Source organism: Ixodes scapularis, unplaced genomic scaffold (genome assembly GCF_016920785.2).
Source record: "Ixodes scapularis isolate PalLabHiFi unplaced genomic scaffold, ASM1692078v2 PGA_scaffold13__105_contigs__length_92229423, whole genome shotgun sequence".
Classification (NCBI taxonomy): Eukaryota; Metazoa; Arthropoda; class Arachnida; order Ixodida; family Ixodidae; genus Ixodes; species Ixodes scapularis.
The window spans coordinates 36822646-36894734 of NW_024609839.1; the positions used below are offsets into that span (position 1 = coordinate 36822646).

The following is a 72089-nucleotide window of genomic DNA, read 5'->3' on the forward strand; positions in this document are numbered from 1 at the left end:
AAGGATGCAAATGAAATGGAAAGATCGATGGATGTAAATGAGTTGTGAGCTGCGCTAAAAACGGTAGGGTCTCTGCTGTTCAAAAGACAGATTAGATGACAGTAAAAACCGTTCAATGACCCCACCACGCGAGTCCTGGCGTGTGCCACCCCACAAGGGATTGTGAGCATTAAAATCTCCTGAAAGTAAAAAGGGGTGAGGGAGCTGAGTAACTAAATCATGGAGATCATGAATATGCAGTGGAACATTTGGTGGAATATAGATGGAAACAATGGTGATGAAGCGGTCCAAGAGGAGACGTACAGCTACAGCCTCAAGGGGTGTAGAAAGAGGAATCTGAGAACAAGCAACTCCACTTTGGACGATTACCGCTACTCCACCAGATGAGTTTGATGTGGAACGATCTTTTCTAAAAACTTGGTGACGACGTAAAATAGACACATGATGATCATTAAGGTGAGTCTCTTGTAAAGAGAGAGCTATAGGACGGAGGTTGTCCATAAAAAAGTTAACATCGTCAATATTCCGTAAAAGGCCGCGGCATTTCCATTGCATAAAAGTAAATTTAGCCATAATTCTGAAACAAAGTTAAAAATTTGTACATCAGTAAAAGGAGTAAGGCTTAGTAAACAGTAAAAGTAGTAATTCAAAAGTAAAAGTAAAAACGTCAACTCTGCTGCGCAGAACAATAAAGAATGTACATCACGTTGGTTGGATCACCGGATTTTTGCTCTTGTGCTTACTCTTAGTAGTCTGCCACTCCATGTCGTTTTGGTCAGACGCAGGAGTGGAGACTTCACACTCATCCATGGCCTCAGTTTCCTGAGGCAAGGCTTTTCGTGCAGGTTTCTTCGGGTTCGGGGAACGGGGCGCCCAAGTCCACCCGTTCCTGTCCCTTAGGCGCTGCAGGTGCGGCACGAGAGCCATGCCGCTCCCTCGATGATGCTCTCTCCAGGGAGTGTGGGCGAAAGTGTAGACCCTTCTCCCTGGAAGGAAATCACAGAGGAGGGACGGTTGCGGCAGCCACCGGCCCATCCTGGGTTTGGGAAACAGCCTGAGAAGATACAGGCTGTTGCCCTGTTGGAGTGCGAGGGTTCGCACTCTGGCTGGGAGGGTCCGTAGACCGCCCAGCCGAGATTGCATGCCCCGGAAGCTGAATCTTCAGCTGGGGCGTGGGGGACTGCCGTGGCTTCCCATAGTCCAGAAAGGACGTTTGGGTCGCCACTGCTACCATCAGTGGTGCAGGTCCCCGCTGTACCACCTGCGAATAGCTGCCCTTGCGCAAGAATGCGAAACAACGGCGTGCCTCTAGGTAGGAGAGATTTTCTTTGACTTTAAGAGTAAGTAGTTCCTTTTCTTCCTTCCACGTTCTGCAGGATCGAGAGCATGCAGGGTGGGGATCGCCGCAGTTTACACAGTGTGGGTCGTTGGTACAGGACTCTGCGGGGTGGTCAGATTTGGCACATTTCGCACACGTGGCTTTTCCACAGCAATGCTGGGAGCCATGGCCAAACCTCTGGCATTTGAAACATCTTCGAGGATTAGGCACATAGGGCCTAACTCTGCAGTAAAGATAGCCAGCCCTAACAGCATCGGGGAGTGTGGCGGAATCAAAAGCTAGAACTATGTGTTTCGTTTGCCGCTCTTGACCGTCCCGACGCATGGAGATGCGCCTCGCAGCTACAACTCCTTGGTCAGAGAGCCCTTTAAGTATCTCAGTGTCAGAGGCCTCAATCAGGTCATCTTCGGAGATAACGCCCTGAATAGTATTGAGTGTACGATGGCGTGAAACAGTCACTTTGTGATCAGACACAGAATTCAAAGAAAGGAGTGCAGTAGTCTGCTGTCTGGATTCAATTTCTACGAGAAGGTCACCTGAGGGCATCTTTTTGGCTTTGAAGTTCTTTCCGACCACGCTTTCTAGCACTTTCGCAACAAGAAAGGGGGACATCTTGGAGAGTGGTGTATCGTCTTCAGAGTGAATAACCAAAAATTTGGGAAGTGTAGGGGGAGATGAGGTCGTGTTTTTCAGAGGAACTTCGGTGCGGACCCTCTTCAGGGCCCGATCAGAGGGGGGTTTTGCTTTGGAACCTTGAGACATGGGAGGAGATTCGGTGCCCGGGTGCACCACCCACCACGGAGCCCAACAAGGGGGTAGGTAATGTGCCATAGCAAGAAAGGCTTGGCTGACACAATTACTCTACCTGTGCTGCCCGGGCACTATAACCGAGTGTGGATGCAGGGACAGGACCTGTTTCCACTCAAGGTTAGCCCTTGCCGCCTAAGAAGGTGAAAAAGGAAGGAAGAGAGTGTAGAAGAAAAGAGAAAGAGGTGGGAGGAAAAGTGAAAGAAGGAAGAAGCCCGTAGAAGAAGCGACTGACTGAATCATCCAGGTCGGGCCGAGCCAGGTTACCCGTCTACGAGAAGCAGGGGTCGAAGCGGTGTATTGCATCGCCCGGGGGGCCCCGAAGGGTCCAAACATACCCCGGGCTCAGCTCAACCCCCAGGGTCCCCTTTTCCCCGGACACGGGTACGCCACGCGCAGCCAGACGTGGGTGGGCGAACCCACATGGCTCGGAGTTCGTAGTGACGCCACTCACCAAGCACCTATTAAAGTAAGCGCCCCCTGCGTGCAGGTACGGTGGCCCACGTGGCTGGGGTTCGTGGTGACGCTACTCACCAAGCACCTAGCACCTAAAGTGCAGGCGCCCCCCGCGGGGCTCGGGGTCCGTGGAGACGCCACTCTCCAAACACCTGCTTTCACAGGTGCCCCCTGCGGGGTGCTTTTAAGTGACGAGTCAGTCCTAGCGCTCTATGATAGCGGTAAGCGCCTGCGCCTTACGTGTGATGCGTCAGCATGTACGGACTGGGGGCGGTACTCGCACACGCCGACAACCAAGAAGAGCGGCCTATATAAATTCCGCGTCACGCACGCTCACGGTAGCCGAGAAGAACTATGCGCAGGTGGAGCGTGAAGCACTGGCCATTGTCTTCGGCATAAAAAAAATTCCACAGGTACTTATTCGGCCGCCAGTTTGAAATAGTAACTGACCATCAGCCCTTGACGCAGCTGTCAGATCCGAAAGGACATTCCAGTCAAGTGGCAATAGCCAGGGTGCATCGGTGGAAAAATATGTTGGATTCATATCAGTATACTATCAGGTACAGAAGGGACGGAGTTTGGGACATGCAGATGCCTTATCTCGACTTCCATTGGAAATGACGGCCGGTGAAGAGCAGCAAATAATTTTTTTTTTATCGCCCATAACTGAAGATTCGTTCACCGCACGGGGGGCGGCTGAAGCAACAGAAAAGGATGAATTTCTAGACGCAGTAAGGGACATGACATGGCGAGGCTGGCCCAACGAATCCGAGTAACGGCCGTATTTCAGCCGTCGTCGTGAGCTTGCTATCGAGCACGGATGTTTGTTGTGGAATTCTTCACTCATGCACGAAGGGAATCCCGGTATTAGGAAAATCAAGATGTTGGCTCGAAGTTGGATTTGGTGGCCCCAGCTTGACGTAGACTTAGAGGAAATATTGAAGTGTTGTGAGGTGTGCCGATGTGTGCGAAGGTCAGCGCAGCCCATTCCGCTTCAACCGTGGCCAATAGCGGGAAACCCCTGGGAGAAGGTTCACCTAGAGCAGGGATGGGCAGTATTTCAAATACAAGTATTTGAAATACGTATTTCAAATACTTTGTGTAATTTGCATTTGTATTTAATTACAAATTGGGTAATGTATTTGACGTATGTATTTAAATACTAAAATGTGGGTATTTCAAATACAATTGTAATTAAATACAATTTTGTGGGCGAAAATACATCCCTCAAATTTATTGTCACTGTCCAGAGCAGGAAGAAAACTACGTTCTGCACTGAATGCAGTGTCTCTCAATCAAGCACAAGCGTTTAGTGACTTTGTGATTACGGTGCTAGCCCAGGGCAAGAATAGTGACGAAATTGACGTTCACAGGCAGACTGGCTAAATAAGTGCCTGGACAACTTGTGATGCTTTCCAGCCTAATTTCCATCCGTATTTTTGCCAGGATCATTCTAAATGAGCGGGTCGTTCAGATTGTCGTAACTAGTGCGAGTTGCAACTATGAAAAAATTCTCTAGCTAGTGCTGCGCGTCTTGGTCGTCTCGGTTCTTTGTTGGTCTATACCAAAATGTAATTGACAAAAAAAAAAAAAGCTGCTTGAAGCTCTGTTCTTTTTTCACCTATTACGTCGAAGCTGATTACATTTTTTTTGTGATTATGTTTCTATTACGTTACTAGAGCCTCGCATACTAACTCCCGAGTGTGCGACGCAAAATTAAAATGAGATACCCAGAAACCCGTTGCAGGTGCCCTGAAGTCGCTGACGCAAATTTTGAGGAGTGTATTTGGAAAAGTATTTTGAGGAGACCAAATACGTTTGGTTGTATTTGTACCTTGTATTTAAATGCTTTTTTGGAAATGTAATTAGATTTGTAATTAAATACATTTTTGACGAAGTATTTTGTATTTGTATTTCAATACATATTTGCATGTATTTTGCCCATCCCTGACCTAGAGTTTGCAGAAGTCGAGGGGAAGGCACTGCTGCTGATGGTAGACACCTACTCTAAGTGGCTGGAGGTAAAGCTCATGAACACCACAACGGCGACTGCCACAGGGGAAGCGATAACAAGTGTATTCGCGGCGTGCGGCCTTCCCAGGGTGGTAGTAACAGATAATGGCCCGCAGTTCAGGTCACACGAGTTTGAAGGTTTTGTGGAGGAGGATGGGGTTAGCCACCTATCGGTGGCTAACCCCATTCTCCTTCCGTTTTAGGCGTTACTTATTGCATATCTAGCCCAGCAGGGGGCTACAGCTGGCCGGATGTGGAACGACAACACTGTGCATCGTATATATAAAGGTCAACCCCAACCGGGAGCGCGTTTCGGTATTTCATGACAGCAGCTGAGTTGCAGTGGTCATAACAAACTGGTCCCAGACCAAGCATGGTCTTGTGTGCTGAATATTACTAAAAAAAATTCTCACGAATCGCGCCCAAGTTGTATCAATAGATGACATCCGCAGTTCTCATGCATCATTAACTTCCGGAGTTCAACAGCTGGTTTTGGAGATTTCTGTTTGTCTTTTGTCCTTCTTGTTCCCCTTTTCCAGGGATTATTTTTATCATCACTGTCCAGCTCGCTTGCACCTTTGCATTTAATTGCATTATAATCCACAGGGCTCCGATTTGTCCCCACTATTTTTAACATATTTGTAAAAAATATTGCAACAGTAATGACTACTTCGAATATATTGCAATACGCGGAGGACAATCTTATATTTTCACGGCATCTATTATACCAGCGTGCAATATAAATTCTCCAGGCAGATGTAACTAAAATGATGAACTGGTTCTTAGCAAATAAGCTTCGTGTGAATGCTTCCAAAACCAAACAGGTATGCTTTCACAATCCATTGAAAAATGTAGGTTTGACTTCTCCACCGTTTCGATATTACCCCAGTTGCTCACGTGATAATTGTAAGCCTGTTGATCCGTCGTCTCATCAGTTGTCACTGGGACAATTCTTGAAGTGACGGATAGCTGAAGGATACTAAACGTTTAAAGGCTGAACTCCATGGAGCGAATTATGCGACGAATAACTGGCGAACGCCGCCCGACGGCACGCTCGCTTTGCGCGCGACATAGCAGCCACTGTGTTCACTCCACGTGCAGAGCAAAACCCGTCTGGCAAAATTCGTGGATTTTTCGCAGCATATTCGTCCCATGGAGTTCAGGCTTAATGGGGGCGAACTTGTGCCCGAAACAAAGTAGAAGGCTAGCGTCGCACGCGTCGGTGGCGGCGTAACGGGAGGATCGAGCGCAGGCGAATGAGTGACTTCGGCTCGACACGTGGAGCACTTTTTGTACCCGCGTGGGTTTCTGGAACATTCGGCGTACAACGTTCGGCGCGTTGAACAGTCGTAACTCGATCAGACGACAAGGTTCTCGAGCTTACGAGAACGCCAAGTTGAAAGAAAAACCAAAAGAAGAGTCCGCTGCCTAAAATCGAACCTGGAGCCTCCGCGCAACAGCAAAGCACGGTAACCATTCGGCCACGCACCCGCTCGCTCGGCGACGCGCGTGGCAAGATGTTGTCTCAGTAAAGTACCCAGGCCTGCACTTTGTATGCCTTATGTATGTCAACGACTGAAAAGTGTCGTTTGTTTGCTTTACCATATAAAAGGATTTATACCCTTGTCACTTAGAAAGAGCATTACGCACGGGTTATTCTACATTATACTGAGATATGGAATCACTGTATTTTGTAACTGTCCTCAGTTCTGACATTCAACAATCGACAGTTTTTTAAAAGGAATTTTGAAAAGTGTCGCATATAAAAAAAACTTTCTATCCGTTGACGTTTTGTTTGCCACGCTCGTGTTACCCTGTTTTTACTCATTATTTCTCCAAACTGTTATCTGGCGACACCTCTGAGGAACTGAGTTCAAGGTGTCGTCAAGTCCACTTTGTGATCTGAGATCCGCTCCGCGTTTTCAGACTCCGCGGGTGAGAACTCATTACGGCGAAAGTATTTGTTCATTTCATGTCCCAAAAATCTTTAATGAAGTTCCAGATAATTTGCTTGTCCTTACTCCGCACAACGCGCTAAAGGAATATCCGAGCAGCTCGTTCTCCGACGTGTATAGATAGTGAATGTTGCTGCTTTTCAACTCTTGCAAAGTGACAAGTGAAATAATTGTGTAAAATCTCACTTTCTCTGATCCTCTGCATTTTGTTTTTTATGTGAACTATCTCAGAGTGAATTTGCCTGAATCAGCAAGAAACATATAGGTGTCTCCATCCGATATATCGGGTTTTTTTGCCTTTTTTGTGTGATCGTGTGTGTATGAGTGTGCTAGTCAGTGTTTTTTTAATCATGACTCATCTTCAAGCAACATACAAACTTGACTAAAACACCAACTCTGACTATCCGCCTGTACTCTGATGAAACATCAAATTCTGTTTGTGTTTTTGTGTTTCACTCTGTGTACGTAGTGTGATTCTGTGCGAATATCCGGTCCGCTATACATCAAATGCTGGGTTTGGTCCCACAAACCTCTGCTGCTTTGACCAGACCCGACACTCAACTGGCTGCAGTTGGAATATTGATTGAAAAGCAATAGTTATGATTAATGTCATTATTAATATTATTATTAGATTTTATGATTATTATTATTAATATTATTATTATTCTCTCACCAGTGATAGACGTAGACTCCGCCGAACGCCAGGAGCAGAAACAGGATGAGTAGAGCGGGCACCACACCCGAGGGGCCCAGCACCTCAGGCTGCACTTGTGCTGATAAACAGAAGCAAAACGTTTACTCTAAAGGCTGGTTCGCACGCTTACAACGACTGCTTACGACTGCATGTCTCAAAACCTCTTAAAATTTCTTACAACGAGAGAACAAACTGGCGCCATCTATCGGGTCGCCGTGGAACACTCGCCATGTCCGCGTGTCTCGAACCATAAGGCAATGTTTATAACATTGCCATATGTCTTGAACCATATCGCAATGTTATAAACGACCAGTTGTCCTAAATGGTACGTACATTTTATCTCGCAAATACCGCAAAACATTCGCTGTATTGATATTCAGCTCCAGGGCCACCCCATAGATGGCACCAGCGTGCCAGTGTATGCTCCAGAGTGGTATAGAGTTTCTAACTGCTCGATCAGGGTCACGTGAATTATGACCGCGTTTGCAATACCAAGCAGTGAGGAAGTTACAAACGCGTACTTACGTCAGTGCTCCCCAAACTAAGCTATAGTCTGCGACTCTCAAGCATGTCTCCCGTGGGGATGCATGGGAAACCGGGCCCGCGACAGGCCACCACTAGTCGCGTGCCGAAGAGTCACCTGACGCCGCCGCTCGCGACCAAGGTGAGGAGGGGACTTTATCGGGCAGCTGCGACGTGCGCGGTGTCCTCACCTACATATACATCTTACACCTTGACCAAATTTAAGGCCTGCGAAGTGGAATGTTTTACGTCATCTTCCTGAATCGAGCGCGGGACACACACTGCACAAGAACGTTGAGTCCAAGATTAGCTGGGACTTCCTTTGATGCCTTACGTATTGAGCACGAGCAGAAGCCGAAAGATGACGAAGCGTTTGAGTACGTCAGCCGAGCGATCCGTCAGAAACACAAACAACTTCATGTCGTCGTTGTTCGCATGTGTTTAGTTCTGAACTTAGCCGCTAGGGCAGCGATGGTTGGATCTCCTCTCCAATAGCGTAGACGGTCGGAATAAGCTGTGCGCGTTTTAGAAATAATGGCGTTATTTGACGAAAAAAAAAAGTAGACTTCGGAGATTTTTTTACGAGAAGATGCCAGCCAGCAAAGCCCTAGAATACGCAAAGACTCGTAGCGTCTTAAGATGGCCCGGGGGTCCGCACTTTCTCAGTCTATTTTTTTTTTCTTAATGATCGCGTTATTTCTGAAGTTGGACACATTGAGTTCTGAAGCTTTGACACATTATCCCAAGCGCTAGTGCTCATTTGGCATGGTCAGAGACCTTAAGATTGCGTAATTCAATGGCCGACCTACAGAATCGTCTTTTGCCAGGAAGAAAGTCGGTTCCCATGCAGTCTCCTTCTCCCCATTCTCTCTTCTCTCCCCCTCTGCCCATAGGAGCGGGTCTTTGAGCTACCTTCCGCAGAAAGAAGGAGAGTCTCTCTTTTTCTCGAGTGGAAATGAGAAATTGAGGGAGAGTTTCCTCCTCTTTTTCTGCTCGTCGGCCTTTAAGTTTTGGGCTGCGAAAACTTCACTCAGCAGAAGCGCTCGCCAATATCTTACCAATCCAAAGAGCCGAAATTGATTTCATTACGACTGCGTAATAAGATTCATCCCAGCTTCAACTAGTAGTTCGATACTACACGCACTGCAAAGGTGCCATCTTTGGAACTCTCGCTTCGTAGGTAATATTTTCGCGTTCATGACTCAGAAGGAGCGCTTCTCCTTACTTCTAGAAGATTGAAGTTTACTCTAAGGGCCTGTTCACACATACAGCGGAGCGCTAAGTTAGCGCTACGTGAGCGCTCCAAGGAGCGCTCATGTCGCGCTTCCTGGCGCGTGACTTAGTTCTAACACAGCGCGCGATTAGCGCTTCTGTAGCGCTTTGTTAGCGCTCCAGTAGCGCCTTGTTAGCGCTCCAGTAGCGCCTTGTTAGCGCTTCAGCAGCGCTGTGTTAGCACTTTAGTAGCACTGCTTGTACCGCGGTGCTGCGGATTAGCGCGCGCACTGCGGTTCCGGTTCCTGTGCTTGGGTGTGAATCAGCAGCACCATGGCGGACATTTGGGATGCTGAAATAGAAATGCGACCAATGCTCTTACATACGTGATTAGTGCATATATGTGCGGGCGGCTTAACGCCCAGAAGAGCGCTCTGGGTGCGCGAAATCTTTCGCCTCCGAGATACCGACGGGTACCTGGTGAATCGTGTTCCATAGGCTGAGGGACCGAGACACAGAGCTCTTTCGAAGGCGGTTATTTTTAACTGCGTGTCTCTGAAATCAAGGTCACGCATATCGAATAGAATGTGATGAGGTCGTACCCAATCAATTAGTCGCTCAAGGGCCATGACTCTGGGTCACCTGCCTGACCCTTTGCATGGAGAGCGGCTGTTTTACTTCCTCTTCTTTCAATGCCAAAGGAAAAACAACAACAAAGGAATCGCCGTGCACGCGTCGTTCCGCAGCAGCAAGCACGGCACAAGGAGCGTGCATGACAGCGCTAACAGAGCGCTTCAGTAGCGCTAACAGAGCGCTAACAAAGCGCTTCTGTAGCGCTAACAGAGCGCTAACAAAGCGCTTCTGAAGCGCTAAAGCCTGGTTCAGACAGTTGCGTTTGACTGCGTTTGACTGCGTTGCGGCAACGAGAAACCAGGACTTCCCTGCTGCTTATATCGCGTGCCAAGAGGATTCTTTGAATTGGATTCCACACTTCATACGAAGCACAGATGTGCTGGTGACTCGCTTTCAATTCTCGACGCAATGCAGTCAAACGCACTCAAACGCAAGTGTCTGAACCGGCCTTAACAGAGCGCTACTGAAGCGCTAACCAAGCGCTACATCACGCGCTAGGAAGCGCCACATGAGCGCTAACTTAGCTCTCCGCTGCATGTGTGAACCGGCTTTTACTCCGAGTGTGAAAGATGAGGAGGCCAACATGACCTTGTTGAGTCAGTCTCGCCCTAGCTCACACCCGAACATTCTGGGTCGAATATTCGAGATACCGAGCTTAGTGGGTAGGGAGCCGAGAGTGGCTTTACGGCTCATTCTCTCTCGGTGTCTCGTTCAAGCCACCTGTCACGTCTACGCCGCGACGCCCACTTCTGCTTTTCCGACGCTCATTCCCATTTGTTTCTGGCACAACTTCGCCGATTAAACCTTTGTTTTCAGGTTTTACGCTGGTCGACCCGTCTCCATCCGGGGCAATATTGCTAGTGCGTTATCCGCCATATGGGACCCGGCTGAAAGATACTCTTATCGATGTCATAGAATCTGTTCAGAATTGATCTGCACGCTTTAAGGCGTGCTAACACGCTTACGCTTAGCTCTGACCGACTGAGACAAGACCGGCTATTAATCCTCTGAGGATTGCTTACGACTTAATGCGCAGCATTGCAGAAAGACGTAATCTGTCACAAAAGGCTTAAAAACTACTATTGTCTCAGTCGGTCGGAGTCAAACGCAAGTGTGTAAACGGACCTTTATCCTCTCTTTCTTCGCCCGCTAGCGTTTTACTAATGTCCTGTTTTTCTGTCTTAAGACCTATTTTCACAGGTCTTGCACGAAAACATGTTTCTTGTGCAGGACGTGTTGAAATATTAGGCTCTGGAAAAAGTCTATCTGCACTTAGTCCTTATTTCGAACACTACTTTCACGTGCCGCCCATTGAAAAGCACGGCAAATGAGCTCAAACACTCACCTGATCTCTCCCCACACTGCTATCTCTTACCGCACGATGAAGTCTGTCTGCTATGGTCCCCATCACCATCACAACAAAACGTGTTCTGGATAGGCCCACACTCGAACTCAGCGTCTGAAGACAGGAAGAGTCGACGACATTGGATCTGCCGTCTGCTAACCGACGAATGAGTACCGGACTGGGTGATTCTTCTGGGTGTTTGAAGCTAGGCTTCCAAACAGACCGCGCTACGTGCGGTCACCCTTTGTACTCAGCTTCAGTAGGGGAAAATGTATTATAATTTCGGGACAAAGCTTGCAACGAGCCTCGTCGAACCACCAAGGGTTCAGCAGGCGACCACTTCAGCTCTCAGCGTCACCCCCGCACCGGCGTGTCCTGCTTTGACTAGCGTTGCTGCGTTCACTTTTGCAGACAATGTTCGTAATTTGGCATCCGCTTGGTGGCTTCAGCGTCCGCGTTCACGTGTGCGTCTATGAAGGACATGCTTCGCTACCATGGTGACGGTGAGCATAGCAGAGGGTCTTTATTGTGAAAGAGACCACGGTGTGGCTAGATCAGCTGAGTACCTCGACTTGTTTGCCGTGCTTTTCAGTGGGCGTGGCGTGAACAGGAAACGACCATATAGACCTTACAGAAAGCAATCTTTGTCTGTCGACGTTTAGCGCACTCAAAAAACTGTCATTCAAGCATTCACACACCCAAAGAACACTCCTTTCACACAGCGCTCTTTCACACCTTTCACACAGAGCGCTGTGTGAAAGGAGTGTTCTTTGGGTGTGTGAATGCTTGAATGACACTTTTTTGAGTGCGCTAAAGGTCGACAAACATGAACAACCAACTCGCCCAATCTCAAGTTCTCACAATCTTTGTCACTATGGTGGGACGAACTATGTTCTAAGACATACGCGCACACATACTAAGCACCTTTGTATCGAATAAGCAGTGAAAAATAACTTAGATATCCAGTGCGTCGTACTCACGCGGGAGACAGGGCTGCGCGTCCGTCAGCCAGAGGTCGGCATTTTAGGTCGCCCTCACTCACCCTCAACCTCACAGCCAAACTCACCTAAGCCCCTCACTCACCCTCACCCTCACAGCTACACTCACGTTCAGCCCCTCACTCACCCTCACCCTCACAGTCATACTCACCTTCAGCCCTTCACTCACCCTCACTGAACGTCACGGCCCTCACGCACTCACCGCCCTCACGGCCCTCACGGCCCTCATGCCCCTCACGCCCCTCACTCACTCATGGCCCTCACGCCACTCACCGCCCTCACGCCACTCACCGCCCTCACGCCCCTCACGGCCCTCACGCCCCTCACTCACTCATGGCCCTCACGCCACTCACCGCCCTCACGCCACTCACCGCCCTCACGCCACTCACCGCCCTCACGCCATTCACGCACGCCACTCAGGCCAGCTTCAGATGGGGCGATTTCGGCCAGAAACTTTACGTCGCAACACCAGCAACACGCGCCGCCCGCGATCACACGCAGCAACCAATTGCTGCAATTTGCCATCGTCATCATAAAATTTTATTTTTCTTGCACTATTTAGACACAATTACGCGTTATAAACGTGTTTTTATGCATTTAAATCCCGTTAAGAATACTAATGCACCTTTCTGAAACAGTTTATTTCCAAAAAACGATCGATTTCAAACGAGAACCAAGTCTTTCGGTGTCGTCGTCACCGGCACGAGGTATCACGTGAAAATTTTGCGTCCCTGATTGGATGCAGCCGCTCAAACGTATTCGAATTGCCCCGAGTTGCTTGCTTATTTCGAGCCGGACCCGATCTCAGCAATTCGAGTCGATCTAGGGAAAGCTAGAGAACAGCCCGCCATTAACACCAAAATTGCTGAGAAAGATGCTCGATCTGAAGGGGGCCTCACGCACTCACCGCCCTCACGCACTCATGGCCCTCACACACCTCATGCACTCACCGCCCTCACGGCCCTCACCGCCCTCACGGCCCTCACCGCCCTCACCGCCCTCACGGCCCTCACGGCCCTCACCGCCCTCACCGCCCTCACAGCCCTCACGGCCCTCACGGCCCTCACGGCCCTCACCGCCCTCACAGCCCTCACAGCCCTCACGGCCCTCACTCACCCTCACACTCATGAATTTTCCTGGTTCAGAAACTCACTCACCCTCACCTCACCTGTGAAGATGAGGGTGAGTGAGGGCCCTCATGAGTGAGGTTTGCCGAGGTATGCCGTCAGCACGAAGGGCAGCGGGCAGTAGCAGAGGAAGTCGACGCACCGCCTGTTAGGATTCCCGATGTTGCACTCGGTGTCGCCCGCACACGACTTGTATATGGCCTTGGCTGTGGATGGATGGATGTTAATGGCGATACCCTTAGTATCGGGCGGCAGCTTGCGTCACCTAGCTTAAGTCTAAAAATACATGCATATAGCTCCTTCTGCCCTTCTAAGTCAATTTTCCCCCTTCTAACTATCACCAGGTCATGTGGGATATCACTAGGACGACCATTGAGGGTTCAGACAAAAAAACAAAAAACATTACGAGTCGCCGATTTTTCCTGGTCAAACCTTGTTGGCGTTAGCCCAGCACCGGACCCACTGGGGACAGGGTTGAAACTTTGGGTCAGAGCCACGTGGGAGAGAGTCACAATTTTCCTCTCTCCCGCTTTTTCCCAACTGTGCTAGTTAGTTGTGCATCATTAAATTTTCTCTAGATAATTTTCACCAATCTTCTAATCGCCTCTTTTTGACTATAATCCTTTTCTCTTCCGTCCTTCCCATCGTCGCCAGCAAAAGCCAGGGCCCCGGCCGAATCTGTTACCCCTTCAGGGAGGGCAGGGCGAAGCTCTGTGCACTTTGAAACAAAGTGCTGTAGTGTCTCGCTCTCATTATGGCAGGCAACACATAATGTGTCTGTCTCCTGAAATTTAGCCTATACGTCCTCGTCCTCAAAACTCCCGTTCTCGCCTCGAACAGCAAAGAACTTCCTAGTGAATTGTCAAACACATTTTCCTTTCTTATGTCCTGTTTTTGTGACCTGTACATTGTTAGAACTGATTTCTTCTGAATTCTTACCTCCCACATTTTTCTTTCTGCCTCTTTTATTCTCTTTACCACTGAAGCAGTCTGCTCAGCCCCATCACTAGTGTGTAGGTATTTAAATGTAAGCTTTCGGGTTCGGTTTGTCCATTTTGTGTTTAAACTTTTCATCTGAAAATACTTGAATACCTTCTGCGCACACCGCATATCATCCATTTCGGTTAACCTTTGTTCGAATTTCAACTTACTAATTGCCCATGTCCAGCCCATTGACAGCCCATGTCCCCCTGTACGAGCCCTCATTTAGTGTCTTTTCATGTGCTCCCAGTGCAAATCTGCATACGTTTCTTTGCCGAATTTCTAATCTGGATTGAACCTCTGATTTTATGCATAGTACCTCATTGCCAAAAGACAGTCCTGGTACCCTCACTCCTTTCCATATACCTCTGATCACTTTATATTTATTATAGTTTCATAGTGCGTTGAGCTTGATATTAGGTGAATTTCTTTTCCCTTTTCTAATTATATTCTCCTCGTGTTTCTCTGGATATTTCCTTCCCTCATTGAGCCAGACTCCCAGATATTTGTATTTTACTACATTGTCTATTAGAATGTCTTTTGTCCTCGAGGGGTTCCTCAGGGGTTCCAGCAGTTCTTGAGGCCAGGGTTGCCTAGCGGCGGTATGATGATGATGATAATCTTGAGTCCCGACAACAATCTCTTGTGATCTCTTACGACGAGAGTAGGGTGCCTACAAGTCTGTTTGTCTCAGAGTGATCCCCCTATACTGAGGGGGAGACCCCTTCATTGGGGCTTCTCCTTGGGAGAAGGGGAAAAGCAAAAATCACTACGGTGGTGGTTGTTGGGAGTACTTGTTGCCCTTCGCCCATCGTCGACCCACTGGTGTCGCCCTTTTGTGCCCATTCGCGGAGTTTGGCTGATGTCGGGCTGATGTCGGGCTCTTCAGGGTCCTTTCTCCCTGTCGGTCTTTCCTGGGCTGTTTCTTGGTGTGGCCCAGTTTTTTCTAAGTAGAGTTCCCAATTGGCTTTTAGGGGAAATTCCCACTTAATCCAAGGGTCCAAGTCATTTATATGAAATTCGTGTTAATATCGGCTGTGCCTACACCCGGGCATCCTTTGTTGCATCGAGTGGGCCAGCGCCCTGGCGCACGCAGTGCGCGACTTGTGCGGTAAAATGGCGTCTAAGCATTGGCCAAGGCTACGCGCTCGAGCTGAGTGGCACCGGTTTGCGCACACTTCAAAAGACATAAAAAAATATAAAAAAAAAACGATGGCGCGGAAAATGGCTCAGATGTATAAGCAAAAACGCGTGTTTGTATGAAGGCACTCAAGACGAGAGGACGCACTGGAGACATCTATGGGGTAGTTGTTTAACGCTTGGCATTTCCGTAATTCTAAAACATTTCTTTGCGCATTATTCCGGTCTTTTTTATCTTAAAAATATATTGACAATGTTTTAAAGCGGCATGGAGGTAGCACGAAAATGAGGCGACATACCGACTCAAGCCAGCCATACGAAAAAGTCCCAAGTGAAGCCGGAACTAAAGGTCACGATCGGTGGAAACGGGGTGACTAAAAGAGCCGTTGGCGCCAAAATAACTCTGCTTTCCGTCCAATAGCGTCTTTTGGGTTTGATCATCGTTGGGAACGCGTCCCTCCAAATCAGAAGTCTCCCTCGGCTTCACCTCTGGTGGCGTCGTGTCGCCTCCAGAAGCTTCCTACCTCCAAGTAAAGGACCGTTGCTCAAAGGTAGTGGTGTGGAGACCGGTTATAACAAAGTCAACGGGAATCTGAAGTCACTTCGCTATATCCGCTATTTCGTTATAACCGAATTCGGTTATAACGAAGTGCAAAGAGGAATGTGAAATCGTGATCGCTTCGCTGTAGCCGCTATGTCGTTATAACCGACTTCGGTTATAACGAAGTGCAAAAGGGAATGGGAAATGGTGATCGCTTCGCTGTAGCCGCTATTTCGTTATAACCGAATTCGGTTATAACGAAGTGCAAAGAGGAATGTGAAATCGTGATCGCTTCGCTGTAGCCGCTATGTCGTTATAACCGACTTTGGTTATAACGAAGTGCAAAAGGGAATGGGAAATGGTGATCGCTTCGCTGTAGCCGCTATTTCGTTATAACCGACTTCGGTTATAACGAAGTGCAAAGGGGAATGTGAAATTGTGATCGCTTCGCTGTAGCCGCTATGTCGTTATACCCGACTTCGGTTATAACGAAGTGCAAAAGGGAATGGGAAATGGTGATCGCTTCGCTGTAGCCGCTATTTCGTTATAACCGACTTCGGTTATAACAAAGTGCAAAGGGGAATGTGAAATCGTGATCGCTTCGCTGTAGCCGCTATGTCGTTATAACCGGCTTCGGTTATAACCGGTCACGACAGTACGTACACTTGACCTCGCAAAGACTGTAAAACCTGCGCTCTTGTAAGATGTAGTTCCAGGGCCACCTTACGATGGCGCCAGCATGCCACTACGTTCTCTCGTCGTAAGAGATCACAAGTACTCGATCGTAAGCAAACGCAAGTGTGCGAACCGTATTGCTAAAACACCTCAGACTGAGTGAGAAGTCTCGAAACAACCAAAATCAGTCAGAGGTCGTCTGATTGACTTCTTTCCCTGTCTCTTTTATCTTGGTTGTTCTCGAGATGTCTCACTCAGTCTCAGGTGTTTTAACTAAATGGGAAACTTACACCCGCTCGCCTGCGCCCTCACTGTGTTTCCGTGTGATCCATCCTTTATCGCTGCCAGTGACGAAAAAAAAAAGATCAATAAACAAGGCGAGTCGAGTTTTTTTTTTGTTCCGTTTTCAGTCAGCTGTTTTTAGCGAAATTATGAAATTTGTTTTATACTCCGTTTAACAGCGTTACTCAGAATCACAGCAGAGACTGCGTTTCTGCGGGCTTTCTGCGCACCTCGGACACACCTGCCGCCGTCTTTCTCCTGGACGAAGACGGGTGTGGCATGGCCCCAGGCACACCGCGCCGAGGACAGCCCGGACCTGCGTCCATTCGAGATAAGGTGATGATGATGGTGGTGACGGTGATAATGACGGTTATTATTAATATTATTATTATTAATATTGTCCTTGTTGGGGTTGTGGTCGTCGTTGTTGTTGTTGTTGCGGTTGTTCTTCGAAGCGGTCATAACCTTAGGAAACATTCAGTAGTCTAGGTGCAGTGATGTCTCGTTAATATGGACACCTCCGTTCCCCCCTTAAAGCATCCATAATGTGAGTTGTCCATAATAGCTAGGCAAGAATGCATGTATTTGTCAGGTTGGTCCCCAAACATGTTGTCTACATAACGGGGTATCTGTATTAGCGGATTACTGAGACATGACTGTGTTTATTATCAGAATGTTCCAGGCCTGGAACAAAGGCAGATAATTTATTTTCAAATTCTAGCTTATCAGACTTTTCTATTGTCTGGCTGTGTTCAGGCATCGCGTCTTCTAAGTACTTTCTTTCCAATTTTGATGTACATCGTCGCGATCGTGAGAGGTCTGGAGAGGGGAAAATAGGCGGTGGCATCCTAGTTGCCCTTGACAAACGCCTCGTCCCGACTGGACGTTTAGATTTGGGAAAGTGCCCCGAGTCTTTATAGGTGGAGACTTGTCGCAATCGCCACGGAGGCATTCTTATTGACGTTTTCTATTTGTCTCCGCAAGTGACTCCGGACAAATTTAGCGACTGCCTCATATATGTAGAAGATACCGTCAACGAGCTTGACGCTCATAAATGTCTAATATTGAGAGATTTGAACACTCCGAGGATCAACTGGACATCTTCCAACATTTCAGCGAACAAATTTGATGTCTCGCGGAAGTGCAATTTGCTAACTAGCTCCACTGGTTTCCTACGTGTAACACAGCACAACGAAAATTACAATCAGCAGAGAAACGCTCATGATTTGTGCTTTTCTAACTTGGATGATTTAAGCCTAACTCCATGTGCAATACCAATAGTACCGCAAGAGAAATATAATCTCGCACTGGATATAAAGTTTCCGATTGTAGGCGGAAGCGAATTCTCTCTAACGATTCATGTTCGCGCAAGAGTTATAATTATATCAAAGGAGATTAAACGCAAGCAGCAGAGTTAAATTTACGTACTTTGGGAGAACATTTTGTTTTTTGTACAGAAATCTAAAGAAAACTGGCCTCTTTAAGAAGGGAACACCGTGTAAACGTTTGAACCTTTCGCTCAATATGAATGAAATTTACAGCATATACTGGCAGTTGTGCGGCAGCATGCAGTGCAAAATTTAATCTGCGTATATAAATATTGAAAAAATAGTATAGACGTCTTTATCAGGAACACTGATTTTGTTTAGCAAAACTATCATTAAAAAACTAATCTAACATCCAACGTTTTTTTTTACTAGATACGCAGCAGAATGCGTGCATAGTGCAGCTATGAAAAGAAATTTTCTATAAAGTAATTTATTTTATGCTAACATTATGGTGAAAAAATCAAATACATTTTTTGTCTTTTACTTCTTTGGCAAAATCTTAACATTTTTTTATAAAAGACCTACACAAAGTAAAAAAAAAAGAATGCCACCGCTGCATCGCTTATTAAATTCCAGTTAAGAAAAACAATGAGTGATTTCTTCCCTTTGTCCCTTTACCAGACAATAGTTTTTCTAAAGTGAAATGTATGCAAAAAAGTTAAACGCAGAAAATGCGTACAAAGTACTCCAACCTCTACCTTTTTTTTTGCATTTGTGAACCGAAAATAACTTATAAAAAATAAAAATGCAGTGTAAACGAACAAAACTTTCTTGGAATGCTCTCTAGGTATTGGCGGATGTAAACATGACATTTTTCTAAATCTATTTTTTTCTGGGTAGTGTCTTTCCTTAAAGGCCGACGACCAGACACGAGACTCTGCAAGGCAGAAGATCCTCCTCACCCTGGGGGAGGAGGAAACAGGCAACGGTGGACAGGGTAGAAGGGGGAGAGGAGGAAGCGGGGTAAAAATAGAAAAGGCGAACTGGTCGTCGGTCTTTAAGTGCAAAATTAAATTTAAACAGTGCAAAAAAGAATGTAAAAATTAATAAATTGGGATCGCCAGGGACACTGAGAAGCGGCAGATTCAGAATTATATGATAATTCCAAAAATGTCTGGCAGCACGTTGGCTCGCGTACAGCAAAGGCAGACAGACAAAATACAGTCGTTATAGATGATGTCACTGCAGAAAACACTGCGGAAAATTTCGCCGATCACTTCATGTCAATTTACACAGACAGAGCAGATAGGTGCATACTCTGATGACTCTCATTCGGCTGGGCTTGACAACATTCTCCACTCAATTTCAATCAAGGAGTAGGTGGTCAAGAAGTGTATTAAAAAGACAAATCCGAATTCGCAGGCTGGTTACGACAAAATACCTCCCGCTTTCATTAAGACTTACCATGATTTATGCAGCCCCGCGCTGTGTGATATATTAACAACTCATTAAATTATCATATACTTTCAGACACGTGGAAGCTCGCTGTGGTTGTTCCTGTCTAAAAGTCAGGGAAAAGGGGGAAATGCATCCAAATATATACCGGTCTCTCTTCTTAGCCTCTAAGCTTTTTGAAATGGTTGTTCATAAAGTTTTATCATTCTCGATAAAAAATTTGTTAATTCCCAACCAGCATGGATTTGTTCAAGGCACGTCGACAACTAATTTGGTTACTTTTACTTCAACTGCTTCAGGTGTAGTGTGTAAACAGGGCCAAGTCGTTTTAGTTAATTTTGATTTGAGCAAGAAGTTTGACCTTGCTGATCACGAAATCCTCCTCTCCAAACTTTTTTTTATACTATGTTGTTGCAGTAGAAATGCTTGAATGGCTGGAACGTTATGTACTGCATAGGAAGAGTTTTGTCCGAGTTAATCATATGACTTCCACAACAGCTACAAAACAAATTCTGGTGTGCCTCATGGATATTTCGTTTAGGCCACTCCTATGTCCTATATTTCTGAACGATGCCATCCCTCTTGCTATCTCACATCTATTTATATCGGGGATATCGGGGATATTAGAATCTCCCGAGAAATTCCAACTATTGACGACTGCGCGCTGCAGACCGACGCAAACACATTCAACATTTGTTGTAAAAAAATATAAGCTCCGTCTTATTCGTTCGAAAACAAAAGTAATGACGTTTTAACAAAAAACGCCAAAAATCAGTTTCCCTTATGGTGATAATGCAATTAATGGAAAGGTGCAATGGAGCTGGACAATAATAACGATAATAATCCACGGAGAAGGGGAACAAGGGGGGCAAGGGCAAACACAAAACCCTAAACACAAATAGGTGACTGGTGCGCGACTGAAAAAATCCGCCTTCCCTGGTATCGAACCAAGGACCTCTCCATTTTCAGTAGAGCGCTCTACCAACTGCGCTAACAAGGAGTTACACGCCAGTAGAGCAAACAGGTTTTAGCGGGCGCCACCAACTTCCAACACCAACAAGGGTGAACGGCCTGCATTTGAAGGTTATGCTGATACTGCAATTAAGGCAACGGTGCAAGCAAGCTGGACAAGAATAACGACAATAATACCCGTAGAAGGGGGACGAAGGACGTGTCAGTCATTTGTCCCCTCATTGCCCTTCTCCAGGGATTATTACCGCTATCTGTTATCGTATTGGCGGCGATTTATTGTCTCGTGTGACGGAGATAAGAGATCTCGGTGTTGCCTTTGATTCAAGCTTGTGCGTTTTGATGCTCATGTGCGAAGAATAGTTAGTGAATCGTTACGAGCTTGGGCAGTTGTGAGTCGCTTGATAAGGGAATTCGCCAATCCTTGTACTTTAATTTATAACGCTTTACTGTTCACTGAGCCGTTCTCAGCTAGAATGCGCATCGGTGGTGCGAGATGGTGTCTGTAAAAGTAATTCGCTAAAAATTGAAAATCTACAAAAAAAAATTGATTTCAATCTTTAAGCACCGCTTCTTGACAAGTGATGAGTAGTCTTTCAATTACGAGGCTCTGCCGAGGAAAGCCGGATTTGTTATTTTTGTTTAGACCCTGCATGGAGTCATTCCTTCTCCGTGTCTTTTATTCAAACTACATGTTACTAGAGTGGATAAAAGACTCAAATCACGCTTTTCTGTATCTAGATAATAAGCCCACTAGCTAAGTTCTTGGAAAGCTACAACGAGTACGCAGAGAAGCTTGACATTTTTAATCGAACTCTCAGACTTTTCGTAACTCCCCAGAAAATTTGTTCGAGTTAAGCCCGACCTGAGAAGTTATTTTATTCTCAAGCGTAAAATGCCTTGCCCTGCTCATAGCTTTTTCTTTATGTCGCCTTTATCTCTGTGGCTTCCACAACCAACGTGCGATTGTCACAGTTCAAGTGCTGTAAAATGCCAACGCGCATAATTTTTTTCTGCTTAGTTTTTGTGTAATGAAATGCATTGCTTATTCCAATCTAGTTGGGGTGTTTTTATGTTTTGCTGGTTTTAACCCGTGTACAATACTTGTATGCTCCTGTTTTTCGATTGTTTGGAGGATTCGGTGTGCCAGAATCAAGACCACATGTTTGTTCCTGGGGAACCAATAAAGATGTATTTATTAATATTCTTCTTCTTATTATTATTACACGTTAATTTACTTTTGAAGTTCAGGTAGCCGACATCTTACTATTACTTTTGAACTACCCTAATATGATGACAAATGACATGAAGCTACATGGTTACTAATATTTCCAAGAAACTTTGTCGGTTAACACTATCGTTTTTCTTCTGTCTGTGTGGTTTACTCTCCAGACTATGGACATTAAACTTCACGGCACACCTACGTATCAACTTCAGGTAAATATTTACCTTCTAATCTTATGTGTCGCTGATTCGGATGTTTTTTGTGTTTTTGTCCAGTTATAATTTTCATGTTTTATCTTGTAATGTAAGTGTGCTCCTTGTTTTTAAATGGTTGGATGTCCGGTGTGCCAGCACTAAGACCAAATGGCTCTTCTTTGACACCTAATCAAAATGATTTATTATTATTATTGTTATTATTATTATTCGAATTCACTCACATAATTCAGGTTTCCGCTGAAGGAAAATTGTAGATATAAATTTCCTTATTGGTTTTCTTCTGAGTTAAGAACACTTTTAAGAATAAAACGTTTTCTGCATCGAAAGACGAAGAAACGTGGCCTCCCCAAAGCGGGAAATTGAATTCAAACGCTGCCGGAAAAAAATGCGAGCCAATTTTAAATCGCGATCGTCAGGCACATCAGGAAACAGCCGCAATCCTGATAAATTTTGGCAGTACGTGAATTAGCGTTCCGCGAAAGCCAACAGACCAAAGCCTTTACTCTAGTACAAACAAATGTTTTGGAGAAAATTACGTCTGAAATTTTTGCTCATCATTTCCAAGTCGGCATAGAGCAAGAGCGAAAATGCCTCGTGCAATGCTACTCCTCGCACGTGTTTCCGCAACAAACTCTTTTCATACCGACGCTTTTGCGAGTGAGTTACCCGAGGCATCTGAGACCCAGGGCCATGTCGCACTCTCTGTCCGCGCCGCAGGCCGAACCGAAGGCGAGCCGGGGTCCGGGACCGACACCCGGAGTTCCTCCGGGAACTTCGCTGACCTCCCTGCCGTCTGCCCAGCTTAACGTCGTCGTGGAAGCGGACGTTGGGGTTGACGGCAACGGCCGGGAAACGGCTGCTTGGAGACAGACGTTACAGAGTTTACGTCTTTTACTTTCACGTTATTCCTGCTCTAATGAGTTACTTCCCGCCTCTATCCCCATGTTCTCCAGAAGGATCACTCGTCTGGTACGCTCTGAGTGTCGTCACGCGTTTTTTCTCTATACACGTTTGCAAGTCCGGTTTCTGGGCGCCGCCATCTTGCTCGGTTGAAGTGCGTTTGGACGCCTCATTGTCCGACTACGAAGCCTTGCTAAGGCGTCGTTATCGGATTATGGCTGCGCTCAAGCGCATCCCAACTGAGCAAGATGGCTGCGCCCTGAAGTCGGACTTGGAAACGTACATAGATCCCCTATCACCAGGGCGCGGCGCTGCTGTAGGCGCGGCGCATGCTCACATCTGCCTTGTGTTGGTCTATAGGAAGTATTCACTGGCGGCCATAGCTGTGTGCGCGACTGCTGAGCGCGTGCAGACGACGAGCTTCCTCAGTTCATTCGCAACGTGCATTCCACGTCATCGATATCGCCGGTCTTAGCAGCCTAATAATGTGAGCTAGCATGCGCTCTGAAAAGCGCACTAAAATATGGCGTCCAGTGAATGCCACCTATACATGTCTTGCACTGACGTCACATCGGCGGCCATTCTGGTAACCTTGCTGCTAAGCGCATGTCCAGTAAAGCAGGGGTTTACGCCATCGAATTTTCTGTAGCACGAACAAGTAGAAGCGTTCAGCACGATGTGATGACGTCAAGTACAAGCCATGTATACATTGTATATATACACAAAGCATCGAAAAGGAACGTTTTATGGCGCCATTAGCTTCTGTGTTGCATCAAAAGAATAAACCCGTGGAAGTCAGTGATTAAGTCAGTCAGCAGTTGATTAAAATCGTGCGCTATTTTTATTTGCTTTTTTTTCGAGTGAACCTACAGCGACTAGAGGAAAAACTTCTAGAGAAGATCGAACCTTTGGGATAGTTTCTTCTGTCCGAGATATCGGGGACATTCGGAATGTCATATTCCGATATAGTGACGTCATCGAGCCGAGCCCTTTTACCCTTCATGTAGTCACCCATGGGGAATGATCTGCAACAAAGAACATACGTCTTCTCATGGTAGCTCTCACTTTTGCAGCGTTTCAGTATGTACGCCGCATTTGTAACATTGTGTGTGTGTACGCCGACCACGCTTCAACCGTTGCCATTCTAAGACGACCGAGGTCCGATACTTGGAGATGGAGAGCAATTCGTCTGCTTCTTGCGGAGGAGTTGCGGTGACGTCAGAACGACGCCGAGCTCTGATTGGTTTCGATAGGAAGGACAGTTGGTAGACCCCCTATACTAGATTCGTTGATGTCTACCCACTACTTTTATTTCTCAGTCAGCCAATGAGAGCTCGGCGTTCGGACGTCGTCGTAACCCCTCTGCAAGAAGCACACGAACTTGCGCTCCGTATATGGACCCTCTTAAGAAGTGCCTGCCATCTAGCAGCTGGTGCACCAATTATTCGAGACCGCCGTTTTTTGGTCAGGTGCCCTGCGCGTGTATTGGACACGAAGGCAGCGTCCGCGTTCGGTGCGAACTCGAATCCAATCAGACACTTTGTGCTCAAGGAATGGCGACCGCCAATGTTGCTTGATGGGGTTTTGAATAGGATCTATTGTCTCCAAAGACAGAGGCATTCCATAAAAGCAATAACGCAGGTAAGCTCGTCAAGTTTGGCGGTGTATAGTTCCAAGCCTGCAGGAAATTAAATAACATGATGAACAAAAGAAACGTCCCGAAGCACAGAGGCGAGTAAGTATAGCTTATACGCCTGTCAGACGGTGAACTCAAATGCCGTTTAGGCCAAAGGCCTTCGAGATTCCCAAAGGTCATTGGAGCTTTCAGGTGTCAGACGTGACGGAGAACATCTCGCATGCCATTTAGGAGATATTTATCGCAATTGTAGCTTTCGATTTGTTGGAGACAACGGTTACCTATTTAGCAAAATAAATGGCTCCATAAAAGTAAATTGCTGATGTATTGCCATTTATTTTTCTATAAACACAACATTATCGGTTGTGTTTATATGGATTTGTTTCGCGATTACACGTGTTGATTTTGCTAGCGAAGCAACTCTGCATGGTGCGGGCTGGTACAAGCCACTCTAAAGGCAACGATGATGTTCCTGCGCGAATGCTCTCCATTGTTCCTCGGCTTTTCAGTTTGTTCTCTGTCCGGTTGCTCGTCTGCTCGGTCCGCTCTGGTTACCACACCGATTCTGGTAGCGTCGACAATGGAGCCTTCGGAACTGCCAAAGACTCAGGCTGCTGTTCTTTTTTGTATGCACGCGCAGCAGCAAAGCTCCTTGGCTGCCATCCGAGCTGCCATGTCATCGGCAAATGGTGAAGCCGATTGCTTGGAGGGCCCACACAAAGGACACTAAAGTATTAAAGTTAAGTTATAAAACGAAAGCACGAACGAAAGAGAACGGAGAACACAAAAACAAGATCAAGAGCGAAGGGATAAGAACAGAGAGCACAGTGATGAGCTGTGACGAGTACGAACAGGAAGGAACAAAGGAGGACGTGATTGCTGTGCCCGCAAGTATATCTATCTATCTATACAAAAAAAAAAAATGCTAAAGTCGCTCTAAAGTAAGCTGAGACCTTCATAAATTGTTTTAAAATTCATTCTAACAGATGAATTCCCAAATAAGAGTATCTATTATTATTTTCGTAGTCATTCGTGATGGCTGTCGACGAAAATGGGCAGTTGAGGACTTAACGGAGTTGTTGTAACTCCGTTGATCGTAAATGTCAATAAACGATCAGAACAATAAACGAAACTCAAGCTACTTTCAATCTATCCGAGTCAAAAGCACTGTACGTAATGTAGCAGTAGCACAAGACCACCGAATTTTAACCTGTCCTTCGATTTAAAACGCGTTCCATTCCTTTTTTTGAAGAAGTGCTCGTGTGATCGTTAGGGGAGGGGGAATGGGGGGAGGCGGGGAAGGGGGGGGGGGGGGGGTGGAGGGAGACGCGAGCCGCACTTTGACACGCGAAAAACCGTATGCGGCTCGCGAGCTTGACCCCCCCCCCCCCCCCCCCCCTGATTTAGGGCCTTGAAAAACTCCCAACGTCCACAAAACAAAAAGGAACAACGCCACGTTGGTCAGATACCTGCGAAACTGCGGAACCTTCGAAGCGACAGAAATTTCGTTCAAAAAGTTTCGGAATCTTCTGACACACTCCGAAACCGAACCTCCAGAGTCCGTAACTGAACCTCCGCAACCCCTCTGCAAGAAGGAGAGGAACTTTCACTACGCAATCTTTCTTTAGCGTAGCATCCTCGTCTACATCCTGTTTACACCCTTAAAAATAAGAGTGTTTTATGCAACAGCTCCCTACCTTATAATTAAAAGAATGTGTTACTTGAAATAAAGATGCTGAAAAGGTGTAGCTATAGGTGTAAATTCTGTGAAATACGTTTTTTTTAGACAAGCCTAAACTTGCTTATTCTGTATCCAACCTCAATTTCGGGATCTGTTGGGCGTAATTTCTATCCCAAGAAACATCTTCTTTTCATGAAGATAACGACAGGCCTTCAAACATTGGCATCTAGCTTATCCCGACCGTTAACGCTACATAGCTGATAATTCGGAAATTTCTAGTTTATTTTTATGGTGGAATCCCGGGGAAAAGCTCACCGGAAAAGGGCTCGCCGGAGAAAAGCTCACTCATTTTTGCGCGGGTCCGGAGAAAAACTCTCCATGAAGATAAAGTAAGTAGGCAGGCGAGCTGGTTGACGTTACACATTTTTGAAAACCGGAGACGATGGACGATGAAGGGGACAACACACGACACGTCTCAAACGTGTGTTGTCCCCTTCTTCGTCCGTGTCTCCGGTTTTCAAAAATGTGAAACTCTCCAGTTTTTTTTACAGACTCTGAGAAAGCTGTCCTTGAGCTCAATTTTTATTTAAGATGGCCGTTATAAACTGGATGTCTATATATGTTGAAGTGAACAATTTGTTTTCATATTTTAAGACTGGGTTAAACATTTTAGAGCAATAGTGGAATAAACGCGACAGGCACGTCAATCAGGCGATCAACATTTCAGCGAACGACGCTGTTGTCCGGCCGCCGGTAACAGGGAGTGTTTGGCCCCAGAGCCCTCTGGGGCAAACTCCGGAGAGGTTGCTCGGCCGAGCTCAGCGCGGCGCGGCCACTTCACGAGAGCGCGTCGGCCGCAACCTCGGCATTAGCGAAACGTGGCCGTCCACGCCTGTACGCCGCAGACGAACTAAGGGAGAGAAAGAACGACATTCATGCTTTCGCATTCACAACTCATAAGAAGTAAAGCCCCTCTATCCTGGGAAAAGTGGCGCCATTCATTGTTGTAGAAGTGCTCGAGGCAGGTGCCGCGCGCCACATCTGGGAAATTCATGGCGTCTGAAATCTAGCTCAGTGCTGCGCTGTGCTGCCATGATCCTCTCAAGGGCTGCACGTTGAACGTGCCTCGTGCATCGACGTACCTTGCTCTACTTTTAAAACATAATGGGGCTTTAATAAGAGGTGCTTAGGTGTCCTCGGAATTTTCTTTTTCTTTCGGCGAGGGATTTTTTGGATGGAGAATAAACCGTTCGAGCGTGGACGTTGGCTTGTTGATTTCTTCTTTGGCTAGCACGCGTGCCAGTCCCTTGCTTGTATCTTTGATGTAGGGTGCGCAGATGCGCGAGGTTGAGCGGGGCTACGTACCTGCTTGTGGTAGATACACAATCCAACATGCTGAATGAGCGTATTTTAGTCGAGTGAACGCTGGGATCACATATTCGTAGGTAAGATTTTCTCCACATTCGAAGATTTTGCGGGAAGCCTCCTGTGAATTTATTTCCAGTGAGCTTATCTCCGCGGTGAGCTTTTCTCCGGTGAGCATCTCTCCGCCGCCCTTTGTGACGCAAGGAACGCTGTTTTTTTTTCTACAGACATGCGGGTTAACTTATCATTAGGGCTGAGGGTCGATTCAAGGTTTTAACCCAATTAATCGCAACCCTCTAATCGAATATTAATCGGTTAATCGGTATTGTTTATTCCCATGCATAATGCAATTAAAAAAAGTTTTTTTTTCGTATGGTAAATATGATAAACGGCGCAATACACAATTTTGGAGTTTTAATCACCCATGATGTGTTGTTGAGAACGGTCAAAAGACACCCACAATCCCAGGTTATTACTGCAGCTGCAGAGGTTCGGTGTTGGGTCGATTGGGTTTAAGAGGTTCGTTCATATAGGGAATATTCACTGGTGGCCATAGTTGTGTGCGCGAATTCTGAGCGCGTGCTGATGGCGAGCTTCCACAGTTCTTTTGCAACGTGCATTCCACACCATGGAGAGTGTCGGTCTCAGCAGCCTATCAACGTGAGCTCGTTCTGAGCATGCGCTTTAAACAGCACCCACAAATATGGCGTCCAGTGAATACTTCCTATTCTCCGGTAATAGCAAACGCCCTTCATTGTACACGATAGTCTCTGCTGCGGTGAAGGGAGATTCACACGGCGTTGAAGTAGCTGGGAAACGTAACCATTTTTAGTAGAGTTACAAATCTGTCCCGTACAGTTTACTTTAGGTCAAAATTTACCCCAACGTTTGCCTTCATACGTGTGTACTCGTCTACGTCTGCATGGTGAATGCGTTGCATTTTTACTTTTCCGTCGGTTTTTCACATTTTGCCCGATTAACCGATAAAGTTAGTCGCAATTAAAAAATTAATTGATTAATCGGTAGGTTAATCGATCAAGTGCCCAGCCCTACTTATACTACTTTTGTAACACACAGACTTTTGGCGGCAGCAAGCATCCGCGGGGTTGAACGAATCCTGCTAGAAGCTGTGGGCGCATTCAAATATGTGTCCCAATCTGCCCGCCACTAATCACGGTCCCGAACTCGACGGAACTCACTCGTGCACCGCGATCTGGCACGTGACCACGTCGAGAAGTGTCCAGCACAGAGTCAGCACGAAGGCCACCATGACCTGGAAGTGACGACCGCAGTATGAACACAGCACTAATGCTCCGACGTATGCAAATGATCCTACCGGGCGCTTATTCGAGAAAGCTGGTTGGAGTACATCACCACGCTAATGGTGGCACTCTGATTGGCGCGTTTTCACGGACGTCACCTCTCCTGGTTTACGGGGTAATGAGAGGAAAGGGGGGGGGGGGGGGCTTAGGTTTAAGTCCACTGTAGGATTCGACCCAGAAATGTTTTGGCTTGGCTACAGGCGCGAGCTCGGCAACTGATATGAAGCTGCAAGACAAAATATTAAGGAACTTTACCCCCAACACTCTCATATTTCTACCAGTAGACGAGGCAATGTGGACGTCCGTTGAAAAGCACGCCAATCAAAGTGCCGAAATTGGCCTGCAGACCTACTCCACAAGCTTTTCCTGATGCGCGCACGGGCCGGTTCGATATAAATTGTAATAGATCCTTCAGACAGCACGGTGGGAACAGAACAACAGTTTATTTCCGTATGAGCGTTTATATACACTGCGCATGTTATGATAAGCGAACGCGGCTTGCGTTGGTGATAGGCGCTGACAGCGATAACAACAAATATACCTTGTCACTACATGACACTCCTTTCTCCTACGATTAGATGCACAAAACAACAAGGAACGCTTGGTTAATCATTAATGCCATAGCGTACAACAGGATGTCGATTGCGTGTTGATCTTCGTGGTGGAGCCGGAGCTTGCGTTGCCGACTCCGTGCTCGCCTCCGGCCGCTGCGACGTTCCCGCTGTAGGTGGGAGCCTGAAGTGATAGTCCACCCTTGTGCTGGCATCCCCTTGCGGCGCCGTCCAGGCTCGTCTCAGCTGGTCTGTCTGTGATGGCGCTCCCCGTTGTCCAGTTGGACCGTGTACGACACCGGGCCTCGCACTTCCACCACGGTAGCTGCTTTCCACCGGGGTCCTGGATTAAAACTCTTTGCGTAGACTGCGTCACCCACAGCAAAACACTTTGTTGGCGACGCCTGAACCTCAGGTTCACGCTGACGATCTGGGTGAAGTCTGTCCAGGGCTGTCCTCAACCTCCGCCCCATCATCAATTCTGCCGGCGACTTCCCCGTGACAGAATGCTGCATGGTGTGTTGTTTAAACAAGAACCGCGCAATCTTGCACTGAGTTGTGCCTTCCTGTTGTTTCTTCAAAGCTTCCTTGACCTCTCTTACCATCCGTTCGGCCCTGCCATTACTGGCGGGATGATAAGGTGCTGCGAACACTGTACGAACACCGTTCAATTTCAAGAACGTTTGCAATTCAGCACCAATGAACGCTGTGCCATTATCAGAGACGATTACGTCTGGTACCCCGTGAGTCGCAAACATTTTCCTTAAGCTGGTGACGACAGCTGAAGAATTCATTGATGGCATGATTTCTACCTCTGCCCAGTTGCTGTACGCATCAACTACAATTAGAAACACTTCTCCCTTGACTGGCCCCGCGAAGTCTATGTGTAGACGACTCCATGGTTGATCTGGCTTGTCCCAGAAATGCACTGGAGCCTTGGGGTCGCTTTGGCGGTTACTTTGACACGGCTGACAGTACCGCACAAATTCTTCAATCTGGCTGTCCATCTTTGGCCACCACATAAGCCCTCTTGCTGAAGCTTTCATGGCACTCATTCCCGGGTGGTTTGCATGCAGCAACTGAAGTACCCTCTCTCTTGCCACTTGCGGGATGACCACACGGTTTCCCCACAGTATGCAATCACGATGCAACGACAACTCGGACTTCCTTACCTCGTAAGGCGCGAACGTATTGTCCAGTTGCCTCGACGGCCAGCCACTGAGGATCCAATCCTTGACCTTGGATAAGATGCAGTCTTCCTTGGTCATCCTTGCGATGTCTGCCGCCTGGAGTGGAACATACTCGACAGCTTCAAGCAGGAGCACGTCCCCCGGTGGCTGTGGCTCGTCTTCGTCTCCCACGATTGGCAGACGACTAAGCGCATCAGCGTTGGCGTTGTCTTCGCCCCGCCTGTACTGAATGCGATAATTATACGCCCCTAACAACAAAATCCAGCGAAGCATCCTGGGCGACAGCACTTCTGGCACCCGATTCTCTGTGTTGAACAGGTTGAGGACAGCCCTGGACAGACTTCACCCAGATCGTCAGCGTCATGTCGTACGCCACCTCGAACGTCAGGTCGCGTTCTGCGAGCAGCCGCTGTTGAACCGCTTCATTCTTGATTCCGCATACGAACCGGTCCCTCATCATGACGTCCAGTGGAAGCTGTTTGTCACCGAAACCGCAGTCTTCAGCCAGCTTACGGAGTGCCGTAACATACTCCGACGCCGCCTCACCCTGAGCTTGGTTTCTTCGGTAGAATAAGAATCTTGCGTACAGCTCCGAAGGCCTCGGATGCATGTGCTTCCGCACCGCCCCCTTGATGTCGTCGTAGCTCGCCGCCGTCGGTCTTGCTGGCTTGACCAAGGTCACGATCAGCCCGTAAGTGTCCTCGCCGCAACAACTCAGCAGAACCGCTCGTTTTTGCTCGTCCGTGGTTATCTTGTTTGCAGCGCAGAACATTTCTAGCCGTTCGACGTATTCATCCCAGGACGCATTCGTGCCGAGACGATATTCGCCGATCCTGCCGACCGACATCTTGCCTTACTCGACCGGGACTCGCCCGTCCGTCGATTCGCCTCGTCGCCAATGTAATAGATCCTTCAGACAGCACGGTGGGAACAGAACAACAGTTTATTTCCGTATGAGCGTTTATATACACTGCGCATGTTATGATAAGCGAACGCGGCTTGCGTTGGTGATAGGCGCTGACAGCGATAACAACAAATATACCTTGTCACTACATGACATAAATAATAGGCAGTTTTAGAGAAGCATTTTCGCAGATCCCATACCGTTCGATGGGCCCTCGGGTACGCACTGAGCATGCGCTACCGCAGAGACTTTTCAGTGTTGTGTCGTTTACCCGCAGTCTCGGGTTTTTTCAACCAAATGAAAATCCTCAGATGCGCAGTTCGTACCGGAGGGCCCATCGTACCTTATCGGATCTGAGAAAACGGTTCCCTAAAACTCCCTAACAAAGAGTTTTAGGGAACCGTTTTTGCACATCCCAGGCGTTACGATGGGCCCTCCGGTACGAACTGCGCATGCGCTACCGCAGAATTCTCACATATGCGCAGCTCGTACTGGAGGGGCCATCGTAGCGCATGGGATGTGCAAAAACGGTTCCCTAAAACTCTCTAATGAGGAGGTTTCGTAGATCGTTCCGATACCTCCGATAACAATACGATGCGCGCGCAAAGGCTGAGGCGGAGCATAGGGTATCATTACCGGAGTCATAGGAACTATCTAATAAAACTCTCTAACGAAACCCGACTCTTCGTCCCGCATAAATGCGCTACCACTCGCAGAAATCGGAAACTCCGAAAATTGGTGCAGCGGCGGTAATATAGCGCCAAAGGTTGAGAGCATATAGACCAACACGCGGCCCTGACGTCACGCAGCTGCGGTGGCGCTGTTCACGGCACTGCGCATGCGCAGACCCTTCACTTCATGCGAATTCGGTTTCTGCGCACGCGCACTGCCCACACCTTGTGTGGGAAAAAGCGGGCTTGTTTGTAAACAGCGTGTCGGTCTATAGAACCTTGCTTAGATCATTGTTTTGCGTCTTGCCTGGCTTGGGCATGGAAACTACCCTAGAGAAATTCCCCTCTTGTGGAAGATTTTTATAACATGTCTGATGCGCATCTTTTATTATTTATTATTAAACAGGGTAGCATCACCAAGATAACCGATATTTCTTCCTTTCTTGCAGACAAGGTGTTTTTTTTCCTCTGAAATATAATATATTAAAGACGTCCACAATGTAATTTTTTGGTAAAGTAAACATCTACCTTAGGTGGACGCCGGCTCTTAGCGAAATTTTATTTTTGTCTTTTATATCTTTTCATACAGGTAACTTCGTGTTCTCAAACCTACGCATTCTACCACAGGCGGCAGCGTCTCGTTGGGGAGTTTGTGAAGAGTTTCAGTAGATCGTTCCGATTACTCCGATAAAGATACCCAACCTTTGCGCACGCGTCGTATCGTTATCAGGTACCGTTATCGGAGTTACCTAAACAATTTACTAACACTCTATTCTCACGAAGTTGTAAAATTCTGCAGCGCGCCGTTTATTTACGCTGGCCGAAGAGGGTTGGGATTTCTCGATCGGACTGGGTACTTCGTAGCGCACTCACTTTGTTCCTGGTTGTCGTCCCCCTGGCAGCGGCACCTCACCGACTCGCTAACGTGGTTCTGCTTCCAAGAAAAGGCCGCAACAAAAAAGCCTGTTCGGTGCCGGAGCCGATGGAGCAAAACTTCTTCTTTGATCGATTGTGGCGCGTGGCTGTTAGGGTAGGAGAAGATTGGATTGGATTATGGCGGCTGAACCCTTTTTATCGGGCGATGAGAGCCCATACTAGAGCCACTAAATGAACTACGCTTAAGCCTAGTTCACATGCAGCGGTTTTGGCTCTAGAGCGGCGCGATTTCTGCCGTCGCAGCGCTCTGGCCAGCACCAGCAGTTGAGCGGCACGAGCGCCGCGACGGCAGAAATCGCGCCGCCAAAATCGCTGCATGTGAAACACGCTTTAAGCGGGTTTCACATGCAGCGATTTTGGCCCTAAAGCCTAGTTCACATGCAGCGGTTTTGGCCCAAGAGCGGCGCGATTTCTGCCGTCGCGGCGCTCTGGCCAGCACCAGCAATTCAGTGGCACGAGCGCCGCGACGGCAGAAATCGCGCCGCTCTAGGGCCAAAACCGCTGCATGTGAACTATGCTTTAGTGTATCGGCACCCTGTTCCCCGATATTGGCGTAGGTGCCGCCATCTTGCTTGTGCAGAGCCGTAGCCTCCTCTGTACTCACAAAGCCTGGCAGCTCGACGACAGAGCCATAGAGTGCCCGGTCGCAGATTTGGAGCGCGAGGATCTGGTAGCAGGAAGCATGTATGTATGTATGTATTTATGCGGTGATTCCCTTTGAATCGGACGTCTACTAAAAAGACGCAAAAAAACAAAAACAGTAAGCGGAGAATATCCACTATACTCGTTTTCACCTTAAGAACCGAAGTAAAAAAAGTCCGGCTGGTGGCGGAGTGTCCTGGGTTTCCACCAATGAAATGCCGCGATATCGCGTAGACTTCACCACTCTCCGTCGGGAGGTGATGGGATCCACAATTAGAGACCGAAACCAAAACGAATGTAGCACTGCAGTATCCTCTAGTGGCAAAAAGCTCAAACATACCTCGTTAAAGAGATAAGATAATCCGCCAACCAAAAATTGAAATAGTAGCGACCCTACGTTTCGAAACCGTTCGTTTCTTCTTCAGGGGGATGAATGAAGGACAGCAGCTTCTTCTTCTAGATGTTGAGCGACTTCTTTTTCTTTTTCATTGGTCTTAGTAGGCTGGTCGTGCCGTGCGCAGTCTGTTATAACATCTTGGAGGCCGGTACGAGCCTCCAAGATAACAGACTGCGCACGGCACGACCAGCCTACTAAGACCAATGAAAAAGAAAAAGAAGTCGCTCAACATCTAGAAGAAGAAGAAGCTGCTGTCCTTCATTCATCCCCCTGAAGAAGAAACGAACGGTTTCGAAACGTAGGGTCGCTACTATTTCAATTTTTGGTTGGCGGATTATCTTATCTCTTTATTATTTACCCAACCAGAGAGAATTCTCTCAAACATGTTTACCTTCATACCTCGTTAAATAGCGTTTGTTTCTAATAAACATGCTTATCATCTGCAGAATTATGCATCGCTTCTTTAAACTATCTTCAATAAACATATCTTTGTATATCTAACACTGTTTATATCGTCAGCTTTCTAAAAGCACCACGAGAAAAAAAATCAATGTGTGCCAGTTTTAGCGTATTTACAGTTTTTAACGGCAACCATGGAGCGCTAAAGCAAAAAGATCAGCTGACATCATCGACATCGCTGCAAACTTGATGAACTGGGATCGATTAGACCTGCTACCAGCCACGAACCTATTTTTACATAGTTTATTTGGGGCGAAGCTCCTTAAAGGTGTATCCACACGACGGACCGGGCCGCGGACCGATTGATCACGTGATGCGCGGCCCGCGACCCGCCCGGCTGCAATGAGCATTCACACGGCGGACCAAAAGAGCTGACGACAGAGTGAACGGGCCGGTAGAACCCTCGACCTCACAGCTTCGCCAAACGCATGCAGCGAGCTGCTTTCAGGCTATTTGTAAGGAGCCAAGATGGAGGTTGAACGAAAGAGACGTTCGGCCGCGGTCGCCCTGGTGTTGACAATTGAGGACGAGGAGGACTTAAGTGAACCCAAAATGGGCATGCAACTATCGTCCCACAGAGCGTGAATTGCTCAACGAGCGCGATGAAGTAAAAAGTTGCATCGTCGCACAACAAAAGGTTCGTCTTCTTCGTCTTCAACAGTTGGCGCCAAAAGAAAACGACGTTAGATTTGGATTCCTAGCTAGCTATCCAAACAACAAAAGTCTGCTTGTTGTCAGACTTAGAGCTTCAATTATACTAAAAATACTGGGGTCCGCCGCCAAGGTCGGGGCGAGAAAATTCGCTTGGCATTTCTCAGAAGCGCGGGCCGCGGACCGCCGGCGGACTTCGAAAACCGGTGACGTAAGATCACGTGATGCGCGGCCCGCGGACCGAAACGGCAATTTGGTCCGTCGTGTGAATATAATGGTGTATTCACACGAAGGACTTCGTCCGCGGACAAGTTCCTACGAAAGGCGTGACGTCACCTTTTCCGGGGTATAAAATCGGTCATTCTTCTTGCGAAAAGAGCAGGCAAAACCAGGGGACATGTCCACGGACCTGAAAAACGTGTCCTCGGACCTGATATATATTGCGTATCACGTGGGCGAACGTCACAGAATATGTCCGCGGACCTGCCGGACCATGATTATAGGAGTATTGAAAGCGATCCAATTCTGCCTTTTTTCGAGTCCGCGGCGGTCCTCGGACAAGCCAGGGAACCGATTGCGTGAAAGTGCTCGTGGTACACTTCGGTGCACGAGTGGTTTTCTTTTTCTTTTTCTTTTATATGCCTCTCACGGTTCTCGTGCACGAATAGGCCTTTGCTCATTTTCCAGTACGATTAGCACGCACGAGCTACAGCTGTGGAAAATGCTCGAGGATTCCTGCGCTTAGTGAAAAGAGGAGCCGAAAAGAAAAAGAAAGAAAATGACGGGAAATTGTTTTCGATTCGAACATGGAGGCCAACAAGGCTTCACGAGTTGTTGTGGCTTGTGCCCTCATGATGGCGGATGAGGAAGTCGCGGAAGCACCTAATACCGACGCAAAAAAACCATGGATCAAAACATGGATGTCCAAGAAGGAACTCGGTATACGGAATCTACTCTAACAAGAACTTCTGGAGAGCGACCCCGTGGAGTACCGCCGCTTGCTGCGCGTTGACTCCAACCAGTTTGCTGACATTCTCTCGTCAATTGCATCGTGCATCCGAAAACTCGACACTGAAATGCGTCCAGCCATTCCAGCCAAGGACAAACTTCAACTGACGTTGCGGTTTCTTGCTTCAGGTGTGTGGTTATTCTTTTTACTTTTGTCTTTGTTTCAGCATATTTGAGAGCTACGCTCGACTTAGCCGTGTTTCTTGTTTTCTTGCGAATTTTCAGGCGAAAGTCAACATTCCTTAAGCAGGCAGTTCCGCATTAGCCACAGCGCCGTCAACGGGTTCCTCGTTGAAACTTGTGACGCCATTTACAAAATGCTGGGACCAAAATATCTGGTGTCCCCGCGGACGAAAGATGAGTGGCTTGCAGTAATGAAGAACTTTTACGAAAGATGGCAGTTTCTGCAATGTATTGGAGCGCTGGACGGAAAACATGTCACAATTATCAAACCTCCGAACTCTGGATCTGTTTATTTTAATTACAAGAAGACCTTCAGTATCGTGCTTTTTACTCTTGTTGACGCAGACAGCAGGTTTTTGTACATTGATGTTGGCGCACCTGGGTCTGATGGAGATGGAGGCATTTGGAGGACGACACCACTGCGGAATGCCATCGAGAACGGAACAGCCGGGCTGCCGATCTCAGGACCTGGACCGGTCGGCGTCCCACCCGTCATCGTGGGAGACGACGTCTTCCCCTTGTCTGTAAACTTAATGAAGCCGTACACTGGTACAAATTTGGATGAAGAAAAGGTTATATTTAACTACAGGTGTGTTGCCTACATCATGTCATTTCTAAACACCGTACTTCTTATCGTTTTATTTTTTTTTTTCATTTCAGATTAAGCCGAGCCAGACGGGTAGCAGAAAATGCGTTTGGCATTCTGGCAAACCGTTTTAGGTTTTTGCACACGACTATCGATGCCGAACCAGGAAGGGTCACCTCATTCATCAAGGCGGCCTGTGTGCTACACAACTATTTGCGAGCTGCACCTGTGCTTTTTAAAGCGTCAAGGGAGGAGCACCAGCGAAAAAGGGCAATCTACTTCGGGCTACGAAGTTGCAAAGGGCGCTCCGGGGCAAGAGCTCTAGATGTGCGTGAGCGTCTACTGAGATACTTTAATGACGACGGCGCCGTCGTGTGGCAGAAGGAACAGGCGGGCCTTAATCTGCGGATAAATAACAAAATGTAACCTTATCTGCATGTTCAGACAAGTGCAGAAGCAAATATACCATTTCATGAGCTGTATATTGCTACTTCGTTTACTTAACAATCGTTCATGCATGTGCTGGCACTCTGACCACCAAAAACTTTTTGTGTTATGCTCCAATTGTTCAATTTTATGTAAATAAACTTGAAAGAATCTTTAATGTCTTTTTATTTTTTATTTTGTCATGCTATAATATTGGTTCGCAATCTAACACACCCGCCCCAGTTTAACAAAAACAGCCATCAGGTCCGAATGGAATAAATACAAAAGGCAAATGATACAAGCATTTGTTTGTTTTCAAGTATTCCCTTTACTTATGAGTGCGAAATGCTAATTTTGGATTAACATTTTTTAGTTTAAATTGGGTTCGTTGAATTACATTTATTCTTGCTGTCGGTCTAGGTAACGCTTGACTAGTTCCAATACCTCTATCTGACACTCAATAAAATTGGTTCCATTTAGGTTTCTCATGTGGCCCGCCATTACTCTTCCGAAATTATCAGCGCTGTCGCAACTTTTTTCAGTTGCAAACCTTTCCGCAATTTTAGTGAAAGCAACCGTGCGCTCTTTCCACCCAGAGCTGGAGCAGTCATCTGTTTCTTCTTTTTTTTCGTCATCGCACTTTGAGCGTTTCACAGGAGTGCCAGACACTTCCACAGTGGGAATCGTTGTTCCGCGCGGTGTGTGTGTGGAAGGCGTGCCAAGGACAGGTTCCTTCATCTCTGTCATAACAGACGCCAATTCTGTCTCACTCTCCATCTGGAAAGGTCAAAGAAATACGAATGCATTACTGTAGAGGAACTGTATTCAAAACTCCCGCTTGCACGGCAGAATATCGCAAGTGTCTGCCATTTACTGTTCAGAGTAATGAGGGAGAGATAAAAATAGAGAGAGATCGAGAGAGAGAAAGAGAGATAGTTTTAGTAGTGAAGGGAGGACGGCGATGGGTAACGTGACCAAGAACAGATGTCACAACCGTAGTATTGTGGGAGAAGCGAGAGTTTGTTTTTATAAAGACGCAGCAGGTCGGACCCATCGAAGGCTCACCGGCGGTTGGCAATTTCACTTGCAAAATTTAATAAAAAAAAAAGTTTACTTAATAAATTTGAATGAAACTGCATTGCGGCCAGGACCCGGCCCGCGGGCCGCCAGTTGTCAAATCCTAAGATAGTGTCTCGCAGCTTCATCCAGAGACTACCAGCACTTCAAGAAACCGTGATTAACACGAGTGAACGAAACAAAATGCTGAAGCCCGAACAAAACGAATTGCTGAAGCATGTAGAGCAAAGCCAGAACTCGATCGTCAGCCAAGCTAACAGGATTCAGTGACCTCCATCAACGAACGCTCGCCAACGTTTCGTTCGATAGGTACAAAAAATCAAGTTAAACGAATGGGTCAACCCGCCAAACGTTACTCACTCCCCTGGGATCCTTGTGTTGGTAACATTCGTTGCACTCCCGGGAGAGGACAGGTTTGCTCCGATCCAAAAACAGGAGACTGCGGTAGAACCTCCATCTACCGTTGTACGTGTACTCCGCAGCTTGGCCGCTGTTCGTCTTCGTAATCTTTTCCTTCTCCCGTCTGAAGATGCGTCGCTTATTTTTTTTAAAAAAGGCCCCTTACTTCCTCTAAGGTATTAGACAACAATAAGCGGTCAAATACAACACGGAATCGACACTAATTAGTCCGCCTTCAATGAACTCACTTCCCGTGTAAGGCCCATACTGGGAGTAGCGTCGTTCCATTTCATTGGCAATTTGTTTCCAGCTCTGATTTTATACCGTTGTTGCGGTACTGGTCGTTTTGAAGGCACCAAAGCTTAGGAAACTCTTCTACGAGTGCCATTAAACACAGCGTCGCTTCATCGCTGAGGTCATTCATCGTTGTCGTCTTCAATGCCAGGTTCATCAGACGCTGGCGGGATTGGAATCGACCGTCACGTGCGTTACGTGGCCGTTTTCTTGTAGCTTGGACCGCAGCGAAGCACCAATGGGGCTCTCGGCGCGAGGTGAGAGCGTTGAGAAATACCAACCCTGAACAGATATCTTGTGCAGCGAAGGCAGCGAGAAAGGTATGAGCTCGGATCAGCAGTTCTCGCCTTGGTTCACGCCAACCATGCAGTACTAATTCGTATGTTCTCGGACTTGTCTGTTGTGACGTCGAAGCCACGTGATACGCATATTTAACAGGTCCGCGGACACCGTTCCCGAAATTTGTCCGCCGTGTGAATACACCTTTAGGGGTAGCCGTCCGTATGTCCGTCCGCCGTCGGGTGCACGTGCTCCCGTGCTCGTGTAGGGAAAAAAACAAGAACAACCACATCTCCACATGGTGAATGATGTTGATTGGGACCACGGTGATTGGGGCGAAGCTCTGGTGGTGCTTGTCTACGTAGACGCTCTACGCAGACAAGCACCACCAGAGCTTCGCCCCAATCAACATCATTCACCACGTGGAGATGCGGTCCTTTTTCGTACGTCTTCACTGGGAGGTGTTACCCATGAAGACTTGATCGGCGAAGAAAAGTTTCCTGTCCTAATATAGCTTTGTTTACGTTATTGCGTTGACGTTTACGTGTATATTTGAGTGGGCAATCGGTTTCCTTGTGTGTCGCGGTGAATTTCAATTGTTATTCTTTAATTTTGTTTTCTTAAGTTCCGTGGTGTGGGGATGGTGGTACAAATCCTGATTATAAGCAGAAACAGCGTGGTTGATGTGAGATACGTTCTTCCAGGATCCCATCGAAGCTTCTGCTTGTGGCCCGAGTGGCCCTTTGTGAGGATGGCGATCAGAATCCCGATTATAATCTGAAACAGCATGGTCGATGAGAGATACGTGTATTGCCAGAGCGACCCCAAGGCATGTGGATGGCAGTTTGTGAGTTTACTTTCCCGCAAACCGCCCGAGGCACTGGTCGCTGCAATAACGAAGCTATCTCAATGAAAGACTGGGCTGAACATGATGTTTAGACCTTAAAATGAGGTGTAAGCGACGCTGAATATGCATGAGGTGAGCAAGTGAAATGTTACGCTCAGGGTCACATTCCAGAACAATGGTCCACTTTCGGCATGCCGCCAACACTACTTTTTTTTTTTTTTTGAATGAAAACGACCGTTGAAGTGTAATTGTATGTATATATGTTTAGAAAGCAGAAAGGCAAAATGGCGCCTGACACCTCTGCGGTAGATGGACAAATTAGCGAGTGCAGTACAACAGCAAACTTTTTTTTTGTAGGGTAAATCTTTGTACTGGTTATCCACGGTGCAGTGGGATACATACAGCTGATTTCAAAGACCTCGAGAAGCCATAACAAGGCTATTACGTAATGAAAGGTAGAATCACGACAACAACATGACACTGGAGGTTAGGCGTGTATGAAGTCGGGAATCCGATTTTGCAGTATGTGAATGGTCCTTAAAAGGACCGCTCTGTGTTCTGGGGTATGACAAATAGAGTCCAAAGTTCTAGCCACTTTCAGAAGAGAACATGTCCTAGAGGGACATTAGTTCACGGTCAATTCCACTCTAAAGGCTGAGCACCGAAGGTCTCTTCACCCTCATCCTCGTCGTCAGCTTCGTCGTCGTCTCCACTCTCCTCTTCCGTGTCGCTTGTATCGAGGGGTATGATGGCTGGCGCGAGGGTCGACTCTGGGACATCACAATCTCGAAACTTCGCCTCCATTTTTTTCACATGCTCTACACAGTCATGCCAATGGACAGCTGTTACGTTGTCCACTGCTTCCCCTCAAGAGCCGCTCGGCGTCATTGGGCTTGTATGTGATGTTCTTGGAGGCGACCTCCTGCTTGACTCGTGCCCATATCAACTCTATGGGATTTAGTTAGCAATGGTCCGGTGCGAGCCTCAACACTGTGTGTCCGGCATCCGCAGCCATGACGTCAACTTTGTACTTTGTGTAGCGATCCTTCACCGTTGCCACGATGCTCAGAAGGTCTTTTTCCTTCATTGTGGCAGTCCAGTCTAAGTTCTTGGAAGAGAGCCACTGCTGGATCTCGCCCTTCTTTGTTGCAGTTGTGCGGACAGCTTCAGCCTTTCTGCTGTGGTATGGCGCGTTGTCTATAACAATGACGCTGTTAGGCTCGATGTGGTCCAGCAGATGAAGAAACCATGCTTCAAACCTGTTCGAGTCAATTTCATCGTGGTAGTCTCCCTTTTTCTTCCCACAGAGCACGTCCAGGCAGCCGGTCACGAAGCTAGTGTCACTACCTACGTGGGTGACAATCACTCTTTCACCTTTTCCAGAAGCAACCTTTAGCCCTGTCGTCAGTCCAGACATGAAGGCGTGCCTTGCTGACTTTATGGTGCTGTCAGTCCACACCTTGTTAACTGTGAGGCCGGCGTTCACCGAAGTCTCGTCCTGGAAGTAGATCTTGCGGTTCTGGGCTCTGTGCTTTCCGATTGCCCTCAAATACCGCCGCCTCCACTAGACGATGTCCTTTCTCTCAATTAGGAAGGAGTTGCGATTCCGTTTCTGTTTATCGAAACCCATGTCCTTCAGCAGGCGATACAGGGTAGACCCGGAACAGGACGGCAGCACGTCGTCTCCTTGGAGACGAGCGGCGATTTTCTTCAACGTTGGGATCTCCCCCCGACGGAAGAAATTGTGCAGGCAGCTTCTCACGGCCGTCAAAGTGCACGCGTCGTCATTTGAAATCCTCTTCCTTTTCTCAGCTAATTTCGGGCGCTTCTTTGAAGGAGATTTCACAGCTCCGTTGGCACGTTTGAAGCCACGCTTGATCTCGTAGACCGAGCTAACACTGATCCCCGTTGCGGCGGCAGTCAGGTTGACGACTTCCATCACATTTGTTTCTTGGTACTGCCGCCGCATCCAAGAATAGAAGTTCAAAACACACTGCCTTGTCTGGCTTGACAGGACATTTCCACTTGCGTAACGTTTGTAGTACACCCAAGGAAAAACGTCTTCAGGAAAGAGTGCTGACATCACGGACCGATCAGCCAGAGTTGTTGGAGTCGCCATTTCGGAAGGCGAGCAACAGCGGCTGGCCGGCTGGCTACGAACATCGACCCTCAACTCTTGTGAGGCGTTGAATTACGCGAATACACGCGTACTAAGGAGGTGTATTATTTACCCTACAGAGAATAACAAATTTATTTAAGCTTAAATAGAGCAAACTTTTATCGGAACTACTTCGCAGAACGGAATAATAAGTGCGACGGCATGCGACCAATAAGCATGCGACGAGAGAGACACGCCTACTTTTTTCTTAAGGTGAAAACGGGTATAGTTAGCTTCAACAATGTGCTGCCCACCAGGCCTCGAGTCTCCGCTTCGAGCACCGCACATACGTGTTCTCCTCAATGAACCCGAGGGCTTGCTCGATGCGAGCGCTGAGGTCTGCTGCCTGTGCCAGTGCCGGACACTCCAGACCCAAGTGGTGTATAGTTTCTTCCACTTCCCCACAAGCACTGCATGGGGTCACTTTGCTGTCGTACTTTCGTTGATACAGGCGGGTACGCAGGGCGCCCCCAGGAGCCTCAGCGAGGCGCCTGCTGCCCAGCGCATTACCACACCAGAGGATTGGAGCGATGGTTGGTCTTGAAAGACGCGTAAAGGTGCATGCTTGCGTGTTCTTGCATGCCTGCTCTCCACCGGTCCGCATCGACGGTCTTAAATTTCTCTCTCACTTTGGCAACCCACTCTTTCTTTGTCGGAGGCTCGTCGGAGATTGAGCAAGCCCCGTGTGTCGTCCCCAGTCGGATGATATGGCGTGTCCATGTTTTGTGCGCGCCTCTAAGGTGAATGTACACGAAAACTCGCCGCGCCCAGCAATCTCCATTCATGTGTCGCAATCGGGCGTAGTATTGCAACTCGCTGCTTGCCTCCCGTTCCTCAAAAGAGGACCAGCCAAGGTCTCCTTGAACCAGCTCGTTTGCGACTCTTCCATGGCATCCTAGTGCCTGACGACCGATTTCCCTTTGGCGCCGCTCAAGGTATTCTTGCATCTCGCTGGGGGTACGCATGTAACGGCTTGGCGAAAGTCAAGCCTGGTACAGCAACGGCTTTCCAAAGTTCGCGGGTTATTGCGTACCGACCGCAGCACCAAAGGCTCTTTCGACGTAGCACATTTCGCTTCCTCAGCGCTTACGCCTTAAGATTTTCATGGTGCTCTGCCAGGTAATCTTCTGCACTGGTCAGGGTCACTCCAAGGTACCTGTAACGGCTACTAACAGAGAGCGCAGTGTTCTGGATGGTGAGGGTTTCAAGGCTCCCTCCCCTGCCCAGAAAAAAGCACCACCGCACAGAAAAGCATTGAACTCCAGTTGAAGCCGAGTCGCTTCCGCTTCGCAGGAGATGAGCAGTTCCTTCATGTCTGAGACGTTGTGGGCCTTTAGTACTAGATCATCTGCGAAAGCGAGCCCGGGGAGCTGCTATTCGACCATGTCTCCGTGTTGCATGTGTCGCAGAGTAAAACCAATGCCTGTTTGTTCCAGCACCTTCTCCATGCCGGATGTATATAGCATGTACAGAACTGGGGATAACGGACAGCCCTGACGTAGTCCCCTGCACACAGGAACGTCACCAGAAAAAGCTCCGTTGAACGGTGCCATAACGTAATTTCCATCATATAGCCGCTTTCTTAGCTCCACCCAAGGTTTCGCCTTGTTCAGCTGCTGGAGCCGCGTGGTCAGCAAAAAATAGGGAGCACTGTCGTAAGCTTTAGCAACGGCCCAAAAGCAACAGATAATGTTCCGCTTTTCCAACCGAGCGATTTCAATGTCAGGGTGAACAAGTTGTCATCCAGTCGGCGATCTCGGCGGAAACCATTTTGTAGTTCGGTAAGAACACTAGCACCCTCGGCCCAATATGAGATGCGCCAATTAAGGACTGTTGCAAGCACCCTGTAGGCTATAGCTGTGACAGTGAGTGGGCATTAGTCACGCAGATGTTGTTTGTTGCCGCCTTTCTTAGGAATGATGTGACTCGGCCACGCTTTCGGTCCCCTGGGATGGGTTCATTGCCGCAAACTTTGCGGCTTAACAGGCGTGCCATTTGGGCAGGGGAATCGGGTCTCAAATTCTTCAGCACCTTAGCCGGGATTCTATCTAAGCCCTGAGAAGTGCTGCCGTTCAACCGCGCGAGTGAACGATCTACATGCACTCGCCCCACTAGTATTAGAAATTCATCATTAGGTGTGACGATGGAACGTCCTTTATGGTCCGGCTCTGAGTTTTCCAGTTTTCTAAGGAAATTTCTACATCTGCAACTCCGAGCAGAATGCAGAGCTGTTTCTCAAGCAGTTCTCCGAAATTCAGATCTGGATACCCACTATCGTAATCTAGCAGTTCTGGAGTACTGTCTTTGCCAGCCAAAGATCCTAAATATATCCAGAACTTTTCGCCGCCTTTTTTCCTCCATCTTAAATGTCCGCCATCACCTTGCAGTCATGGGCTTCTATTTTTGCTTTCACAGTGCCTTGCGTTTTTATCTTGCACTTGCAGGGGGGATCGGTGGCCGAGGAGTTCGAAGGAGACGACGAGCTGAATGGCCGCGTTGGAAATGGGCTCCGTAAAAGAAATCTCAACGGCTGAGCCTAGCCGGGAATATTCTGAAACTATTTCTGCTTCTGCCCCCTCTGCACCAAGTACAATGGAATACAAGATTTTACTGCCACTGCTTCCCAATGGTAAGCTGCTTGAAAATTCACTGATTCTTCATGGGGACCCACCAGCCCGGCCATACCGCATCGATGATTTTGGTCCTGCTTTGAAGAAAATCATCAACTCAAATGAGCTAGCTTCGCTTGGGGCCTTCCAATACAATCATGTGTGGCTACTCACAGTGCGTTCTGCCAAGGAAAAAGAAAGACTGCTGCAGCTCCGAGAGATCCATGTAAAGAACAAGAAATGTTTGATAAAAGACGGGACCAAGGCTGCGCTGTCCATGAAGGTGCACTGGGTTCCAACTACCGTCCCAGATGCAAACGTAACCAGCGCTTTCTCTACGTTTGGAAAAACAAAAAGCATCGTTCGAGACAAGTGGCACTACTCCGGCTTCGAGGATGTGGAGACAACCACAAGAATACTATCAATTGAATTGAACGAAGGTGTGACTGCGGACAGCTTGCCGCATCAGCTCAGGATCTTGGGAACAACCGTCCTTGTCTCCGTGCCTGGCAGAGCACCGCAATGTCTGCGATGCAGGCAAGTCGGACACGTCCGAGGCCAGTGCCGCGCTCCCTGGTGTAGCGCATGTCGAAAATTCGGCCATGATCTGGAAGGCTGTGTCCCAACGTACGCCAACCGAACGACTGCATCTCTCCAGATTCCTGCAGACTACTTGATGGACGCAGAAGAAACAGCACAAACAGAGGTTTCGGCAGAAGTCAGCACCGCTCACAGGACAGCTTACGTCGAGACAGATTCACGGACTGAGAAGTGCGTAGACAGGTCGGCGTCGTCATGCTCTGCAACGAAGGAGACAGCGAGCAATATTGTCATCACCAACTCGTTCAGTGCTCTTGTTCCTGAAGACCAAGCTGAAGAGTCAATGGAACCAGAGGAAGAGGCATCCGAAATGGACGAAACCAGCGACAAAGAAATGCTCGGGAAAAGAAAGGGAGACGAGATTCTGTGCACCGTAGATCCTGGCTCAACATCTCAATGGGAGCGGGCAGAGTCAAAGAGGCGAAGGAAGAGGAGACCAAAATCTCTATCTCCCAAATCTCCCATCACCGAGCAAGATTCCATCCTGTCCGGCCACGAGGACCCGAGGGGTCAGTAAGAGACGCTTCACTTTGCTCCATCACCTAATACGTTCAATGAACGACGATTCTTATGGTGCTTTTACAATCGGGACTTTTAACGTAGCCAGCCTTATAAGTCAACGCCGTAAGATATGGCTGAAAGAGATTTTTTATCAACACAAAATTGATATAATATGTCTACAGGAAACCAAAATCTCAACTAGAAAGCAAGAAATTGATCTTGTCACCTACTTCCAGGATACATATTATTGTTATCACGCTCCATCTTCTGGCCTAAGTGCTGGGACCGCTATCTTTCTGCGAAAAGCCTCACGTCACTGCAGTTTGGTTGACTGTGAGCTAGCAGCAGATGGTCGCACAGCTGCCATAGACGTTTTGGTTGGCGAAGATTTAGTCAGAATAGTTTCCATCTACGCACCAAACAACTCTTCTGATCGTTTAACGTTTTTCAAAAGCTTACGTTTAACTTTAGACACCCCAAGTAAAGTTATCTTAGCGGGTGACTTCAATTGCGTACTGTCGCGGAACGATATTACAACTTCTGGATGGAAAAGTGATGGGAGCATAGTGGAGTTGAAAAACATTCTTCATGACTTCGACCTCAAGGACGCGACAGAAGACATAAAATGTTTTGATCCCAAATTCACCCATTGGCAAGGTGCTTCTCATGCGAGGCTTGATAGAATTTACATCTCAGGTGAAATCCCCAGTGACAAGATTCAATATACTGCGAATCCCACTCACCTCTCAGACCATGCGCTAGTGTCCATCTCGTTTAAAAGACAGACAGATCGCTCCACACGTAGTTCAGGAATTGAATCTTGGAAGATGAACAATACAATTTTGGAAGATGAAGTATTTCGGGAACAAATTCGTAAGGGGCTAACCGTTCTAGCCGGAAGTGAGCCGATTGACGCTTGCAAATGGGAAGCGTTCAAATCTTATGTGAACCCTGTTGAAAAAGGCCAATATGAAGTCGGCTTATTGGAAATATTGTATTCCAATGAAGATGATGGAAACCAATAAACACGTATTGTTATCCGATTAACCCAATAAGCACGATGGGAATTCATATCGGAGCATAATATCCCGATATAGTATGCGGTTATTGGTATACAACAGGATATTGGAGACAATATCCCGATATAAGTTGCGGTTATTGGTATACAACACGATATCGGAGCACAATACCCCGATATAATACACGGTTATTGGAATAGAATACGACATCGCGAGCATATTGGTGACCGACATGGATATACTGTACGGCCACACGATATACAAATATCGGTCGTCGATCATGGGACCAAAGGAAAATACAATATGATATCGCGCGCATAAATCTCAGAACGCGGATACGAAGTTACCAACATGAATTACATTGGCAGATCCACAAGGCAATACGCGAGAAATATATTGGGTGTGGATACACACATAGTATAAACGTTCTGCGTTGCGAACTCATTAACATTGATCGACTGTGCAAGTATGTACATACAGCTGTTAGTACGGCACACAGTACACACAGCCTCGCGCGTTTGAAACTAGACAACCACCAAACCATTCAGAATAACTATAGCCGGAACACCCGCCGCGACCTACCTTTTAATGACAAATCCCAATAACGACGTGCTCATTGGAGTGATTGTTTTCCAACAAATGTTTATTGCACTTGTAATGCAACAAAAGTTGATCGCCAAACGATTAACCCAACGTACCGGGATACAATTCGATGTTGCAACACAACATCGCAATACAACAAGAAACCTTCGGTGTTGAGACACAACCACCCGACCGAATACGATATCAATACGAAGTTACCGACGGCGAGAAACACAACATCAAACACGATATGTTCGAAGTTACCGGTGTTGGGACCGAAATCGAACACGATACGTGACAGTGTCGGTTTGCACGATAAAGTAATGAGGGTGAATAGGTTTGACAGGTCACGTGCATGTAGTTGCTTCTTACGCGCACATTTATTGATATTGACCCACTTTTCTGGGTAATCCTACGTGGTACACAAAATCCACGACGACATGCGAGCACATTTCACCCACCACTTTTCGTCGCCTGTTTCGCGAGATTCACACACTGTACAAAAAACGACAAGAAAAATACGCGCATTTGCGCCATCAAACGATACGTTACAGCCTCGTTTTTCGAGAAGATAGTTTCCATCGCCAACCCGCGCGCGCGCGCGCAAGCTCGCGCTTTGGAAGCAGTTTGAACTTCGAACTGTTCGGACTTCGAAGGGAGCGAGCCCGGCGAGCCCGCGATGCCCGCGAGTCGGCGTGCTGCCGAGCCAGCAGTAGGGTCGTAGGGTCCAGCAGAGCGGCCGAGATGGCCGAGAGAGCTGAGAGAGCCGAGAAGCCGAGCATGCGCAGTGCGCAGCGGGCGCAGCGGGCGGGCGTCGGTTGCGCGACCCGGCTGACCCGGCGACCCGGCCAGCCGGCGCCGTCGCGCTGCAGGCGGGATTGGCGTTCGTCGCACTCTGTGCTCGTGGGCATCGAGCGAAACCTACACACTTTCAATTGCTTCGAAAGGTACGTATACACGACTTTATTACTTGCAGCATTGAGTGCTTTGGTGTACGCGGATCAAAGTAAACACCGAAGGACAGAAAGTAGACGTGAAATTTTTAAATCGCGGGCTTTTTGAACGCATGTGTCCCCTGTTGAAAACCTCTAGCTGTGCTCTGTTGCAGGCGTCATTTCGACTGCGTGTGCTCCAATGTAACGCCAGTCACTGTTCACACTCGGCTAGCTTTGCCAGTTTGTTATCTCATGTGCGAAATAGACGTAGAAACCAGCGCCGCGTCTCTTTCGGATACTCAGCCTCCAGCCCCCTTCCTTCCGGCGTGCTTTCTGCCGCGACCGTTCGGCGCATTGGATTCGCGGGCGCGTCAGGCTCGTTCGAAGCTGGTTCGAAGAGGCGCTGTTTGAAGCTGACGAGTCGCCGAAGTGTTACCGGAGCTTCTCTTTAGGAAAGTCGCAATCGACGCTCGGCGGCTCGGCTCTGAGCTCGTACTTTTCTCCTCCCGGGTAGACCATGAGTGCCGATGAACGAATTTGAAAAACGCTAGCGAGTGACTTTGTGACGCCGCCCAACTGTGCTTCTATCAACGGCGCAAAGCAAATAATGTACAGAAAAAAAAAAAACAAAAAAAAACGCGTTTTTAATATTTTGTTGGCCATGTTTCACGTCGACGCAAAGTGAATCGCGGCTGAACGTCGGTTGAATCATTACTGTGCCTAGATTGTAACGGAACCTTTTTGGTGTGATCTTATTCTGATATCGTTATATCATGCCTTTTCATCTTGGCTGCACATTTCTAGACGACATTCTACACATTGCACTCCTTGTCGACATGTCGCTGGTGCTTGAGACTAATTCGAAGTCACTGTTTGCTCACTCCTTGGTGCACATATTTTATGTTCAACATCAGTTATCTGAAGGAGGCTCCATGAAACCCTGGAATTTGTTTAGAGGTACCTCTACATACTGTATTAGAGTGCTGTTTTGTGTGTTGTAGCTTCGTACAAAACCAAATTGCACTTTGTAATATACCTTATGACTGTTTACTACAATTAAAGTTGCAATGAAGCATTGGCCACGAGGGGTAACTCGGCCAACGTGGCCGACAAATTCCTCGCATAATTTTCTCCGTGGGTCATTTTGGATGTTGACAAATTTTCTTGTGAATAATGAGTGTTATGCACATATGTTTCTTCTACTTTTCAGACAGGTACATCAGTTAGATAAACCCCAGCAAAGGCAGCAAGAGAGTCTCATAGGGTCACACCAAGGATAACGGCATTCTTGTCCGAGTCCTGGGTCTTCTCACCGAACTTCACTGAACATAATGGTACATTTCCTTTCCTTAACTTTCTGGGAGCCAAGGGTGAAAGACTAGGCAGAGGGCATCACAGGCGGTCGGCGGAGAAGTCACGAGCTGGCGCGAGACAGTGCGTGCTGAGCGAGGCTGGAGCTGGGCAGGAACATCGGAGCCGGGCTGCCTGGCCTGGCCCATGCCGAACCCCGGAGCGGTCCACCAGCGAGGTTTGAAGTCCGGACCGGTAGAAACGGCGAGTCCTGGCCATCTAGCCTAGGCCATGACGATTTCGGGGTGATTCCACAGCGAGACTCGGGCAGTGATAGCCCGGGACAGCCAGTCTACGCAGCGCTGGCGTGGCAAGGACGATCCGCAGGCCTGTACACTGACTCCGACTGTGAGCTCTGATCGACGGACAACCGTGAGGTACAGTCAACTTATTCGCTGTCTTCTCGTTGCTATATGTCACTCCCTGGATGACAGGCGGAGCGCATACCAATTGGGCGGTGATTAATAGTAGCTAAGCGAACTCCATAAAGAAACCAACATTAAAATGGAAAATCCAACGTGGGGCTCGTTCGGTATGCCTCTGCTTCTAGTCGTCCCCAGGGAGTCTCACGGATTCGTTAAGCGGGTTGTTCACTAACGCTAACGATGCCCCTTGAGACAAATATGTTGGAATTTTGGCGACTTGTCTCACGGCAGAGCTCAGCAGGTGTCTCCTCGAATCGAGTACCTAAAGGACTCGAAGAACGAGGTTGCAGACCCGCTTTCTCGGGTACCCTAGATTAGTGGTTGGCAAGAGACGGGGAGGGCGTTTAAGATGTAAGAAAGTTGTCTTCAGAGGCAGAGGAGAGTCACGGCATGTTCGCTGGAAGGCAGGATAACGAGTGGCAGGAGGGGAAACAGCCAGGACTCATTGCAGATTTAGGATTTAGGCTTGGGGTGATGCGGTAGGCAAGTAAGCGCTTGTCGAGGCCTGGAGTACAGATGGGTTTTTGTCAGTGGGAGTTGGAAAGATTGCAGAAATGGCAGTTGACACCGGGAACACTGGCAGACAAGATTGTCAGCGGGTGTCGGGTAAACTGGCGGAAATTGCGGTTGGCACCTGGAATGCTGGCAGGCGAGTTAAAGGGGCACTGACACCCCAAAGGTCGTATTCTTTTTTATTGTCTAAAACGATGCAAGTTGTAGTCATAGACACGCAAAAAAAACCGCATCGCGAAAAAAAAAATTCCGTGCGCGCGCGCGCGCCTTTTTATTTTGACGTTTATATTTCCCGCGCTCACCTCCTCGCTTCTTTTGATCGGTGACGTCAAAAATTAGGAAATTTAGAAGCTTTGTAGGCGACATTTCTATAACATTTAATAACGGCAGTCGTAAAACATGTTTGTTAACGCAATGACGAAAGCACTAGGGCCTTTCTTTTTGAAATACCAAAAATCAGATTTCGGTGTGATGTCGCTTCCTGGATTTGTGTTCTCCCTCGGAAAACTTGGCGGCGCTCGAGCAGAGGCTTATCGCCGAGTCAAAGAAACCGGTTTTGCCCCGCGCCGGCTCCCTTCTATCCCGCCTTCTCACCTCCTCCTCTCTTCGGGTCGCGGTAGCAACGGCGCTTTGCTTCACAGCGTGGTGCGGAGGTCCGAAAGAAAGTCGAGTCGCAGGAGACCGCAAAATTTGACTCACTGCACTGGCGTAAATCGCGCGGGAACTTCAAATTCGGCATTTGGAAATTGTTTTTTTAATTCACAAATACTGAATTCCCAAGTTTCGAATTTTGAGGGTAATGTCCCGGCATCATTTTTAATCGTTTCGGATAATAAAATAAATTACAATTTTGATGTGTCAGTGCCCCTTTAATGAGCACAATTATTTGTAACTGCTGGGCCAAGACGGCTAGTTGCTTTGCGTCAGTCCAACAATCGACGAAGGGCGGAGGGACGACTCTCCCTTGAGGGGGGTCGTTCCAAGAAAGCTACGAAATGATTCATATGATTCTTTCTCGACTTCACTCTGGCCGGTCGTGGCAGTGACAGCAAGACTTTTAATAAGTTATGTCGCGTCACGACCTGGCCGGGGATGCGGCGGTAGACATTTAGGTGGCTTGTAGCTGTCCAGCTTGCCTTGAGGTGTGAACGGTTGAAGCAGGCTTGCTCGCTGAGCGTGAACGGTGGAAGCGAGCCTAAGGCCCACTTCAGACGGGGCAATTTCCCCCAGCAACTTAACGTCACAACACCAGCAACACGGGCCGCCTGCGTTCACACGCTGCAACCGAATTGCTATGACTTGTCGTCATCATGAATTTGGATTTTTCTTGCACTATATAGACGCACAACTACGTGCTAAAAACGTGTTTTTATATCTTTGAGTGGCGTTGAGAATACTCACTCATGTTTCTGAAAATGTTTATTTCCAAAATGATCCATTTCAAACCAGGACCAAGTCTTCAGCTGTCATCCTCGCCACCACAGGGGTGTCACGCGAAAATATTGCGTCCCTGATTGGCTGCTGCCGCTGCAAACTTCTCCAGTTTGTTAGAGTTGCTTGTCTGTTTTGAGCCGAACCTGATCTCAGAAATTCGTGCTGATCTGGGAAAACCTAGGGAACAACCCGCCAGCAACCTCAAAATTGCTAGAAACGTTGCCCCGTCTGAAGTGGTCCTTAGGGAACTGAAATCAAGGGCAGTGGAGCTCTGGGTTCGAACCCACCTGGAGACGTTTCTTTTCTTTTTGCCTTTTTTTAGTATACCGTTAACGACTTCATTTTCGCGGGCTCAAATTTTTGCGAATCGGGCCAAAGCTGAAAATTTGAAATTATTCGCGGGTTCTAATTTTCGCAAACCGAGCTTAGCTTCCGTAGTGTTTACATATTGCCCGAGTTGTTCGCGGGACGTATTTTTCGCGTTTGTAGGCGATTCGCAAATTCGCGAAAATTAGTTCCTCCCGAAAATTTAGTCGTTTACAGTATATATATATATTTATTTATATTTATAAATAATACTTTTTTTTTTAAGTTTTAACGTATAGACGCATAATTTACACACTAATTCACATTCAGAAGTGCTTTTATTCACACACTGGCTCCCTACTGCTTGCAATAGCTTTTTGCTGAGCTATTGCAAGCTCTGCAAGGGGAGGGGCATCTTCCCACCCTTTGCAGGCTGTAAAGCTGTAGCTTGCACAGCTCAAGCAGGTTGCACCTCGCACACTGGCTCCATCATCAAGCATAGGGGCTGAATGAGTTGCGCCACACCGTAAGGCTATATACGGTCGGGTCACAGCACCTGGGACCATTCGTCGCTGTGCTCAGCTATGGTATGGTAGCATGGTCAGGGCATGAAGCAGGGGTACAACTTGGAAATGCTCATCTTCATCACATTTGAAGCACATTTTTTTATTACTTTTGTGTCGAGTTGTCAGCATTTTAAGGGTGAGGAAGCAAGCAGCAGCGAGAGCAGGAAAAAACTTGAAAGCCGCTCTTCATGAGAAATTATTACGATCACTATTAAGCCGTGGAGTATTCTTAAAACGCTTCTAAAGTTGAATTAGCATATAAATTATGTGCTAGTGCCTCAAAAAAAATTAAATAAAATTAATAAGGATAAAAATATACACCAGGAGGACTTAAACCAGAACTACACAGTCTGTACATTTGAATTTTGACACCATAAACCACTTGGCCACCACCCAATTTTATTTTTAGGTCGTTTATCGAGGTATATGAATTTCGTTTGCAGCTGTCAGGTGCAAGAGAGATAGCCTTATTTTTATTTACTTTACTATTCCCATCAAATATGACAAGTGACCAAGAATAGAAACTCATTTGTCGGCCGAGGCACTGTACTTGCATCAAGGCAAACTAGTCTGGCTTGGTAGGCTTATATTTTGTTTCATCACCCGTTTAGGATTCTGTTGTCGCTCATCAAAAGAAAAAAAAAAAAAACTGACTAAGTCTGACTTATTCTGGTTTGCAGGTACCCTTGGCAGTAAACTCTGCTAAGTGGGGCAAAATATATATTATACATTTTTTAGCAAATATGCATTGTTTTAGCAAAATGAGCTACACTTTTTGACTAAGGTGAAACAGAACGAGCCTCTCCACCTCGGTCTGTTTTCATCTCTCGTAGACACTATTTCCTGCTTTTTGTGGTTTGTATCAGACTTTTGTGTCTCTGTCCGACCAAAGCATCTGTGTCACTCAGACTGGTTTCATTAGGATATGTGCAGGTAATCTTCGCAGCAAATGGCTGCCAATCAGGAACACAAGTTTGTTCTCGGCCACCAAGAGCAAGTATTTTCAAGGTAAGCTATTACCCGCCTGTATGAGTTTTGTGTTTCATTCCTCTTGGATGCCATTTCCTATGTGCTCTGGTCTTGCATTAGTATTTTGTTGTGTCTCTTCTGCAAAAGCACCCAAGTTTGACTAAGACCGGGTCTTTCTTATACATGCAGGTCTTGGTGGCGAGCACCAGCCAATCAAGGCCAGAAGTTTGCTCTTTGCCGCTCATGGCAAATGTTTTCAAGGTGAGTGATTGATGCCTATCTGAGTTGTGTGTTTTATTCCTCACAGACACTCTATTTCCTGTCTTTATAGTGGTCTTGTGTCAGGCTTTTGCATCTGTCTGGCCAAAGCATCTGTGTTAGACTAAGACTGGTTTCTTTAGGATATGTGCAGGTATTCTTCGCAGCAAATGGCTGCCAATCAGGAACACGAGTTTGTTCTCGGCCACCAAGAGCAAGTATTTTCAAGGCGAGCTATTGCCCGCCTATATCAGTGATGTGATGGCTGCGCCAATTGCGCCAAACTGCGCCAAGGGGCTAACCCTGCTACATCCTGCTACATTTTGCAAAAATATGGGTAATCTGCGCCAAAGGGCCAATTTTGGTCGCCTTTTAAAACTGAAACTAAACTAAGTACCGTAACTGAGCATGCATGAGCTAGGCGGCGCAAACGGCCGCCCGACACAAAATACCCTGCATCAATCGTCCATGGTTTTTTGCATGTTTTTTTTCCGCCATGCCGTCTCTCCTTTCATGTTTCGTCGTCTCTTAAAGGGGTATTCACACGAGGGAGAAATCCCGGGGATTTCTCCCCGGCGGGCGCATCCCATGACGAAAAGGTCAGGCTTTGCAATGTGCAAAAGCCTCGCGTTTCCATCTCGTGATGCGCGCGTGCCAGGGAGAAATCCCCGGGATTTCTCACTCGCATGAATACCCCTTAAGCGTAAGTCTCGTCTCGCTTTTTTTTTTTTTTAACGATAGTTGCCGGCGTGTGTGTGTGTGCTGCGATGCTAGGGTGCTGGGTACCAGCCATGACGTGACTGTGAAACGAAACTATGTTTCGGCGCGGCGGGAGTTACTTTTTGAGCTGAAGCTCTCGCTCCTGAAATCAACGGCCGCAAGACGTTGGAGATATGGAGCTTCCTAAACTGAAACATAAGGAGCGCCGCATGTTCTTCAACATTCATGTTCTTGTTTAAAACATACGCTGCTACAAAAAGCTTCCATTCCACTGCCATGGATCATTCTGAGCTCCGTCAATTAAATAAACCTATCGGCTCGTCTGGCTTCACAGTTCCTGCTTTGCACCTAACTAAAGTATCTGGAATGCTCACCTTTGAGGAAAAACAAACTGGTGCTTGCTTGCTTGTAGGCCATGGAAACTGGAAGAGAGATTTGCGATTAGTTGCGTTCAAGTAGCAATCACATTGAGTAGCCCCGTAAAGTACACTAAGTCGAAAAGATTAAAACAATTACATGCGCAGGACATAGATAACCTCTTGCAACATAACTGGGCATACGTCAATGTCGCTTGCGTGTATTACAGAAAAATAAGCTTCAATGCACGAGCCCCCAGTCGTTCCGAGCTCTGTCAATTAAAACTGCTGTACCGGTCGTCTGCCTTCAGTATTCCTGCTTCGGGAATCTGGAATTCTCACCTCTGAGGAGAAGCAAACTGGGACCTGCTGGCTCTTAAGCCTTGGAAACTGTCAGAAAGATTTGCGAATAGCTGCGTCCAAGTACCAATTTCTTTGACCAGCCGCCTACAGCACACTAAGCCAGATAAAATCAAAATTACATGTGCGTGACATAATATGCCTCTTGTGACAAAACTGGGCACATGTTTTGTCGCCTACAGCAACACTGAAGCCAGACAGACAAGCGATACTGCATATTTAATTGACGGAGCTCAGAACGACTGGGGACGCTTTCACTGAAGCTTGTTTTGCTACAATACACGCGTATATTGCAGCAAAACAAGCTTCAGTGAAAGCGTCCCCGGTCATTCTAAGTTCCGTCAATTAAATATGCCGTACCGCTTGTTTGGCTTAAGTATTGCTGCTTCAGAGCAAACTAGAAAATCTGCAATCCTCACCTTTGAACGAGAGCGAACTGGCACCTGCTGGCTTGTGGGCCGTGGAAACTGCAAGAGAGATTTTTGATTAGTTACGTACAAGTAACAATTTTTTTCGAGTAGCTGCCTACAGCACATTCAAATTACATGCACGGGACATAGATGCCTCATGCGACGGACCCCCTTCATCCTTGTTTTCCATTAACTCTGCTCACCTTCACCACCCGCCTCCAATTTCTCCGCTACTTCTTTAATCTCGATTCCCTGGCTCCCAAAGGCCATGCCATGGCTTGTGCCAGTCACAGGTGTGTCAGCTCTGCAACTGGCGCCATTGTGGCAAAGACGCCAAAGCACCTGGCGCTTGATGTGCTCTTTTAATATTTTGAGCATTGCTGAAAACAGGTGGATGGGTGTCTGGTATGCCCTTTGATTAGTTGCGGATCGTTTCGAATCAGAGGGTAGGCGCTTCTGCGATCTGAGCGCATGCTCGGTATTTAACAATAGTTGAAATTGAACTCTGCAGGAATCTTCAATCATAACAAACAGAATGTGCATGCCAAAAGGCTTAGCAATTGAAACACTCACCATCTATCTATTTTCGTTTCTTGTCCGCAAGAAGCTGTCGTATATGTAGCCTCCCTTGCTTAAGCCGCTCCTCCCTAGTGTCCCGGTTGGGTCTCGTCCTGATGAATCGTCGGTGGAGACCTGAGGTGCAGTCAACATCAGATTAGACCTTTTGAGACAGAACCATATACTTGCTGGGAGGAAGTACACCCAAACGAATTTTAGCCATGTCATTCATAGGGAGTTTTAAAATGAAAGGCCTGACGTAAAATGAGACGTCAATACTGACGCACCCCTTTTGCGAACCTAAAATTTTGAAGGCCTTGTCCCCCTCGCTAGGGGGACAAGGCACATGAATCCCGGCATGTGGATGAAATTTTTACCTTAAGATCCTGACTCAATGCCCATCCCCGAATATTCGACCACCACACTTTTAGAAAAAGATAACTTTTTAGAAAACACCAAGTCATCGACCACCCCTACAAAAGCCTGAACCAAGCCTACTCGTACCGTGGCTTGTTTGCTCCGTGCCGCCCCCGAGTTAATTCGGGCTGACAATGTTTCTTTTTTCAAATGGAACCCACATTCTTAGTTTCGGTTTCACTTCTAGAGGCAGGTGGATACTTTTGTAAAGCTTCCTCCCTATGCGCTTCCGAGTCAACATTTTTGCAATGGCCAACCCCCGGGGTTTGATTTTTGCGCTCCTTGACAAACCATTTTGACTAAGCCATTTTGAAGCGCCTTTTGGAGCAGCCAAAACAGTGTTTTGGAGCAGAAAAAGTAGCTTTTAAAGCAGATATTCTAATAAAAATAAAAATATTTGTCTTAAATGCTGGACACGCGAAGAGAATCTTGCTCGCCGAAATAAACCAATTATGGTCAAGTTCGGCCACCTGGGAGTCTTTCAAGATGTAACTGAAATTCCAATGACATGACAGATTTCTTTTTGCTTTTCGAAACATTCTGCAAGGCTGGAGCAAGCTTTGCTTTATTTAGCTTAGGGTAGTAATGAATGTCCAATTTCAATGTCTCCAAAGAGACATTGCGACATCCCACAAGTGTACAGTGCTGTAGGTGTTGCCAAGCAATTCCTAAAAGCCGCTTGCCACCGTTTTACTGATTGCCGACGTGCCAGATTATCGTCAAAAGTAATTAAATGTAAAACAATGAATTGCAAGCGTCCTGGCTGGTGCCTCTGTCGTGCAATTATGTTCGCATCGCTGGTTCGCATGCACGTGAGGGCAACTCCGGCAGGCTTGCAGGGTGCACGTGCTTTGTCGCGCGAGCGAAACGGCTGTTCGATCGAAACCGAAACCATGCCTTTCTGCTCCGTCGCCAACTGGTTGCCAAAAGTCTATGCAAAATGTAACTGCCCAGCATGCGACAAAAAAAAAGTCCAGCGCCGCGTGCTTGCAAGGCCGGCAGGCGAGGTACAAGCTAAACACAGAAAAAAAAGAACCTGAGCGCATTGATGCAAGACATCGCAAGCCAGGGTCGCTTTGTGCAACGACTGAACTCGAGACAAATAAGCGCACTCTGCGGGTTCAGCGTGCAGACATTCCCTTCTTTGCTTTAGCTCACTTCAACTTTTCTTCGCGACACATTTTTTCACGTACCGGGGTCCCTCTCGAAAGAAAGCCCACCAAGAGAAACCTGCGTAATCAATACTTCGACACAGCAGTCTTTGAGTTAGAGAGGGATTTTTGTAGCAGCATATGTTTTAAACAAGAATGTGAATGTTGATGAACATGCGGCGGTCCTTATGCTTCAGTTTAGGAAGCTCCATATCTGCAACGCCGTGTGGCCGTTGATTTCAGGAGAGAGAGCTTCAGCTCAAAAAGTAACTCCCGCCGTGCCGAAACATAGTTTCGTTTCACAGCGTCACGTCATGGCTGGTACCCAGCACGCTAGCGTCGACGGCATGGCGGAAAAAACCATGCAAAAAACTATGGACGATTGATGCAGGGTATTTTGTGTCGGGCGGCCGTTTGCGCCGCCTAGCTCATGCATGCTCAGTTACGGTACTTAGTTTAGTCTCAGTTCTGAAAGGCGACCAAAATTGGCCCTTTGGCGCAGGCTTGGCGCAGATTACCCATATTTTGGCAAAATGTAGCAGGATGTAGCAGGGTTAGCCCCTTGGCGCAGTTTGGCACTATTGGCGCAGCCATCACATTACTGATATAGGCAGGCAATAGCTCACCTTGAAAATACTTGCTCTTGGTGGCCGAGAACAAACTCGTGTTCTGATTGGCAGCCATGTGCAGCGAAGAATACCTGCACATATCCTAAAGAACCCAGTCTTAGTCTAATACAGATGCTTTGGCAGGACAGAGACACAAAAGCCTGACACAAGACCACTATAAAGACAGGAAATAGAGTGTCTGTCAGGAATAAAACACACAACTCAGATAGGCATCAATCACTCACCTTGAAAACACTTGCGATGAGCGGCAAAGAGCAAACTTCTGGCCTTGATTGGCTGGGGCTTGCCACCAAGACCTGCATGTATAAGAAAGAACCCAATCTTAGTCAAACTTGGGTGTTTTTGCAGAAGAGACACAACAAAATACCAATGCAAGACCACAACACATAGGAAACGGCATCCAAGAGGAATGCAACACAAAACTCTTATAGGCGGGTAATAGCTCACCTTGAAAATACTTGCTCTTGGTAGCCGAAAACAAACTCATGTTCCTGATTGGCAGCCATTTGCTGCGAAGAATACCTGCACATATCCAAAAAAGAAACCAGTCTGAGTCTAACACAGATGCTTTGGCCGGACAGACACAAAGGTCTGATACAAACCACAAAAAGCAGGAAATAGTGTCTGCGAGAGATGAAAACAGACCCAGGTGGAGAGGCTGGTTCTGTTTCACCTTAGTCAAATAGTGTAGCTCATTTTGCTAAAACAATGCATATTAGCTAAAAAATGTACAATATATATTTTGCCCCATTTAGCAGAGTTTACTGCCAAGGGTACCTGTACACCAGAATAAGTCAGACTTAGTTTTTTTTTCTTTTGATGAGCGACAACAGAATCCTAAACAGGTGATGAAACAAAATATAAGCCTACCAAGCCAGGCTAGTTTGCCTTGATGCAAGTACAGTGCCTCGGCCGACAAATGAGGTTCTATTCTTGGTCACTTGTCATATTTGGTGGGAATAGTAAAGTAAATGAAAATAAGGCTATCTCTCTTGCAGCCGACAGCTGCAAACGAAATTCATATACCTCGATAAACGACCTAAAAATAAAATTGGGTGGTGGCGAAGTAATTTATGGTGTCAAATTTCAAATTTACAGACTGTGTAGTTCTGGTTTAAGTCCTCCTGGTGTATATTTTTATCCTTATTGATTATATTTAAATTTATTATTATTTTTTAAGGCACTAGCACATCATTTATACGCTAATTCACCTTTAGAAGTGTTTTAAGAATACTCCACAGCTTCCTAGTGCTCTTAATAAATTCTCAATAAAAGCGGCTTTCAATTTTTTTCTTGCTCTCGCTGCTGCTTGCTTCCTCACCCTTAAAATGCTGACAACTCGACACAAAAGCAATAAAAAAAATGTGCTTCAAATGTGATGAAGATGAGCATTTCCAAGTTGTACCCTTGCTTCATGCCGTGACCAAGCTACCATACCGTAGCTGAGTGCAGCGACGAATGGTCCCAGGTGCTGTGACCCGACCGTATATAGCCTTACAGTGGCGCGACTCATGCAGCCCCTATGCTTGATGATGGAGCCAGTGTGCGAGGTGCGACCTCCTTGAGCTGTGCAAGCCACAGCTTTACAGCCTGCAAAGGGTGGGAAGATGCCCCTCCCTTTGCAGAGCTTGCAATAGCTCAACAAGAAGCTATTGCAAGCACTAGGGAGCCAGTGTGTGAATAAAAGCACTTCTGGATGTGAATTAGTGTGTAAATTATGAGTCTATACGTTAAAACTTAAAAAAAAAGTATTATTTATAAATATAAAATATATATATATACTGTAAACGACTAAATTTTCGAGAGGACCTAATTTTCGCCGATTTTGCGAATCGCCTACAAACGCGAAAAATATGTCCCGCGAACAACTCGGGCAATATGTGAACACTACGGAAGCTACGCTCGATTCGCGAAAATTAGAACCCGCGAATAATTTCATATTTTCAGCTTTGGCCCGATTTGCAAAAATTTGAGCCCGCGAAAATTAAGTCGTTAAGAGTATACTAAAAAAAAGGCAAAAAGAAAAGAAACGTCTCCAGGTGGGTTTGAACCCAGAGCTCCACTGCCCTTGATTTCAGTTCCCTAAGGCCCGCTTCAGACGGGGCAACCTTTCTAGCAATTTTCAGGTTGATGACGGGTTGTTCCGTAGGTTTTCCCAGATCAGCACGAATTTCTGAGATCAGGTTCGGCTCAAAGCAGACAAGCAACTCGAACAAACTGGAGAAATTTGAAGCGGCAGCAGCCAATAAGGGACGCAATATTTTCACGTGACACCCCTGTGGTGGTGAGGATGACAGCTGAAGACTTGGTCCTGGTTTGAAATGGATCGTTTTTGGAAATAAACTTTTTTCAGAAACATGAGTGAGTATTCTCAACGGCACTCAAAGATATAAAAACATGTTTTTAGCACGTAGTTGTGCGTCTATATAGTGCAAGAAAAATCAAATTTCATGATGATGATGGCAAGTCGTAGCAATTCGGTTGCAGCTTGTGAACGCAGGCGGCCCGTGTTACTGGTGTTGCGACGTTAAGTTGCTGGGGTAAATTGCCCCGTCTGAAGTGGGCCTTAGACTCGCTTCCACCGTTCATGCTCAGCGAGCAAGTCCGCTTCAACCGTTCACACCTCAAGGCAAGCTGAACAGCTACAAGCCACCTAGATGTCTACCGCCGCATCCCTGGCCAGGTCGTGACGCGACATAACTTATTAAAAGTCTTGCTGTCACTGCCACGACCGGCCAGAGTGAAGTCGATAAAGAATCACATAAATCATTTCGTAGCTTTCTTGGAACGACCCCCCTCAAGGGAGAGTTGTCCCTCTGCCCTTCGTCGATTGTTGGACTGACGCGAAGCAACTAGCCGTCTTGGCCCAGCAGTTACAAATCATAGTGCTCATTAACTTGCCTGCCAGCGTTCCCGGTGCCAACCGCAATTTCCGCCAGTTTACCCGACACCCGCTGACAATCTCGTCTGCCAGTGTTCCCGGTGTCAACTGCCATTTCCACAATCTTTCCAACACCCACTGACAAACACCCATCTGCACTCCAGGCCTCGACAAGCGCTTACTTGCCTACCGCATCACCCCAAGCCTAAATCTGCAATGAGTCCTGGCTGCTTCCCCTCCTGCCACTCGTTATCCTGCCTTCCAGCGAACATGCAGTGGATCTCCTCTGCCTCTGAAGACGACTTTCTTACATCTTAAACGCGCTCCCCGTCTCCTGCCAACCACTATTCTGGGATACCCGAGAAAGCGTGTCTGCAACCTCGTTCTTCGAGCCCTTTGGGTACTCAGTTCGAGGAAACACCTGCTGAGCTCTGCCGTGAGACAAGTCGCCAAAATTTCAACATATTTGTCTCAACGGGCATTGATAGCGTTAGTGAACAACCCGCTCAATGAATCCGTGAGACTCCCTGGGGACGACTAGAAGCAGAGGCATACCGAACGAGCCCCACGTTGGATGTGCCATTTTAGTGTTGGTTTCTTTATGGAGTTCGCTTAGCTACTAATAATCACCGCAGAATCGGTATGCGCTCCGCCCGTCACCCTGGGAGTGACATACAGTAACAAGAAGACAGCGAATAAGTTGACTGTAGCTCACGGTTAACCGTCGTTCAGAGCCGGCAGTCCAGGCACGCCGACCCTTGTTGTCGCCCGTCGATCAGAGCTCACAGTCGGAGTCAGTGTCCAGGCCTGCGGATCGTCCTTGCCACGCCAGCGCTGCGTAGGCTGGCTGTCCCGGGCTATCACTGCCCGAGTCTCGCTGCGGGACCACCCCAGGATCGTCGTGGCCTAGGCTAGATGGCCAGGACTCGCCGTTTCTACCGGTCCGGACTTCGAACCTCGCTGGTGGACCGCTCCGGGGTTCGGCATGGGCCAGGCCAGGCAGCCCGGCTCCAATGTTCCTGCCCAGCTCCAGCCTTGCTCAGCACGCACTGTCTCGCGCCAGCTCGTAACTTCTCCGCCAACCGTCTGTCCCGTGCCCTCTGCCTCGTCTTTCACCCTTGGTTCCCACGAAGTTAAGGAAAGGGAATGTACCATTATGTTCAGTGAAGTTCGGTGAGAAAACCCGTGACTCGAGCAGGAATACCGTTATCCTTGATGTGACCCTATGAGACTCTCTTGCTGCCTTTGCTGGGGTTTATCTAACTGAAGTACCTGTACGAAAAGTAGAAGAAACATATGTGCATAACACTCATTATCCACAAGAAAATTTGTCAACATCCAAAATGACCCATGGAGAAAATTATGCGAGGAATTTGTCAGCCACGTTGGCCAAGTCACCTCTCGTGGCCAATGTTTCATTGCAACTTTAATTCTAGTAAACAGTCATAGGGTATATTACAAAGTGCAATTTTGTTTTGTACGAAACTACAACACACAAAACAGCACTCTAATACAGTATGTATAGGGTTGTTCATTTTCGGGTAAAACCCGATTTTACCCGATTTTCACACCCCAAACATGTTTCAGAAAAATCGGGTTAAACCCGATTTCTCCCCGAATTCTAAAACCACATAACCAACCTATTTCTTTTTACTCTGCGTGGAGTTCGCGTTGCACACACGCTATCTACCTGACCTCGGGAGAACAGTGACCTATAGCTCATTTCGCAAACTGCGTGCAGCACTGCGGACGCCTCCCCCCCCTACACCGCTCTCAACCAACCGCCCAACTCACCGTGCCATTTTACGGAGGCCGGCTGAGGAAAAGCGACAATAGGCGTTGGGGCCTCGGAGGGACATTTCCGTCCCCCCGCTGTGCATGTGGAACCACCTCGGCACGCCATGTAGCTTTGACCCTGCTACATGCAGCTAATGAAATGCACTATCAATACCCTTTCGACCGCTCTTAGGTGTCGACGCCCAGCAAGGTCTCTGGGGTAGCATGGCCATCTCACTGGCGTCCGACCTTTCACACGAAGAATGTCCGAGTCTGTCAGTTGCGTAAACAGATCGGAATAATTTAACAGGTTTATTGCATAGCGAAATATCTGCTCGAAGATAACCATCCCTCGAACGGTCGGAATTTTTTGTTGACATCTGAGGGAGAGGAGGATTCCGTGGGCGATGCTTCCCTTGAAGCGACAGACGGCAATCGGAGCTAGAAAACCCTGACGTCCCCCGATTACCAGCTTGAAACAGACCCCCAATTTTAACGTGTTAGCGTTAGGTAGCTTGTAATACCCTTAAATAATAAAACAAAATTGGATCTTTTACTGAGTACATTTGTAAATTCAACCCAAAAAAACCCGAATTTCGGAATGTTCCCACAGAAAACCCGATTTCTCCCCGATTATCAGCTGAGAGATAGCACCCGAGTTTTACCCCCCCCCCCCCCCCCCCCCCGAATTTAAAAAAATATAAAACCCGAAAAAACAAACAACCCTAAGTATTTAGAGGTACCTCTAAACAAATTCCAGGGTTTTATGGAGCCTCCTTCAGATAACTGATGTTGAACATAAACTATGTGCACCGAGGAGTGAGCAAACAGTGACTTCCAATTAGTCTCAAGCACCAGCGACATGTCGACAAGGAGTGCAATGTGTAGAATGTCGTCTAGAAGTGTGCAGCCAAGATGAAAAGGCGAGATATAACGATATCAGAATAAGATCACACCAAAAAGGTTCCGTTACAATCTAGGCACAGTAATGAGTCAACCGACGTACAGCCGCGATTCACTTTGCGTTGAGGCGAAACATGGCCAACAAAATATAAAAAAACGCGTTTTTTTTTTTTTTTTCTGTACATTATTTGCTTTGCATTGTTGATAGAAGGACAGTTGGGCGGCGTCACAAAGTCACTCGCTAGCGTTTTTCAAATTCGTTCATCGGCACTCATGGTCTACCCGGGAGGAGAAAAGTACGAGCGGAGCCGAGCCGCCGAGCGTCGATTGTGACTTTCCTAAAGAGAAGCTCCGGTAACACATCGGCGACTCGTCAGCTTCAAACAACGCCTCTTCGAACGAGCCTGACGCGCCAGCGAATCCAATGTGCCGAACGGTCGCGGCAGAAAGCACGCCGGAAGGAAGGGGGCTGGAGGGTATCCGAAAGAGACGCGGCGCTGGTTTCTACGTCCATTTCGCACATGAGATAACAAACTGGCAAAGCTAGCCGAGTGTGAACAGTGACTGACGTTACATTGGAGCACACGCAGTCGAAATGACGCCTAACAGAGCACAGCTATACTCCGTTTCAAACATCGCGTGCAACGCTGGGAAAGCTACTGAAGTAGTGCGCATGAAAAAACACACAAAATTGTGTTACTCCGCGAGATTTCGTGGACGAGCGGTACAAGGCGCTGCATCTTTCGATGCCGACATCTCGGTGGCGGTGGTTCGAATCCCCTAGGGCGCAAAGATTTTTTTTTTTTTTGTTTTCGTTTGATTTTTTGTGCAAGATTGTGCGTATTGCGGAAGTGCATATTTCAATTCCTCTTTTCTTGTTGATTTTATTTATAAGAAGGTAGACTAGGGGCTGGTGTTCCGCTCGAACTTGCGCCGGCCTCGTCAAAACGGAAGTACGGTCGAGATCCAGGGCGTCTCTATTTAAAGCCGTTTATTTACATGGTAGCGTGAAAATCAGAGAGTACCTTGAGAGTGTGGTGGACGGTCCTTTATATAACGAATATTGTGATTAGGGGACCGCACTGTCATTGTTCAGACGGCTTGGCATTCCCTCACGTGATGTGACTTCATGGAAGTTTCCTTCAGAGTCAGAATACTCGCCGGTGTATGGAAGAAGTCATCCAGACGGCAGTATCTCGGTGCTCTGGTGCCGGCGCCCCCATGAACCGGGAGTGATTCACAATAGACGCGTACACAACACACGGCACTCGAGATCAGGATCGAGTGTTGTTTCCTTTTCGAGGAAGCAGGGGCCTCGGAATACAGACACGGGCATGAGCGTCGTTTACTTAGCCGACCAAGGTTAAGGTGCCTCAGGCAGACGGAGCCGACCATGGTTACGGTCCCGCAGGCAGAAGAACCCAGACGCTTCGGAATGCAATCACGGGCACCGCCTGCTGTAAGGTCCCCCAAGCAGACGGAGCCGTAGGCACGATTCATCACCGACACAGTTCCTTCTTGACGCTTGTTTCACTTTGAAGCCATAAGGCCGATTTCAACACCAGAAACAACAGGTGGCAGTTCACAATACTGTCCGCGTGCTCGGAACTTTCACGTTGCGAGGTCTTCGCTTCGGGGACGCCACCTTGCCAGACACTCCGGTGTCGTTACTGACCGTCTCCAGGACCTCACGGACCGACGTCTCCGGGAAACACGTTCTTGAACTCGCGTACACGTTGGCGATCACCTGCTTCCACTTTTGCGAGATCTTCACACAACGAATCTTCGAAAATATCCGAGCAGGAAAAGAAAGCTTCCCGCGTAAGACGCCATATCCACGAAACCGGCGAGGCAGGGGCAGCCGCACAACCCGAAAACCCGAAGCGAGTGCGAGTGCCGCACGAACGAAAACGGAAAATAATTTGGAGTGGTTTACATTATCTTTTCCTTTTTATTGAAAAAGAATCGGTGTTCCCTCGAAATCATAACGCCACTATTAGTTACTAGCTACAAAGATGTACACTTTTCGACTTTTTTTTTTTTCAGTGGCCGCACTATTTTGTGGAGCGAACGTAGTCGCGGTCGGCTGTGCAAACCGGCGCGCTAGCTTTGACTACGTTGCACGCTATGTTTGAAACGGAGTATAAAGGCTTTCAACAGGGGACACATGCGTTCAAAAAGGCCGCGATTTAAAAACTTCACGTCTCCTTTCTGTCCTTCCTCCTCAATGCTGCAAGTAATAGAGTCGTGTATACGTACCTTTCGAAGCAATTCAAAGTGTGTAGGTTTCGCTCGATGCCCACGAGCACAGAGTGCGACGAATGCCACTCACGCCGGCAGCGCGACGGCGCCGGCTGGGTCGCCCGGTCGCGCAACCGACGCCCGCCCGCTGCGCACTGCGCCTGCGCATGCTCGGCTTGGCAACTCTCTCAGCGCGGGGCGCGGGCTCGCCGGGCGGCCGGGCTCGCTCCCTTTGAAGTTTGAACAGTTCGAAGTTCAAACTGCTTCCGGAACGCGAGCTTGCGCGCGCGCGCGCGGGTTGGCGATGGAAACTAATTTTCTCGAAAAACGAGGCTGTAACGTATCGTTTGATGGCGCAAATGCACGTATTTTTCACGTCCTTTTTTGTACAGTGTGTGAATCTCGCGAAACAGGCGACGAAAAGTGCTGGGTGAAATGTGCTCGCATGTCGTCGTGGATTTTGTGTACCACGTAGGATTACACAGAAAGGTGGGTCAATATCGATAAATGTGCGCGTAAGAAGCAACTACTTGCACGTGACCTGTCAAACCTATTTACCCTCATTATTTTATCGTGCGAACCGACATTGTCACGTATCGCGTTCGATTTCGGTCCCAACACCGGTAACTTCGAATAGTATATCGTGTTTGATGTTGTATTTCTCACATCGTATTCGATGTGGTGGTTGTGTACCAAAACCGATAGTTTCTTGTTGTATTGCGATGTTGTGTTGCAACATCGAATTGTATCCCGGTACGTTGGGTTTATCGTTTGGCGATCAACTTTTGTTGCATTACAACTGCAATAAACATTTGTTGGAAAACGATCACTCCAATGAGCACGTCGTTATTGGTCTTTCTCATTAAAAGGTAGGTCGCGGCGGGTGTTCCGGCTAGTTATTCTGAATGGTTTGGTGGTTGTCTAGCATTTTAAGCGCGTGAGGCTGTGTGTACAGTGTGCCGTACTAACAGCTGTACATACTTGCACTGTCGATCAATGTGAATATGTTCGCAACGCAGAACGTTCATGTTATGTGTGATTCCACACCCAATATATTTCTCGCGTATTGCCGTGTGGATATGCCAACGTGATTCATGTTGGTAACTTGGTATCCGCGTTCTGAGATATATGCACGCGATATCATATTGTATTCTCCTTTGGTCCCATGATTGACGACCGATATTTGTATATCGTGTGGCCGTACGGTATGTCCATGTCGGTCACCAATATGCACGCGACGTCGTATTCTATTCCAATAACCGTAAGTTCTATCGGGATATTGTGCTCCGATATCGTGTTGTATACCAATAACCGCAAGTTATATCGGGATATTGTGCTCCAATGTCTTGTTGTATACCAATAACCGCATACTACATCGGGATATTGTGCTCCGATATGAATTCCCATCGTGCGTATTGGGTTAATCGGATAACAATAAGTTTTTATTGGTTTCCATCATCTTCACTGGAATACAATATTTCCAATAAGCCGAGTTCATATTGGCCTTTTTCAATAGGGTAGTGAAGGATTGCTACTTGTTGCGAACTAATCACAAATTTTTATTTTGCAGTTTCTATATGGCTACAGCTAGCAGGTGCTTCTTCCATTAAAAGGTGAGGATTGCACATTCTGTTTTCAAACAGCAAGTTTTTGAATGAGGGTCCTAAACAATTAACTTTCTTTTGCAGTAAATGTCAGATCCTCCAGTTCAGGAATATGTTAAATATATTTGGTATGGATAAGCCCAGTGTTTTGCTTCTTTATTCATAATTTGACCACAACAACACTTTTTATTTTATCGCTCAGAAATACACACAAGAAGAGACTGCGTTGCAAAGAAATGTCGTGCTGAACGTGATATTACAACTCGTGTATAGTTTTATTGGTAGCCGATATAATATATTGGATTCCAATATCCATAATACGCTGAGTATATTGGAATCGTAAACCCTTATTGGATCCCCATACGACAGATGAGGATCCAATAAGGGTTTATACGGTATTGGATTTCAATATTTTCAGCGTATTATGGGTATTGGAATCCCATAACAAATCCTTATTGTAATACAATACAATAAATGTAATGTTTTCCAATACACTGCCTATATTGTATTGCAATACAATAAAAAGATATTGTTTACCAATATCCATAATACGCTGTTTATATTGGGGTTTTCCCATAGGGAAAGTGCAAGCGGTCATCCGAAGCTCTGTAGAGAGAGCACGAAACAAGGCCAAAGAACTCGCTCTCGTGATTGGTTTACGATCCCTCGTCACTGAAGAAGAACGACGCCCAGGCGTATTTATTGAAGATATTAAGAACATAAAAAAACAATTGCAACAGCTTATTGAACAGCGACACTGGGGAGCGCTCATTCGAAGTCGAGAGCTGACACTAGAACACGAGGAACAGCCATCTAAAGTTTTTCACACATTCGAAAGACTACGACGCAAGCGTAATGCTATCACCGTGGTTCATCATAAAGATTCAATAGCCTCTACACAATCAGATATATGCGCTGCGTTTGAAAGATTTTATGGAGACCTCTTTGCAAGGACGGAAACCTTGTCGGATATTCCAGAGAAGGTGCTCTCCCTACTCCCTAAGGTTGCAGAAGAAGCGAGAGAAATAATAAACTCTCCCATAACACCGAGAGGGATACAGCGAGGAATAAAAGAGCTCCCTACAAACAAGAGTCCTGGTCCTGATGGCATTGCGGCTGAATTTTATAAAACATTTGCGGAAATTGTTGGCGCTTCTCTCGTGCACGTATTTGAGGACATCAGGAAACGAGAGCTCCTGCCACCGACAATGAGGAAAAGCCACGTAGTATTAATAGCCAAGAAGGCCCCTAAAGGGAGCACCAGAAGTATCCGATTTTCGTCCCATCAGCTTACTTTGTACGGATTAAAAATTCTTACAAGAATACTGGCACGACGACTCGAGATGGGGCTTCGTCATATCGTCGGAGACCACCAGAGCTACGGCTTCAAAGGTCGTTCCATCACACACAACCTTCACCGGATGCGCATCATGTGCGAAGCTGCAGAACAAGGTTATGCGCACCTAGCTGCGCTTCAGCTAGACCTAAGTAAAGCATTCGACAGAGTCGACCGGAAGTTTCTATTTTCCCTTATACGACACTGCGAACTGGGAGATTACATTGAGAAATGGATTTCGATAATTTACACGGACACCACAATGAAACTCGTCATCAATGGAAATGTAGGAACCTCTATTCTTGTGCGCAGATCAGTACGGCAGGGCTGCCCGCTTTCGCCCCTTTTGTTTTCTTTATATTTGAAACCACTCTGTCGCACTGTACTTCACAATACTTCGATCGCTGGATTCCAATTTTCCGAACACGTCCTGAAGTTTCTGGCATATGCCGATGACATTATCTTTGTATGTTCATTCAAGAAAGAAGTGCAGATTGATCTTGAACTTGTAGAGAGCTATAGCGAATACTCCGGTTCTTCTTTGAACCGAAAAAAGTCTTGCGGTGCCTGGCTCAGAGACTGGGGAACCAAACCTTCTAAGTTTATGGGTATTCAGTGGTCAGAATCAGTGACGACCTACTTGGGGACCAACTTAGACCTTCGTGGAGTTGCGGCGTCCTTATGGAAGAAGCGCATCGGAGCACAAGGAGCGAAGCTATTTCCATGGAAATCCCGGCACATTTCTTCTTTTACAAGAAGCTACCTGTGCAACGCCATATTATATCCAGCCATCCTCTATTCTGCGCAAGTGATGCCCTTCTCTACTACCATGGCAGACAAAGTTCAGCGTTCCTGGGCTGTTTTTATATGAAAATCGTCCATGGAACGAATGCGACGTCAAAACCTCTTTCTAAGTCTTGCAAAAGGAGGCTTAGGTCTCATCAATATCGGCCTAAAGCTCGTCATTCATCGTTTCCTCTTCTTCCGAGATCAGCAGGACCCCTTCATACTGTCTGCATTTCACCACCTCTGTGCGTCGCAACTTTTGGCATGGCAAGTCACCACTGCTACCCCTACACCCTTTTCTCGAGTGCTTTTCTTTTACAAAGAGATCGCCCAGTCAATCCGCCTGCTGCAAAACACTTTTTCGTGGGACTTCCTTCTGAAAAGCAACCGTAAGCAACTGTATTGAACTACAGTCTCCGCGCTGATTCCTCCTGACGTATTTAACTGTCTAAAACCCGTCGCCACATCATCGAAAGACTTCTTTTTCAAGTTCCACACGGAAGTGCGTCCCGTCAAAGTGCGGCAGCAGGCCAAGGGTTTCTTCGTGCCATGGTCACACAATTGTGATTTATGTGGTAAAGAAGAAACACTCGAGCATGTGTTTATTTTTTGTTCCAATGCAGAAATATTTTGGGCCGAACTACAGTCTTTCTTTGATCTGGACTTGCAGATTAGTTGGTGTACTTTGATATTCCTACGGCGGCACGACCAAAGGACGCTGACTGACCTGACTGAGACAATCATAGTTTTAGGCCTACATGCGCTATGGCGGTCAAGAGTAGACATGACAGAGTGCACACTGAACCCTAAACCTGCGTGGCGACACTTTGCTAGCAAATTGGAGTGGACTATTAGAATTTTAGAACCAGTGGAAATAGAAAAAGATCTGAGAGACACTCTGGTGAAAGGTCAGAAGGTAGCACTAAATTTTCATGCCTCAGGAAGACTATCCGTCGCCTTCGCACGTGCCTCACTCTAATACACTTTTAACATCTTTGAATGTAATATACATCCAGAGCCGAGTTTACTGCACTCTTTAACAATGTTGTAACCTTTAACTGATTTACTTTGCACCTGGGTCATTTAATGCAATGTCTAACTTATGTAACGTTCTTTTTCTGTTCTAACATATGTATATACCTCATTTCCTTCATTCTTGCTACTTATGTTTTTAACCTTTAAATAAAACAAATGCTTTGAAAAAAAAAAAAAAGAATCGGCGGCCAAGTGGTCTAGCGCACACCAGCTCGGAGTACGTGCAGCGAAAGCTCGCGCTGCAAAACCCAGGGATTCTGGGTTCAATCCCCACCCCTGCCCGTTTCTATCTGGATGAGCATCGTACCGGCGTGCGGTCGTGTATCACTACTGCGTGGTGTACGTTAAAAACCCTAGGTTGTACTGCACTGGCTAAATTGCTCGGCTACAGCTGGGAGACTCGTCGCCCCTTTGAGGCAAACCAAGTTCTAGGCTGTATAAACAC

General features: G+C 47.3%; 2 protein-coding genes across 2 annotated transcripts; one reads left to right on the forward strand and one right to left on the reverse strand.

Moving 5' to 3' along the window:
* Positions 1–36163: 36163 nt before the first annotated feature.
* LOC120849069 (protein ALP1-like) lies at positions 36164–37360 on the forward strand. The gene is made up of 3 exons (XM_040221176.1): positions 36164–36294; positions 36694–36937; positions 37009–37360. Exons 1-3 carry the CDS (start codon positions 36234–36236, stop codon positions 37358–37360), a joined length of 657 nt encoding a protein of 218 aa, XP_040077110.1. The 5' UTR covers positions 36164–36233.
* A 3857-nt stretch (positions 37361–41217) lies between these two features.
* Positions 41218–41673, reverse strand: LOC120849068. Its single transcript, XM_040221175.1, has one exon. The coding sequence runs from the start codon at positions 41671–41673 to the stop codon at positions 41218–41220; it is 456 nt and encodes a 151-aa protein (XP_040077109.1).
* Positions 41674–72089: the final 30416 nt, after the last annotated feature.

Coding starts and splice junctions, on each gene's coding strand:
- LOC120849068 (XM_040221175.1), bottom strand. CDS start 41,673: ATGTCTGGACTGACGACAGGGCTAAAGGTTGCTTCTGGAAAAGGTGAA.
- LOC120849069 (XM_040221176.1), top strand. CDS start 36,234: ATGCGTCCAGCCATTCCAGCCAAGGACAAACTTCAACTGACGTTGCGG. Junction 36,295..36,693: donor GTTGCGGTTTCTTGCTTCAG/GTGTGTGGTTAT, acceptor TTGTTGACGCAG/ACAGCAGGTTTTTGTACATT. Junction 36,938..37,008: donor AAGGTTATATTTAACTACAG/GTGTGTTGCCTA, acceptor TTTTCATTTCAG/ATTAAGCCGAGCCAGACGGG.